Below are 60948 nucleotides of genomic sequence, written 5' to 3'. Positions count from 1 at the left end.
ATCTTTATACAATTGAATAAGCCAAATTAACTACACATTTGGTGATTTTTTTTTTTTAATAAACATGAGACAAAATAAAACATTTAAACATTAGTGATAAAACAATAAACTCAGACGGACAAAATGAAAGAAATGTAAGTGATTTACTGTAAAAAAATAAATAAAGAAAATATATTATATATTATTAATATAACTAAAACTCATTATACTATATATTATTATTATTATAATTGAGCAACACAATAATGAACGTCAACACAAACTGGAAATAAGTATCTTCACAAGCTATTTCTTTGTGAAATACGTTAAATAGATTACATTTTGTATGTTGGTTTAAGAAAGTGATATAATTATTTTCATATTCCTTACGTGCATAATATACTATTAATACTTTAATAATAATCAATTAAAGAAAAAATACATTTGAATAAAATAAGACTTCCTAACTAACTGCTGATTTACTGTTTTGGTTCCTATTAAAATATTTATGTTTTACCTTTTACTAGAAATGTTGCCTTTTTATTGTGAAACTTTATTTAATTCAAACACAGCTCCCTTTGTCTTTCTTTCTCATTTGACCACACTTTGCACAATATTTAGAGTTATTTCAATACATATATGTTCTACACTATATGGTTGCCTTGTGCATCATATATTTGTATACATTCAGACATCTGACATGAAGACAGGTGAGATGAAGACAGGTGAGACGTAACATTAAAATATGCACAGCTTTCAAATTAAGCAAAAGTCCCTGAGAAGGACAATTAAATAGGGTTAGAGGGTAATAGACAAAAGGGCCTACTGTATTTCTGTAGCCAACTTAAAGATAGTAGTGCTGCTTAACTAATATTTACAATACACACGTTTTTAATACAAGTGTAGTGCCATGTTAAGTGGCAATATGTTGAAATAAAGGGGGAGGGTGCAATTCAAATCCTGTTTAGGGCCCCTTAAAAGCCCAGGGCCGGCCCTGTTTCTACTTCTAACCAAAGTAGTTTAGTTTGGTTTTTGTTATGGCCACAATCTTAACCAAACCTTAATTTAGAAACGTAATTTGCCAGAGAGCTCAGCAGGTCACGTGGTCGCTGCGGTGTTTACAGTTTACTAGGTGGGGGAGCGGCCACCCTGCTACGGAGTGCGCATGCGCAGCCGCACTTAATCTCCCTGCCGAGTTAAAATGAAACACCTTTTTTGACAGCAAAGTGTTAACAAACATTTAAATTCAACATTTAACGGCTCGCTTGGCATTTTGGTGTAACATTCAGGTTGTGCTTGTGTGCTTTGTTTTGTTTTCGGCCGCTCCAGAAAGTTAGTTTTGTGACTTTACTCGGGTCAAAAGGTAGTTAGTGAAGCTAGTTCCGCCTTGCGTTCGCGCTGTGATGGACAGCAGCGACAAGTGTCAAAAGTAATCAGGGACGAGATACAACGAGAACCGGGACAAAAACACGTCTCCTGCCTTTTGGATACACTTTCACACAAGTTAACCGGATCCAAGTAAGGGTAAGTAGCCTCTGTGGACCATAATACTAAGGTTTTATTGCGCCAGAACGACAAGTATGAGCTAATTTACGTTAGCTAACAAAGCTAAATGCTAAAGTACAGGAGCTACCTGTTGCTGGCTCTAATTTACTTTAGCTAGCAGCAGCCAGGGATTAGCATTATGTCAGTGCGCTGCTATCTATAGCTCACAAACCTAGTGTTGCTTGGTAAAATTAGAAAGGTGACACTTAAAGGGAGATTTAAAATCACGTTAAATCCCTGTATTCAGACTGTGTCACAGTATAACTTTCATTTAGCATCTAGGATCAGCTACCTGTACCTGTCTGGCATTAGCATGTTGGTGTACATGTAGCGTTAGCTTGGTCGACACCTTACTTAATGACTTATTATGGAGGTTAGTTAGTTGGCTGTTTGTTGTTTTGACACTTAACCACTGTGTGAATGTTAAAACCTAGATTTATTTGCATTTCTATTGTTTTATAATTCTTCTAATTTAGCACATTTGCATTCACTGAGCCCTCAGACCTTTGCATGACTTTGCCTGAAGCAATATATTACATTATAATGATTTTAAATTGAGGCTTCGGGTGTAAACATATATAATTCATAGTCTGATTTATATAGCAATTTAGTTATTTATTAAATGCCTGTTGACAGTATTTTCTGATTTTACGGATTACTACAAAGAGTCACAATGTTAAGACTTAAACTCTTAATATGTCAAAAAAAAAGAGTGTTAAACTTGTATAACTGTCAACTTCTTGTTTGCAGGGAAGCAAAAACTTGCATTGAACTGCATTCCATTCACAGGCCCGTCTGCTTGTCCCAACAAGCACCCAGTGCTTTTTAGTACTGACTGAAAGCACTAATACGCCCTATAGGACATCACAGACTCTTAAAAAGAGAGGAGACAAAGGGAGCTGCAGCTTATTGTATTTGTTCTAGATAGGCAGCATTGTAATCAGGTCAGCCATGTTATTGTGCTCTGTTTTCACATAGTGGATTGTTGCATCTGACGGATTCAGCCTCACTTTTATGGAGTCGAAGACGTGAAATTTCAGCTTAATCTGAGTTACATAAAGGTGGGTAGTGTGTTTCGAGAGATGGCGATGTTGCAGGGGATTGGCATTGATTTTCACAGGATTCTCATGCTGAGAAATAGTCACCTATCATGACACATAACTGTAATCTTCTGTGGCAGCTGTCCAACCGTTGTCTGCTGGAAATCTTTTTTACCTCAGCTGAAGCTGAAGATGTACTTCTTTAGGTCCAAGGTCTTTTTCTCACACTCTTCAGCAGAAGTCTCCACTTCAGTAGCACTTACATACACCAAACTTTCCACTTTCATTCCTCTCTATATTCTGCAGCTTTGTGCAGAGGGCTTTGTTCACCTGTCACTCACAGCTCATGTTATACACGCTACACTAACTACATGCACTTACATACACCAAACTTTCCAGTAATTATATGCTGGAGGTCTTTTTTACATAGTTTTCTTTTTCTGATTTATATACCATTTTATTCCCCAAAAACCTTTGTGAAAGTGGATATCTTTTTTAGTAATGGAGTCCTACAAAGAGAGATACAAAATACAAAAAGGAAGAATTTTGAACCTGCTTTATCCAACGTTCACGTTTCTGTTCTGGAAATGTTACAGACTTTGCAGAGGAACAATTTTGAGATTTGAAACTGTAAAATTGGCTGAATTTGGTAAAACAAGCCACTATGGTGGGTGGAATAGAAACCAGAGATTTGTTCAGAAGTTATTTGTGTGTTTGAATATTGTGGGTCTGTGTGGGACTTATATAATCAGATGTGTGTGCCATTATCATCTAGCGGTTGACAGTGGCCCATTGAGGTCCATGCAGCTCGCAGCAACAAACGCCAGCTTGGTTCTTCATTCAGTTATTGCCAAGTCTGCAGAATGAACTTGGCCCAATGGCTGATTGTACTCCTCTCAGCTCCGCACAGCTCCGTCCTTTTATCCGATGAACTGGGAGTTCTTAACAAGCTAATTGGGAGCTCACAGTGAACAAACAGGATTGTGTGGAATGTTATGAACCATCAGTACAGCGCAAACGGAGCACAGCTGATTTTTAAACATCTTATAAATATGTCAGCTACCGTATGAAATACCTCCTGACATGAAGCGTATCACTCGGCAATCTCAGGAGTCATTATTGCTCCATCTACATTACCAAGGTTTGTTTACAGTTTGGATTGGTTATTACAAAGTGTCTTGGATTTGGTTTTATATTCATGAGTACAGAAGCTGCAGCATCCACTCTGCTTTTGATTGTCTTGCTTATTGTACGAATACTAAGTTTGTACATGAAACAGTGTTGGGCTGCGATCAATTAACCAGCCGATTGTTATTTTCTAGATAATCTCATTAATTGTTTGGTCTTTAAAATGTCAGAAAATGTTCACCCTAGTTCCTCAAAGTCAAAGCTGAAGTCTTTAAATATCTTGTTTTGTCCAAAACACAAAGATATTACTTTAATATGATATAAAACTCAGAAAAGAAGGAAATCTTCATTTTTGAAGGACTGAAAACAGCATTTTCTGACGGTTTTGCCTGAGAAATTACTTTATTGATTAATCTAATATCTAAATAGTTGGCGAGTTATCTTTCTGTCTGGCTCAACATATTCAGTATTCTCTTTGTGTAGTTTCTGCTGAATTTATTCATACAGAAACTGTCCACTTCCACTCAAGGTATTGCTTATTGTGTAAAAAGGTATGAGGCCTCAGGGCTCACCTCCATTTAAAGAAAAAGGCGGACATTGTGTGAAAACGCTGACATTCAGCTGATCCTGTTACAGAACCTGACGATCTGGCTGCCATGTTGCTTACTGTTCTAAAATTGTACCGTGTGAGAATTGCCAACATGGAAGCAAAGGCTTGAAACCAGACGTAATGTAACTCGGCAGGCTCGGCGATCTCCTGTTTAACCTTTGGATGCTGTGTAGAATGACAGGACTGGGTGTGAATGTGTGTTTGTGCATGTGCACGTGGCGTGCTGAGGGCTCGAGCATTACAACGCTGCTCAGCTGCTCTAGTTTACGGGTCGGTGCGCTCGCACAGCGCTGCACATTAACTCACCTCTGTGTTTGCTTTGCTGCCAGCCTGCACCAGCTCCTGTAGTCTGGTGCACATCAGAGCTGCAGCTCGCCGGCGCCCGCTCCGTGCACGGGAGGATATTTGAGAACAGAATTGGGTTGCAGTGGTGCTGAACTTTATCTCGTGAATTATTTGTGTGTTGAAGTGCGTCTCAACTTCTCCCTCGTTACGGGCAGGCTGGAAGCAATGAATAATAAATGGATAAAGGGTTGTTGTTTTGAATCGTAAGAAAGTAAACTAAATGAAATGAGGCTCTCGTTGTTAATTAGCTCAGACATGTAGTTCCATCAGTTTATGTGACTAAACATGTAACAAACAGATAACCGGGTATTACTACTGTATTATTAGTCTTATAGCATGTAACTATAGTAGGTTTTATAACCAAAGCATGTTAGTTAACATGTTAGCAGCTCTATAGCGTGTTACATTAAATACTAAATGACCAAATAACATCAGCTTTTCAAAATAATGTCCTATGATCATCAACAATTCATATGTGCTGTAAGTGCAAAACTGCTGTCTGTACCTTTTCACACACACACACACACACACACACACACACAGCCGTTTCTCTAAATCATCTGTACTGTAGATGTTCCTGTGGACAGGCTGAGGGGGACGTGTAGCGGAGACACACACACTGATTGTTTGAAGTGTTGTACAGTACGGACATGTCGTCCTGCCTGCAGCTGTTGAGCATGTGCTGTGTGTACGTTACAGCCCAACACTTGTCAAACCAGGTTGAACCAAAGCTGACGGCAGTGAGAAAGCTCAAAGTAGCTGCATATAAAAGTTTCTTTTGTTTCGCATGTGATGGAATTAACTTTATATTTTAATGGTGTAACTATTTATTTATTTAGGTCCTCGGAGCGCAGCAGCAAGAAGGAACTTTGTTTCCTCCTGTTTTTAATTCTTGTCTGTTTTTACATATTTTACAGGAGTTCCCAAATAACTGTGCTGCCAAGTCGTCCCGCTGGAGGCAAATTACAAGGACGTCGTTTCTAATCGACGATCGATGATCTTCAGAAGAAGTAAGTTGGTGTAACAAGACGACGTACATTTAGTCCACTTGATAAGAGGCTGAAATAGTTGCATGCCACTCGCTGCAGTGTGTGCACACATGGTGCAGCCTGTTCACTCACAGGGTTTCACCAGTTTGTTGTCAAAGGACTTTTGACATTCCAAAGTGCAGCCTGATACTGCTGCTTCCCCCCCCCCCCCGTTAGCATCATTTTGACCAATTACAGGCAGGGAAAAGATTTAAACACAAGTTGTCGTTATGTTTGTAATCTGTGCTCGTGATCCTGCCACTATGATCGTTCTCTGCTCTTAACGCTACAGGACGTTCAGAGTTTAGAATTTGTATCTCAGGAGTGTCGCTGGTGCTGCCCTCACTTCCTCCTTCCCCGATGTTCCTCATCTTTATTTCCCGTTTGAAAGCACGTGTTTGAAATATTGTGAAACAGCGATTTGAACAGTCCTGCAGCCAACATGGCAAAAAGTGTGTGTGTGTGTGTGTGTGTGTGTGTGTGTGTGTGTGTGTGTTGTGTGTGTGTGTGTGCTCTAATACTAGAAAAGCGTTTTTAAATGCTGTCAATTTACCATTTACTGCTCTTCATGGGTGTCAACTTCGCACATTATTTATTATTATATAAGACATTTATTACTCGATATAGACTTATTATAATATAACGATTATGATATACAGTATATCACGATATAAGGTAGCATGTTTTCTGCTAATTCAATAGTGTATAGTGTGAATAGTGTATATAAAATACACTTGACATGAAAAGCACAGTTTTTTCTCAGTTAAGAAACTTTGTGCAAAATAAACCTTATCAAGTTAAATTAAAGACCATACATAAATATTTCCATATTTCCACCGTCTGTTAATCGCATTGAGCTGAGTTGTAATGTGAAGAAAGAAGAAATGAGTGTAAATATGTGCTTAATATCTACGATTTCATCCCAATATGAGTCCATTAAAGACGATGAATCGTATTAAATGATCATCCGGCCCGAGTTACTTACATTTCACAAGCTGACTTTGAACCTCAGACCTGACACATTAACTTATTCAAACCTTTATGAACATGTCTTGCGTTAGTTAAGCAGTCTGAAGTAAATGACTTCCCCTCAGGGGAGCTTTCCAAATGAACTCTCCATCAGCATCGTCTACACATATTTTACTGTTGCAGCCGTAGCTTTGGGCGTCGGTGACATCACTAAATGTGCAGCGCTCCGACTCGACTCAGTGAAATACTCGGCTTGTTTGCTATTCATTGGATTTTTGTGTTGAATCGATTCAGTGCGAGTCGACGTAAAGCTGGTGTCGCTCCTCAGGTGTCGACCGCCTCTCAGCGTTCAGCACAAATCTGTTTGTTCACACATGAGGTGGCGGGGGGGAAGCTGCTCTTAAAGGCAGTCCTCTGGACCTGCGCTGCTGTTATTGACATCTTGAGGTCATTTTGAATTATTTACGTGCAGCATCCTGGTGTCTGGACTTCAATAAGAAAGGTGTTACATATCAGTCAGTACATCACAAAGGTAAACATATATATAAAGACATGATTACAGATGAAACATGGACGACTATATGTACAAAGATGGACTACATTAGTGTCAATACTTGGGAACTATTGGACAAGAGGATGAAAAAGAAGATTTACCAGGACAAATGTGATTTAATTAGATTATTTACAATTGATCTCGTATTTAAAATGTTTGTGGTTTAAATGTATAATAAAACGTAATTTAAATATGCTCAGTCACATGTCAAACTGACGTCTTATAATAAAGTAATATGTTGTTAGTTATTCTTATAAATGTCGTAACGGTGCCGTTTGTTCGTTTATTGCAGAAGCTGCTGAGTTTTGGACACTGTGATGGAAAATCCTGGTAAGAAATATAAATGTTAATATAAGTTTGTGATTCTTTTCTGCTGGATCAATACCTCATCAAATGTTTTTATTGTGTTTTAAAAGCACACCTTTGCATAAAAGGTGTAAAACTAACCTGTAGAAGACGATTACTTAAGGCTGAAACACTGGTTTGTGTTGTAGCGTGACGCTGGCGTTATCTGATCCGTAGTATCATGATGACAGAAAGTGGTGAGTGTTTGGTTTTGAAGCCGTCCATTAAGGGGTCGGCCCGGTGACGCATTGTGCTGTTGACACTGCAGCTATCTGATTGGCCCTCGCCCAGAGGACACACCTGTAGGTTAGCAGAGCTGCCGGTTTCTGTCGCTGTCACTCGTGGCCTTCAACTCTGTCCTCGATCATTGACAGACCTCAACAGGATCTTTGTTTCCACGCTCAGCTCTTGTAGTTGTAGAACATAACGGGGATGGCTGTTCAGTCTGAATATATTCGTGAGTAAACCATTCTTTTTAAAATATCCTTTTGTTGATTTACTCGTTATAAAGTGATGAGAAAGCTTTGGTTTGCTTTGGTCCACGATGGATAAGAGATCATGGCTCCACGGTCTCTCGCCAGGCCTGGCAGGATCTACTCATCCCCGTCCTGCCCAAAATAAACTGCACTTCCTCTTTTGCCATTTTTTCTAAAAGTGATGTGTTTCAGACGAGAAGGCGGCCGAACGCTTCTCATGTGCTTGTGTTTGGATCCAAAGCCTCGCACATCGGCTCGTGTTACATCGCACTCGTCTTTGAATGCTTTCTTTGGGTTGTCACGATGACACACGTGCTGGTATTTGTGTGAGTCACGTTATTGTTCGGCTGAACTTCATGTTCTGTGTTAACAGTGGAGGAAGACATGTGTTTGTCTCCATCTGCTGCTGCTCTTTGGACAGTTCAAGATGGAGGAAGTCAGAGGTTGTTATCCTTCTGTTTACAAGCAATTTCCTGGATTACTGTGCTTTTACCAAAAAGCTTGTGTTTCTGCATTCCTCACGTTCTTCTGTCTGAGCTCTCATGCAGAGGGAGCCGCAGTGATGCAGCGTCTTATAAAGGTCTCAATCTATTACATCCCAATACATGGCAGTAGCATACGCTTACTTATTGATGTTGTCTTCACGTCCTCTTTCCATAAACGTATAAATTCTGTCAAATTAGAAGAAGGTGAAGTTTCTCTAACATGCAGGATGGCCCTTCTTTAACTCGTGTGTTTGGCTTTTATTCTTTCTTCTGTTACAAAAAGATTTAGAGAGTTACAGGAAAGACTTTCCCATTTTTAAAAAGACAACTCCAAATTTGTATTTCTAAAAGCAATAACAAAGTTGTAGTAAAAACATTTGACTAGAGCTGGACGATATAGCCAACATCTTCTATCTCGATAACTAATTAAATATATTTTATAATGTTTATTTATAGAGCACTTTTTCATCAAGAGATGCAGCTCAAAGAAAATACAACGGTAAACAGACAATAAAATTAGACGATAAAATGTCTATTTAAGTGAAATTAGAAATAATAATAATTAGGGAACATAATCATATTAATAACTTTAATTAAAAGCCAAATTAAATAAATATAAATGCATATTTCCAGCTATTTACTGACAAAATCACAATGTGATTTCATTGAAATATTGAATTATCGCTCGGCTCTAATTCATACCAATATAGTAAAGAATCGGGTGTAGCTGTAAAACAACTAATTATTAAAGTGTCATAGTTTTAAAGGACGAGCCCGAGAGAGTCATTGGACTCCCTCGCTGTGTCACTTCCTGTTCTCTTGAGCTCCACCTTGGCTCGGCTCACCTTCCACCTCTCGAGTTACCTCACCCCGCAGAGCCCGCCCCTCGCCCTTCAGGGAGTAGTGTTTTGTCAGTCTGTGAAATAGTGCTAGCGGGATGGGATGGGGGTGGGGGGGGGATGGGACTGCATCACAAATCCCTCAAGGCTTGATGGCTGGACTGGTGGCCAAAGCTCGCCTGCTGAACTTTGCCCCTGAAAAATGTGCTCTCAGGAATGACAGGCATGTGCTGGATTACCATATTGGTGTACCTTATTTATGAAGTCAGATCTCCAAGAAGGGAGGGACCTCAGAATTTAGCGAGTGAGTGTGTTTTCAAAGTGTAAGAAGGAGGGAGGAAGGGAGGCAGAGACCAAATCACACAGGCTGAAGGGAGGGGGAGTGCAATACTTTCAGAGACAAGAGAGTAAGCGACGCAGTCAAGACAGTCTTGAGTTACAGGAGCTCTTATGTCTGCGTTTAGACGAGCGAGGTGGCTTTAAGTTTTCCTCTCCTGCCGCGGACCTCGGGAGAGGCAGGGCCCGGCAGGCCAGCGGGGACAGGAGCCGTAGCATGGGACACAGTGCTAGCAGTGAGACAGTGGCCCAGCAACCAGCCCAATACAACACGGGTGAGTCCAAACGGAGAGGCTCAGCACTACATGGTTGCCGTGATGACATGTGTTTTCTTTAGAAAGTGTAAACAACCTGGCCGTGCATGTTTGTGCAGAATGGAAAGCCCACGAGAGGATACCGTCTCTAGGTGCTTTTGTTTTTAAAGCCGAGAGAAACTGGAAGGCAGCAGGCACAGACAGGTGTAGAAGCATGAATGCAGATGGAATGTGGTGATTGTGAAATGCTCAAACCACACACACTTCTCTCTGTCTGCACTCGGCGCTCCATCCCCCTGAGGAGGCGGTTTCTTGAAAGCAAGGTTTCAGGGTACAAGGCACCGACCGACACCAGCTCTCCCCATGTGGATCTGTTTGTTCTTGTACTGTACGGCACATAGTGAACCCTGAAGTCTCTCTGGTTCAGCTTAAGAAGGTGTATTTGCACACCTGCACGATTCCCCTTAACAATCCAGCATGCAGCGTATGGAACCTGTCTGTCACCGCTTTTCTGCGTAACATCACAGCCTTTAATTTGCTGTGTTGCTCATGGCCTGCTGTTAGTCAACAGGAACATTGACTTTTAATGTACTGAATCAATATTTGCTCTGTGTTTTCCTGGAGGGCTTCTGTTTGAACACTTCTCAACACTCAATGAAACAGGAGAACATCCTCTTTGCTACATATTTGCTCTCTGTGCAAAATGTACTTTTGCCTCCGGTGTGCTATTCACTGAGTCATGGACGCCTTAACCAGAGGGCTGCAGGCTTCATGCTTTTCTTAATCCGTTAACTTTTAATGTCTGAACATTTACAGAAGCCTGTGTTGTTACTACGGTCTCACAGCTTTCGAGTCTCTTTACAAATCAAATGTTTGGTCTGAGGATTGTGAGAGTTTTCACCTCCCACCAGGTGTCTTTTTTAATTCTCTGGTGGTTCTGTGAAAAGCAGCCACCTCGGGTTGTCATGCTCAAGCACAAGGCCACCACATCACACTTTGCTTCTTTTGCAGCCGAGTGCATCAGTGTTCTCCCAGTTCACTGCCACCACACCCCTCCCAGTTTAACACCCGCTGGTGTCTGGGTTGTGTCAGGAATAGCTGAGAGTTCACTGACCTCCGTGTGCCTTTATTTCAGCATGGGATTCCACACGTGCATGCAACGGCCTGCTTCGCGTCATACATTGTGTAGGTACAAAATAACTTAAATATTTTATGGAGGAGCTTTGTGCAACTAGTGATGTCACAACACCAGAGATTTAGTAGTCGATACCAATACCAATGAAATTCCATGATTCTGGATGCTCAACTAGGTCAAAAACAATAGATCTCGTGCACTTCCACATGCACTTCTTTATTACTGTTTGCACACTGGCTTTTGTTTGGAGGTTAAACAAATCATACCTATTTTATATTGCTGCAAAAGCATCTCCTTTTGAACAACTCATTATATATTCATTTATTATTCAAGTTTCTCACCAAAAGCTGAATTTTACAAGACTACATTTGAACACATCATAATGTAACTCAATGCAACCTCGGTTAACGTTTGCTGTTAGCGTTGTTATTTAGCAAAGCAGGACTTTCAACACAATGTAGCATCATTATGGAAAAAGGTCCCGATGTCACGTTTTCAGAATTTTGGCATCGACTTGGTGCCGAAGTATCGGTTCTTGTAACATCTGTAGTTGCAACAGTGGGTCAGCTACGGTTGAATGCCAGTTAACCAGCTCTTAAATATGTGTGTTTTATCTGTTACTAAACTGTATTGATCTCAACTCATTAACACATGACACAGAACAACAGTGACCCCACATTAACCGGGATGTTCATAGCGTAGGGAATGTAAAATAAATGTATAGTTTATTGACATACAGCCTAATCTGACCGGCCTTTCTAAAGCTTTGACATTTCTATCAGCTCCCAGGAGTGTGAAGACAAAGAGCCAATTAAAAAGGAGGTCAAGGCGGAGGAGGAAACATCTTTGTGTCCTGCCTTGTGATAAATGGCACAGTGTAGCAATGCAATAGATTTGTCTCATGTCATGTTTGTACCACAAGTAGTAAAACATCCGCCGGTTGATTAATGTGTTGCGTTCTCCCGCATCGATGCGAACTGAACATGTTTACACCGTCGGTGACGGGACAGATGTTTTGGATGGTCAGCAGTTACTCTGACAGATAAAGGCGTCCTATGTGAAGTTAATAAGTCTCTGAATATTTGCTGCGTTAGTAATTATTTATGTCACCGATAAATCTGTCAGGTCAAAATGTTATTGCAGATATTTTGGTATTGGTTTTTATCAGGGCCTGAATACAAGTGATTATTCTTCATTATCAGCCGTCTGACGCCTGCTGTGAACCTTTAAAATGTAACTTCTCCGCTTTTAAATTGTTGTAGTCTGTGTGCTTATCCTTCATTTTTTATTTATGGTATTGGTATTTTTTCCCCGGCACCCTCCCACACATTGACGATGCAAAAAGTTCAAATAAAATCAATAAATGAACAATGTTAAATATAAATGACAGTAATAACTATTTAACTATAAAAACATCCAAATGAAATAGGGTGAAGAACTTCACATAATTAAATAAATAGTCCACACAAATACAGCATCCAATCAAAACATTGTTTTCTTTGTGGCTATAAATAAAATGAATAGTCCATCTCATCTCGGGCTTCTGACGTCCTTCGAGTAGGAATCCCCACTGGAAGCGAGACATGACGAGAAATGTTTGGCCGAGTCACGTTTACACTTTTTACATCCTTATTTAAGAACTTAAGCATATCTTAGTGGTTCGGGGAGAATTGTACCGCAGTGTTGTTTTTAAAATGTGGCAGATTAGTTTAGTCAGAGCTATTGCAGGAAGTGGTAGCTACAATGAGAAGAGCTTCAGGACGGGCCTCCCTGCAGGGTGGGTGGGTGGGCTCAGTATCCTATCTGACAGATGGAAAACCGCACGTCTTGTGTCCACAGGAAGTGGTTGCCCACTGAACGTTCGGCACTTTAACTGAATGGAAACTGCCAGAAAAACTATTTCTGCAGGTCGGCACTGTCAGCTCTTATATCCCTGATTGAGCAAAGTCTAGTGAGTGATTAATGCATCGTCATTAATCATTAACGCCTCCATTCAATATACAAAAATGTTGTTTTTTCAAATTAGCCATTTGAATCTTATTTACAACCACAATTTTATTAATGACAACTTGCATGTCATCTGGTCATTACAGGTTTGATACTTTAATTATACATATATACTTTATTTTACCAGGTAAAAGTCTCATTGAGAGTGACCTGGCCAAGAGTGCAGCATGAACATGGTTACAACAATACAGTCACACACTACAAATGTGCACAATATCCAGTAAATATGCAATTTAAAAAGATAAGTTATAATTCATAAAACAGGCACAATTTGAAAACAATTTTGAGAAATCAAGAGCAATCACATCGACCAAGAGTGCTTAAACTCCCCCATAGTAATCAACTCTGACAATTTCATGTCCGTCTTGTCAAGTGCATATAGCATAGCATAATAGCTTAATTATATTGTTTGTATTTCAAAAGAAGTAAATTGGGGATAACGGCTGACCTTTCCACGAGAACAGCCTCACTACCAAGAAGGGATGTCGCTGCCACACGCGTACTGACCTTTCTTACTCTGTGTGTATTTACATTTTTATTTTGCCACTAATTATTTTTGTATTGTCCTCCTAAATTGGACAGAGTTGCGTCTTATCAGAATCCGGTTTATGTCCAAATTGGTTTTCACATCCAAGGAATTTGCTTTAGTGTGTAAAGGTGCTTCAATAAACGCAGAGAAAAATAAGAGCAAATATTGAAAAAAAACACCCAATTATAATAATAATAGGAATAATTGTAAATTAAAATATGACCTTGAGTAAACATATGGAAGTCACTGATTGCTCAAATAAAAAATAAATCAGTTACTCGTGTAACTCTATTGCACACGTTCCATCATAACTGGATATGAGTCTCCCCGTCACACATGCCACCTTCACGATGTCATATATTCTCACTGCTTTGAGAAAATGAGCTCACCTGTACATTAAATGCTGCTGTTGTGTAATTTCTGCCGTGCGACTCATCACCGAAGAATTACACTCGTGGCGTCACACCCGTTTATTGCTCTTTCAATAGCATAAGACTTGCTTGAGACTTGAGTCATGGTTTCTGTCACAGATAAGTTTGTTTAGTTTTTACTTTGCTGTGCTCTTACTCTGGTTTAAAACAAATGTTTTAAACTTCTGGTATTGATGGTGACCCTGACGCATGCAGAGGATGTTCTATAATCACGTTAATGCACGCTGTAAGTAATACCAGAATAAGCTGAGACTGTGATCCAGCCTTGTTGTGAAGTTTGGTCTTATTTACCTTCTTTTTTCTTTTGGCCTTCATGACAAGTTTTCAAGACTTTGTTCACTGAAGCAGAAGATTCCTGAACTGTAGTGTTTGCTATCGTCACAGGCCACTAGCAGTTGTCACCCGGATGTGGGCGTTTAGTCAGACTGAAGATTAAATTCCAATGTGCCTAATTTGTAACAGAGGCAATCACATGCAAAGAATTATGTGATAAGCCAAAGTAATATCTGGGATTTTCAATTACCGCATAGCAGGGACTTATCAGTTACATAAGCACAATAGACTGTTCTGTAAAAGAAAATCTGTGTAAATCAAATGTGTGTTCAGGAATTCAGGTGTGTCACAACATTTTAAACGTATAACTGACGTGAGACCAAAACCTCCTAATCAGGGAAGTCCCTCTTTAAGATATTTGCCATAAGTCAAACTCTGAGTCTTCTGTTTGCCTTTTGTTATGTTAATGCAGACGATGAGGTCGACCTGCAACATGGCACAAAAGGCGGCGAAGAAGGAAACTCCGGTGGGGGAACACCTCCAACCAAACGCAAAGGCAAGTTCTCCAAAATGGGAAGGATCTTCAAGCCCTGGAAATGGAGAAAGAAGAAGCCAAGTGAAAAGTTCACTGAAACATCGATAGGTAAGCTGGGTCCAATGGCCTATTATTTTCACCTGATGTGTGCATTACTTTAGGCTCGATTTCTTAATATGTTTTTCTTTTTGCAGTCTTGGAACGAAGGATTTCTGTTCGAAAAAGTCGCCAGGAGCTGGTCGCCAGAGGGGTTTTAAAGGATATCCCGGAGAATGGTAGGTTAAGCTTTAGTTGAGAATATTCTATGGATGAGTTGGCTCCATTTTGATAACACTAACTATATATTCACTGCCTGTGTCTTCATGGGACAGAGAACAATGATGTTAACCACTCCAAAGCTCCACCAGTGAAAAATGGGCATCCTGTGCCAATGGACACGGACAGGATGTCTCGAGGGGAATCTGACATCAAGGTGAATGCCCTCCGGCTGCCCCAAGCAGATGATCGTCGAAGCAGAGCACCATCCGACGCTTCCCGAAGTAACCGGGCCCCGCTGGATGTGGACTCCCACGCACGGCTTCCTGTGGACGTAGACAGACGAAGCCGTCTGCATTCAGATGTTGATAAGAGAGGAGGATCGTTACCACGAGGACCTCCGCAAGATGATAGATACCGCAGAGAAGAGAGGAGAGATGGAAAAGAGGACAGGGAGGACAGAGGGAAGAAGAACAGGGAAGACGTGGAAAGAAGGGACTGGCGGGAGGAAAAGGAAAGGGATGGGGGAGTTGATCGGAGAGAAAGGCGAGATTGGAGAGATGACAGAGAGAGGAGAGATGAAAGGACGGAGAGAGACAACAGGGAAAGGAAAGATCGCGAGGAGCGGGAAAGGAAGGATCGGGATGAGAGGGAGCACAGAGATCGAGACGAGAAAGAATCCAGAGATCGGGACGAGAGGGAAAGGAAAGACAAGGACGAGAGAGAATGGAAAGACAGGGACGAGAAGGAACGCAGAGAGCGTGATGATAGAGAAAGGAAGGACGACAGAGACAAAGATAAGGATCGCCGGCTTGAGAGGGACAGGAGAGAACACAGAGATGACAGAAAAGATGACAGAAAAGATGACAGAAAAGATGACAGAAAAGATGACAGAGAACGAGACGACAGGGAGAGGAAAGACGTGCGAGAAAGAGATGATCGGGAGAGGACAGAGAACCGAGAGAGGAGAGAGAGAGAGGACAGGGACAAAAGGGACGACTGGGCCAAGAGGAACGAAAGAGATCGACGAGATGAGAAGGATAGGAGAGAAAAGCCAGAGCCTCAGCGGACTGTGGACGACCCGCGTCCCATCGTCAGGCCCGTCTCTGAGATGGACTTGCGGCCTCCTCTCCAGAAGAGCTCCTCAGAGGACAACAAGAAGACTCGTCCGGCCTCAGAGGCTGACAAGAGGATAACCCTTCCCAGATACATCCCGGCTGCAGAGTTCAGAGACCGCTCAGGTAAGATCTCTCTTGTGTTGAAGCTAACCTTACATGTGTTGCATTGTGACTTTCAAATGCGCAATGACAATTAAGAAACTTCCAGTAAGAGAGTTGATATTGTTTCTCAGAACCAGTCAGTCGTAGTGTTGCCAAAAGAAGTCAAGAAAAACCAAGGAGTCAAATTCTCTTGGCACGCTTTATGACAGTTGATTGCAACTGGATGAGGCTTGACCGTCTTCTTATCATGAAGATGTAACTGCTGGAAGATATGTTTCTTTTCTCTAACGCCCCTGAACATCCACGTTTCTGTTGGTCCTGGTAAATATATAAACCGTTTTTTTTTAAGATGTCTGGAATTTGACCATATAGGACGAGTTGAGCAGTGATGCAGAGTGCACGCCTTTAAACTAAACTACGCGTGTAGGCTCTGTAGCTGGAGCGAACGCCACAGCTGATCTCCAGAATCTCAAAGTGAATCAGATCTGCATTCCTGACGGGGAAACAACTGATCTGCATGTGAAGCCTTTCTCTCTGTGGCGGTGACTTTGCTATTACAAGTGATAACTAAGTGTAGTTGACTAATAGTTAGTGTTGCACTACCAGGCTGCCACCAGTGTACCCCTGAGCAAGGTACTTAACCCGGAGCTGCTCCTGGGAGACTGTCCCTGTACTTAGTTCAATGTAAGTCGCTCTGGATAAGAGCGTCTGCTAAATGACCTGTGATGTAATGTAGGGATAAGTGTGTTCAGAACATTGACTCGTGTGTGTTTTGGCCAGTTTTCCATTAAGTACATATTTGTTCGTACTGAATAGCCTGGAATTTGATTATTTTGTATCTTGCTCTGCATTATTCACCAGTATCAGCAGATGGTAGTGAAGCCTTCCTCATGTTTGTACTTGTATTTGTTATGTCAGGTTGACATGTGAGCTAACATGCAGATGTTCTTTCTCCTGCGTACTTCCAGCCACTTTCCTAGTAAACGCTCCGTCAGGGATTTGTTTTGCGATGATGAAATACCAACAATGTGTGCAAACCAAAGTCTCCTGATGGAGCTGAAAAGGCTTGTCTGGTAAATGATTTAACTGTAATTCTGACGGGGGTTATGAAGCCAACAAGGTCAATCTGAAAGCTTTTTCTTCAAGTCCTCCTCCAGTCAGGACGAGAGCAGGACTTTGTGACATCACAGCTAGTTTTGAGCCAATCGTGGTCCAGTATGCGTCATACACAGCATAGACATGTCCAGTAGTTAAACTTCTGAAATTAACTATATTTATATATTCATAGATTCTGGATTTTTCAATGAGGAGTTTTGCATGAAATAATTTATAGGTAGTTTATTAAACTTTTTAAATATTCATAATATTTAAACTTGGTGTTTCTGTACTGTTGCAGATACAGATTAGGCAACACTAATATTACATATATATAATATAACAGTGTTGTAGTGTTGATTAGTTCTCCAGCTTTATGCACACCCTGACCAGTTATATTCATTCATGAAAGTTGATTTAATAACTTTTGTTTTTTGTTTTTAATATTTTTTTAGGGAGATGATGTCGAAGCTTAATTTGAAATCTTCAATAGAAGCTCCCACGTCTCTGTTGTTGTTTCCCTTGTGGTTAGAGCTCCTTGTGAACCTTGTCGTCATCTTTTCTTTAATGTGTGTGTGTGTGTGTGTGTGTGTGTGTGTGTGTGTGTGTGTGTGCGTGTGTGTGTTCCCCGTCTGTAGAGTCCGCTGGTGTCCGCTTCGCCCCTGACCCTCGTCCACCCCAAGACTCTCAGCAGGATCCTCCCCCAACCCGACAGGCTCTTCTTCCCCCGAAATGTCTTACAGATTCGGGCAGGAGTCCAACGCCCTCCTCTTCTTCCTCCTCCTCCTCCTCCTCCTCCTCCTCTACCTCGTCTTCCTCCTCGTCTGCTGCTATAGCTGTGGCCAAGCCCCCGAGGACCGTCTCCCTAATAGTGGAGGACCCACCTCGACCCTCCCTCGCTGACTCCGACCCGCCGCCTCCTGTCCCTCCCCACGCCAAGCAGCCTCCCGTCCCTCCACCCAAACCCACCAACCGCAACAGCAACCTGCTCGGTGAGTTTATTAACGCAGTTTTATAGGACACTTAAAATGTGCCTGGTCTATAAACAGCTGGTCTGTGTGTATCTTTCTTTTATTTTATCAAACAACCTCCTAAATGAGCTTTTGTTGGGTTTTAATAAGACTTTAAATCTTTGAGAAGCAGGACAAACGTACGAGTGGAGATATAACTTGGACCAGTCTAACAAGTTCAATATTTGCACCGGGAACACATTACCTGTGACACACTCCATCTTTTTACACTTACTCTGACGTGCACACTTGCACACAACTACGCACATGTGAAGTTAAACAAAGTTAAATTAATGCACATATTACTGAGAAATGAGCAAAAACGTTTCTGTGCTTTCTCAAAAAAGAATAAGTCTTATTTTCCAGTTTTGCTATAATATACCTGGATTACACTTAATTAGTCCACATCTGTTATATCTATTTAATGACAAGGAATACACCAACATATCTTAACTATAGAGAATAATTAAATACAAGGAGTTCCCTTCATGTGCAGATTATTCCATATTCCTTTATAATTCTCATGTTTCTTACTTGTTTTTAATAAGATGTTCTAATTAAGTAGAGATGATGTTTAATTTACTTACAACTTCTGCAGGTGCACAACAGCATGAATCCTCTGCTGAGGGAAGTCAGGAAACATTCTTGTGTTCTTGATCAAAGCCTCTTCCATTCAGACAGACTGTGAGGTTTCAGGGAAGTTTGGGATTCTTCGTGGTATGTTGGGCGTGCCCACACCTGTTTGAAAGATGCAGAAGTTCTCGTGCGTTGGGGCAGAGCGGTTGGGACTTTTTTGACAGATTTACCGTCCGTGGTTAGTGAGGAAAGCAGCGAGGAAGAATACTTTATACTCGCAGTGATTCTGCAGCTCGTTGCTTTCCAACGTGTTGCTAGTGTGCACTTTCTGTGTGTACAACCAGCGCTCTCTGAAGACGGAATGCGCACCGGCTTGTCTTTGCACCTTTTTATGCAACGCCAGCTCTTCCCTGGAAGTTCGATAGAAACCGATTTGTCCCAGCATGCCACAGCTGCTGTTGTTTACCGCCCATCCCAGTGCTCTCTCTTATCACATTCCACTGCCGTTTGTTAGGCGAGGTTTCTATGCTTATACTACTACATTACTGGCTGTCTGGATTACATTGACTTTGTTATGGGAAAGTGCACTGGACTGTAGAAACTTTGTGCATCTGTGCACACAAACACGCCTCCCTGTAGTGGACATCTTCCCCTTTCTATTTGTTCTCTTTATATTTCATATGGTCCGTTATGTTTTCTCACTAGACATGCTTTATATCCTGACCGATCCTCGATTTCTGAGGCCGATACTGATATTTGTTAATATCTGCTGATGTATAGCTGTTGGGGGTAAACAAGCTGAAACGAGGACAAATGGAGTTTCCGTGTGATTAACTTCCTGAAGGAGAACTGTTTTACCGGAGCATTTTTATGCCTCAATGGGAACACAAAGCAACTTTAAGTTTTTCTTATCTTGTGCTCGGAGTTATTTCCCCACAGCGGTTGTTTAGAAGATGTATGCTCTGCTTCTGGACAGTGTCAAACCAAGAAGAAAACGTTATCGGAAACCACCCTCTTGTATTTCTCTCCCAGCTTGGAATGTAAACCCAGCCCTATCCCTGACATCTCCACTCATTTTTGCCAGCTTCCTCACTGAAGCAGGGGCTCTCAGGTCAGGCAGCCCTGTCACTGGACCAGCTGGAGACGCCAGAGTGAGCTCGGCTTGTACCTTTCTCTACCCGTGTACCTGCGGCACAGAGCCGTACAGACCTGCTCAGGTACCCGGCGTGGCGCCTCATCTCCATCTTAACAAAGCCTGCAGACTGGTCGCAGAGATTCACCCGCTCATAGCACATGGAACAGCTCGCCTCAGTTTTAACACCAGTACTTGCATTGCATGTGTATTGCAGATATTGGAGCTGTTTTCTAAGATGACGTATTAGGGCCAATGTAGGTCCAGGAAATGAAAAGATACAGAGCTGAGAGGGGGGGGGGGGGTGTAATATTCAGAGAGAAAACTCTAAATGTTTTAGAGACATTACAAGTACACACCTGTACTGTGTTGCTGTGGATTGAGACTATTCAAAAAACACATCTGAGAGTCAGAGAATATTACATTTCTTTATCTTCAATTTACCAATTAACTGTCAGAATATTAAAGTTTTTTATCTTAATTTTAGAGTTTCTTTCTTGGAATACTACCCCCCCCCTCCCCTCCCCCGGCTCTTATACGCTCTCTTAGTTTTCAGCTCAACTAACTTAACTCTGAGTGCTGCCAAGAGAACTTTGCATGGAAGTTGTATGAACATCTAGTGCTGCGTGTTGAATGTGTTGCTCACACACTGTGGATGTGTTTCATGTGTGCGTGGCCCCCACTGCATCCTGCTCCACAGTAACGGAACATCATCTTTCCCCCGAACTAAAGCTGTTCTTGACATTTTGCTTGTTTTTGTTCATAAAACTAACTTCCCGCTGCTGCAGCCTGAATGTGCATCTTCATGTTTGTGAGAATCTTTATTACATTTATTAATTTCTGTTCTTTTAAACAGCTGAGCTCTCACAGCCTGGCAGTGGTGTCGTCGTAGTGCTGGCGCCCGCTAAGCGCTCGCCACCGACGCCGCCAAAGAGGATGACCCCCGTCACCAAGCGCCATTATGTGGACCCTTCTCCTCCCAGTCAGGACCCAGAGTCCCCCACCGCTGACCCAGCCTCTGCGCCTTTCCCGACGCCCCCTGCTGTCCCTAAAGGAGAAGTCAACGAGGACAAGACGAGTGCAGCAGCTCCGAGCTCCGTCGAGCCTCTGCTTTCACCACCTGCCCACATACCTCCATCTCCTCCCAGGGTTCAGTCACTGCAGCCCCCCAGCTCCTCCTCTGGTCCCGCTGTGCAAAGCGATCCCCCCAGCCCGACCACCAAGCCTCCCAGCCAGCCTCCAGCCATCCCCCTGCACATCCTCATCCAGAGAGCTCTGGCCAGCCCCGGCCTAGCTCCTCCCAACCCAGACGGCTCCCAGCGGGCTCACTCCCTGCTGTTCGAGTCGCCTCCAGATTTCCTCACCGAGAACTCGAGGAACTCTCTCCCGATCACCATCGAGCCTCTCAGGCTGTAAGTGTCCCACATACTGTACATCACATTCTTGTATTACAAAATGTCTTTTACACAGTCCATGCACACAAGCTTCATGTTTATTCCCAAAGTGCTCAAATTAATTATTCAACAGTCACAAAATGGAACCGTCGGCATTGTAGTAGACGAGCAATACCAACAAAGAAGAGCTACAAAATACAGATGCAAACTTCCAGAGTTTGTCCTGCCTGCACACTTTACACATCATTGACTTTTCTCTTCAAATGAACATGAAGTGATTTCACAGAAATAGACGCAGTGCCAGCTGCATAATTCAATACATTAATTAAATGTAACTTCCAGGACACAGCAGGAAACTCAAAGCGATCATTTTGTAATTAGATTTGTTATAATCTAAACTTTTAGGTTTAAGTAAATATTCCTAATTTAAAAAAAGACAAAGTTTCAAAGTCGGCCATGTAAAGGTGAGCCTCGTTAATCTCTTCAGCAAACAGTTGAGCTTTATTCCCTCCCTAATGGGACTCAGCTGCACACCAGATTACAACCTCCGAACATTCGGCCTCACTCACTAATATCTTACTGTTTCTTCATGAACGAGTTATTTTGAAAGGATTTCATGGCGTGCTGTTAAACCGCAGAATTGTTCGTACCTGTGTTTTTATAACGATGAATCCCATCGGTCTTGTAATTAGCAGGTAAACACTCCACCAATCAGGCTGCAGGGCCGTGTGCACACGCAGAAATGAAAAAGAAAAGTTAAAGTAAAAGAGAATTAATTCAAGAATGCCCACAAAAGTAAAATGATGAGAGAACGCGACGTGAGCGTCTTCAGTTCTCACAGCTGCCACTCGTTCACAGGCCGGAGGACGACGACTTTGACATGGAGGAGGAGATGCGGAAGCTTCACCCTCAGAGGCCCCTTCGCCAGCCTGAGCTGGAGCCGCGCAGCAGGAGGGGTTTGGTCGGAGACCTCAGGGTGAGCATCATCCCTGAAGGTGGAGGCCCCGGGGACAGCGAGGAGGAGTCCGACTCTGACGGCCCCATCCTGTACAGAGACGACGAGGATGACGAGGATGAGGAAGCTCCAAGTAAGTTTGTCTTTCTTATACTACTACATCAAAGCCATGTGGGAAAATAACTTTTCAAGTAGTTTGTCTTTAAATATGCTGCATCTTATGTCGTCATTCTTAAAGACCGAACGTAATCAGTGTTTTCAGTCCGTGCAGAAGCTTGAAGTGTAAATGCAACTAGTTTAATCTGATGGTCGTCGTCCACTTCCTGGTTCCCGCTTGTGAAATGTGAAAACTTTGTCCTTTTGACAACAAACTAAGTACGTTTTTTAGACAAAATAGTTTGAGGATCAGACTCTTTATTTTTAGGGAAACCATCAAATTCCCCCAAAGCATCTGAAGACTGTGAGGATCGTAAAGTCCCTCAATCCAGGAGGCTAAAAGAATCTCAGTTTTTATAGTATGTATGTATAACTGGGTCACGTGTGTCACGTGTGTCACAGGTGGGCTCGCGAGTCGTGTGAAGAGGAAGGACACGTTAGCCCTGAAGCTGGAGAGACAAGAGCGAGAGGAGAGGGATGCTCAGGAGAACCAGGACAGCGTGAGTTGGCAAAACAGGGATCAGTGGATGGCAGTGAGGAGCAAGATCAGTACCGCACTGACACGGTAATAAAATGATATATCCTTAACTTAGATGTGTGAAAGCTTCCATCTCTGTAATAGCTCATGCTGTTTGACAGATTCCCCACGTTATTAATACTGTAGGCTGTGTGTTCATTTAAGAGTTGAGTAGTAAACATTGTGTTGTGTCTTCAGGCGGTTGAGTCAGAGACCATCAGCAGATGAGCTGGAGCAGAGGAACATCCTTCAAGGTAAGAGTCCATCCCTCATGTCTCCACATCCACACGGTCGAAAAGAATCCCACGCTTCATTTTCCTCAACTCTGCTGAAATCAATAGTCTGAATTAATCATTGGTCCACTGGCTGATGCTCCTTCCTGCCTCAGGCATACTGATAGTCACTAAACGCAGCAGTTTGTGTATTATTGGTGTGGATTTAACTTTATTAAGATACGGTCTCTGATATCTGATTGTGCTCCAGGAGACGGCTGCAGAAACCGTGCACACAACTCCCACACAGAAACTGCTAATGTTAGTCACGATGTGGGGACCGTACGCATCCTTACACACGCTCTTTTATGTGATATGGTAACGCAGAGATGGAAAAATAAAGTGAGAGACTTGATCAAATGTGCATCCAATATTCTTTTAGGGTGTTTAAATGATGGTCGCTCTTGTATGCCCACAAATATTATTGTTTTTATTTGTTATGCATCTGCTGATTGGCATTTGACAATTCACAGCTCAATATTCATCATAGTTTTGTTAATAATAATAATAATAAGCTTTATTTGTATAGCACCTTTCATACAAGAATTGCAGCCCAAAGTGCTTCACAGCAAAAACATAACAATTAGTACAAGATTAGACCGAATAAGATCATTTACAGTTCAATAATCACAGTGTAGATGTACATGAGTCTGAATAGTTTAAAATAACATTGGAGGATTGTGCCTAGTTTCCGTATCTGCGCCGTACTTAACGACCCTCTTGTCGGGAAACCACATCCATCACCATTCTTGTAAATGTTTTAAACATTGAATGTGTAAAGGTGTGTATTTTAGAAAAACTTGAGATCAGATAGACGGTGTTACCACAGGAACAAGAGGAAGCTTCTCTGATAAATGTGTTTACATGTTCTTTACACAATTAGTGGAAAAGTGAAAGATTAAAGAATATATTGTAGAAAAACCGATAACCGATCATAATACTTAACAAACAGGGGTTTGTTTATGAAGCGGGCTTTAACCAAGATTTTGCCAAAATAATCTGGACTCACTGGAGATGTCTGTGTTTTATATGTTAAAGGTCAATAAAGAGGTCGACGCTGTAAACGTAAATAATGTGTAGCAAAGGGAGTAAACCAGTTGAAGGGCCACAGGGGCCCATTGTTGATCTAATGCTTTCAAAATATGGCTCTGATTGTTAAACCAGCATTAAATCACCATTACAAGGCAAAGATATAAAATATCACCATTAAAAAGCTAAAGTAAAGAGATATAAAATATCACCATTAAAAAGCTAAAGTAAAGAGATATAAAATATCACCATTAAAAGGCTAAAGTAAAGAGATATAAAATATCACCATTAAAAGGCTAAAGTAAAGAGATATAAAATATCACCATTAAAAAGCTAAAGTAAAGATATAAAATATCACCATTAAAAGGCTAAAGTAAAGAGATATAAAATATCACTATTAAAAGGCTAAAGTAAAGAGATATACAATATCACCATTAAAAGGCTAAAGTAAAGAGATATAAAATATCACCATTAAAAGGCTAAAGTAAAGAGATATAAAATATCACCATTAAAAGGCTAAAGTAAAGAGATATAAAATATCACCATTAAAAAGCTAAAGTAAAGAGATATAAAATATCACCATTAAAAGGCTAAAGTAAAGAGATATAAAATATCACCATTAAAAGGCTAAAGTAAAGAGATATAAAATATCACCATTAAAAGGCTAAAGTAAAGAGATATAAAATATTACCATTAAAAGGCTAAAGTAAAGAGATATAAAATATCACTATTAAAAGACTAAAGTAAAGAGATATAGATACAATGTAGATTTGACATTGTGTGCACATTTTGCTGCGACACTTGCATAGATAAAAATACATGTTTATCACATTAACAAAAGGAGACAATTGAGAGCTGACTGTTGCATTTAAATTACAACATACTTTTAGCAACTGGAGTCCTAAAACGCTGTGGAGGAGTTTGGTCTGTGTGAGATGAAACGGAGCGGCGTGCAGGTTCAGAGGTTTGAGGAAGAGCTGCACAAACATGTTGTACACAACACGAGTAACCCTGCAGTGGAACTGTGTGTGTAACCTGTACATGCAGGTTCAATCAGTCCTGAAGTTGATGCGTTGGAATTTAAACCTTAAAAGGGCATAAAGAGTTACAGTGTCATGTTACCTTACACACAGAAGAAGGAGAGAAAAGGAGCGCACTGGTAAAGGTCTGATTGATGCTCCGCTAATTCATCTGCAGACGGTTGGAGAGTATCAACTTCCATCTTTGGCAAACTGTGGAAATGTAAATCAGGCTTGTGCACATGGATATTTACACATTCATGCTTTAAAAACCAAGTACACACACTTGCAGGAACATGCATGTGTGTGTGTGTACTTGATGAACCCCCTGTGATCTATTGTTAAAGCAGTAAACGCAAGAACATCATGAGACCAAGTGTGGGGAAACATCAGTGCAGCTTCCCTGTGATGTTGGATCCAAGAACCAAAGTATTAACATAATACTTCTCAGGATCCGTCAACACGTTTTGATCCGGGACTCGTACGACCACGCTGTGGCTCGCTTGTCCTCAAAAGACTCGGACAAGGCGAAGCTTCGCACCCGCGCTAGAACAATGCAGCACCTTGTGCAGAGCGCGCCGTGATTAAAGCTTCCCGTTACGGCGGCGTGCCGACGGCGGCTCGGGTGAAATCCACCTGACTGACTTCAGTGTTTCCTTCTCTCATGGGATGTCTTTTCTTCCTGCAGCCAAGAACGAAGATGATCGGCGATTAGAGAGATGTGAGATCAAACGGAGGCTGACGAGAAAGGTCAGGATGCAACCGAGTAACTGTATCGCACATTCTGTTGTTGTGAACTAGAAGCTAACGCTTAAAACGGATCTAACTGATGTCCCGTCTGTCCTCAGCTGTCCCAGAGACCCACAGTCGCTGAGCTCCAGGCCAGGAAGATCCTGCGTTTCCACGAGTACGTCGAGAGCACCCATGCCCACGACTACGACCGGCGAGCGGATAAACCGTGGACCAAGCTCACTCCTGCTGACAAGGTAAGACTCGCACACAGAACACACACTCCACACCTCTCGTCTTACCAACGGGTCTCCTGTGGCTTAGAGCGTCTCTGCAAGACAGAGCCTAAGCTCTGTACGCTGTTTACCAGCGGCGGAGGATTTGCATTCCAAGCAGATTGTTGCATTCCTGGGATTCCTCCTCGATACTCAGTTTTACCTGCTGCAGTGAAGGAACAGGAATTATATGCCTGTTGGAAGAAACGTCATTTTAAGTGTTTGTCCCTTCAGCCTCACTCGGGACGTTTTTATCCTTTTTTTATTTTACGACCATTTTGGCTTTTGGAAGTTCAACCTTCGCTCGTGTCATAACTAAAGTAAAGTTGGGACTTTAAAGTCAACATTGAAACTCATTAAAACCACAAACCACGGCCATAAAATCCTGTATTATATTATATCTGTCAATCCAGAGCTCCTCGTGTTTGTCCTTTGGGGCACCTACATGCTAAAACCTCGTCGCAGTATAAAATATTTAACAACGTCCGAGGCATTATGTAAAGAATTAAAGTGGTGAAATTCAGAAGATGAATGAATGTTTACAAGTTATGATCAGGTTAAAAGATTTAACTAATATTAATGTTTTATGGCAGTTTTGTAGATTATTCTAAATAAACGTAGCTTTGATCCCTTTGTTTTGTTTCTCTCACGTCTCCCTCAGGCCGCCATCCGCAAGGAGCTCAATGAGTTCAAGAGCTCAGAGATGGAGGTTCACGAGGAAAGCCGGATCTATACCCGGTCAGACTCGTATTCATGCATTATTCACTTTCACATGGATCATTTTTAGATTTCTTTCTTGAAGACGCTTTGCCTCGAGACCCTTTTGACCTTTCCCCCTCTCGTGCTGCCAGGTTCCATCGGCCTTAGCTGTCCACGCTGACCGGTGAAGCGCTCGTCACGACTCCCAGTCCGCCTCCTCGCTACGAACCCAACATGTCGTCCGTTTGACCGCCTGCTGAGCTGCTTCAGCTGATGGACGGGAAGTGAGAGAAGCCACAGATCACTTCTCCTCCGGCTGTGGAGTTCAGGACCGGAGGGGTTTGTTGGTGCGTCCATGACGGAGGTACCTGGTGCCAACACTAAAAGAGTGAGAACCCCCCCCCCCCCCCACCCACTCCCTGTGCTGGGGGGCCCAGAAAGACTGTTGGAGGGTTATCACGCCGTCTCGCTCCGGGGAAACGTCTCCCCATGCCTTCACCTGCCTTCGTATTCTGTTCCCTCCTTCCTTAGAGCAGGGAGACTGCACATAAAGACCCCCCCCCCCACCCTGTATTTCCTTGAATTGAAGAAAAAAACCCCAGAAAAGTCGTGTTGAATGGAAGTAAATGTGGGTTTACAAACTCGTGCAGTATAATCCACATCTCATGTGTGACAGTCTGTAACCGGATGATAAAGTATTTAAAGTCCCCGTTTACTTCCATTCATCAACAATTTCACCGTGGAGGAAAGAAACTCGAGGAAACACGGAGTAATAAATAAATTATGTTGTGCGTGAAATATGCCTTTAACAGCGTTTTCGACGCCGTAGAGCTGCCGTAGAGCTGCCGTAGAGCTGCCGCTGAGCTACCGCTGAGTTTCCGTAGAGCTGCCGCTGAGTTTCCGCAGAGCTGCCGCAGAGCCGGCCTTCCTCCTCACAGAGACCAGATGTGAAAGACTTCCGTACAGCAGCGCGTTTCTAATTTAAAACTCTATTTGAATCACTTTGTGTGTAACTCACTGATTCCTAATATCTGAACGTTTTACTGTAGTGTACATCCTTTAAATGATTCTCATGGAGCACACGTCTAGATTACTTTCTAATAAGGCACTTTATGTTCCTTAATTGGGTTTGTAGAAAATCTAAAAAGTATAATTCTATGTTTATAATTGAATTATTCGAGCAGGAAAATGTACATATTTTTATTTTCCTGGCTGTTTTATGGTACTTTATATGTGCGAGTCCCATAGTTGGCTGCAGTTGTATAGATCAATGATGTAGATGCGATTGACTTTATATTGCACATCCACAGTGATGCTGACATGTTTTAATTGTAAAGTAGTAATGGTACAACATGTTTCTTTTGATACAGAGATTTTTTTTTGCAAAGCACACTGTACAAATGAACAATCCACTCAGTAATTAAAATAACCTGTGATTTTCATTTCAACATGTTGTGATGATTCTTCACTTGAATGTTGATGCATCTTGAAGCGACCAGAGGAGGGCAGTGTTATGTTAAAATGTGCAGATTGAGCAAATATCTAATAACTTTCTCCAAGAAAAAGAAGTAGTTTGATTAAATCCCTTCTTCCTTCACGATGATGGAGCCGGGCAGCGGCTGACGGGCAGCGGCTGACGGGCAGCGGCTGACGGGCAGCGGCTGACGGGCAGCGGCGGTTTCTCTTTAACCTCCCTGTGATGCTGATTAGCAGAAAGTAAACATGCAGCTCTGCGCTGAGCGTTCACTCTCTGAATGTCAAGTGATTATGAAGCTGATTAGAAAGATAATGATAAATAGTTTGTAGCATCCTGTGACTTAATAAATCCTACGGAGCAGAAACACTTTCACAGGTTTAAAAGTACGTTTTTAATTATAAAGCACAATTATGAAAAGACGTATTAATTTAACAAAAGAATATATATATATATGTATATATATTATTTATTTATTATTTATTTATATATTATTCAAATGATAGAAAGCAAATCCAAACGGTCCCATTTGTTTAATTTTCCTCCTCGTCTGCTGCGGACATTCCAGCCCCTCAAACCTCCACCTGAACCTCCGCCTGAACCTCCACCTGAACCTCCACCTGAACCGCCACCTGAACCGCCACCTGAACCTCACCACATCTTGACTGAAGGACGTAATCTAAGAAATGGAGATGAAGTCATCACTGCTTTAAAACGTCTCTCAGCAGGTCAGATAAAGTGTCTGCGCCTCTTCACAGCTTACATGAGTCCTATAATTAAATGAACTCTGAGTAACTCATCATCAGGCTGTCACGTGGAGACGCTGTTATCACACGCTCACACCGTTAGGAACATGTGCAACCAAAACACTGTGGTTTTCACTTTCAGCAGGTTGTGCAGGATTCTTTTTTGGTGACATGATGTGCAGTAAACAAACAAAAAACAAATGCATGAAAAACAAAATGGAGGAAAAGAAGAGCAGAAAAATACAAATCAAGAAACAATTAGCGTCATGAATTAATGATGCTAATTATTATTTTCTAAGGACAAAAGTGTTAAAACATCTTATTATAGCCCCATAATCCTGCAAGCATGTCCACGATCAGCGCTAAACCGCGGCTCGAGTAACTTCTGGAGTCTGATTGAATAATTTAATGAATAAAAGTCTGTTGTATCCGTGTTCCTTTCTCAAAAGTTGCACTTTCAACACGAGCTCAGTGACTGTAACTCTGCTGCTGCGTTGTGTTTGTAAAGAGAGCGCTGGAAGCTGCAAACATCCGATTTAACACAGAATAATTCATGAATTCAAAATATATTCAGCGCTGCGTTCTTACGTTCTGCTCGGATTAATAAATGTATTCTTTTATTTTGAAAGTCGGCTCATGTTGCATTAATGCATTGTGGAATCAGTGAATTTTATTCTATGAAATGTATCAATGCATATACCCCCCCCCCTCCTCCCCCGTTCAGCCATAAATAAAAGTAAAACTTAATTAGAAAAGTTTGGGAGTTCTTCTCTCTTGTAAAAACACAGACATTCGTGTGAATTCATAAATAAGTAACTTCCCTGCTGACAGTGAATATGATTTATATCCTTAATTTCACATCAGGAAGCCGAGTTCAGTCTACAGGTCAATAAATTATTTTACAATATGGCACAAAATAAAAGTTGAATAATTTGACTTCTGCATCAGTAAACATCCGCAGAGATTACACAGCAAGAAAAACAAAAGCAGAAAACAAGCCCCGCATGAATGTGTAATAAGATATTAATCCCAACTGGTGACAGTGACTGTTCGTCGGAGAGTTATTATGTTCTTGCAGGAACAGAAAGAAAGAAATCATGAGCTGGACTCGACTTCAGCGTTGAATATTAATGAATGCATCGCGGCGATGATAATTCAATGTCAAATTTGTCTTCCTGGGGTCCAATCAATGCATCGAGCTTCAGTGGCAGCTGGATGCATTCAGATAACAAACCTGCATTAACAATTCATAATCCACCCACGACATCACGATCCAGCTGCCATGATGCCATGTAAGATTTGGGATTTCAAACGAGGGAGAGATTATATTTCATGTGATATTCACGTCCCAGTTTATAATAATTGAAATCCAGGTTATGTCACTGAAAGCTTCCTCCTGACCACCTTCTGCTGCTGACGAAGATCAAATGAAGACGTCGCTGTCAGAACGTCCAGAGGGAAGCTCCTCAGGGATCCTGATGCAAGTCTGTAATTACATTTTGTGAATGTACTAAAGGCCGGGGAACGCCTCGCCGGCGCCTGATGCTCGTGGATGTGGACGCTGTCTTAGATCAGCTAAATGTGTTCTGCCAAATGATGAGGCGGGGGTGGGGTGCGGTCAAAGAGTTGCGTTGGCACCATTACAACTTCCTCTGGGATCGAGCGACTCGGATCTGTGGTTATCCATTTACATGAGTAACATTTGACCCAACAATTACTTTAATTAGCTGCTGAGTTCACTCGATGTTTGACTTTAAAAGCAAAGCGACGAGACGAGCAGGAAAATATCAACAGCGGCTGCGAACATGATATCTGCTGCTGTTGTTGTTTTCTGATTTTCAAAGGTCAAATTACTTCATTAGCCAGAAAAAAAGAAACATAACACGAGCAGAACGCTCGCTGTTCTGACCTAATCGTCCTCGTGAGGGGGGGGGGGGGACAGTTAATTACTGAAGATTTAATGCACACATTCAGAACATCCTGAACACTTCCCCCATAGCGCCCACTCACCACAGTTTAGCTGCTTTAGAAGCTTATTATACAGAACTGATAAATACTCTTCTGGCAGGTGGGAGCTTCATGTGCTGCACTACATTTAGTCTTTTCAGTTTTCCAGTCACTATTAAAGGGATAGTTTGTATTGTTTGAGGTACTTATCTGTCAGTGTATAACCTACAGTAGATGCAGTTTGTAGAAACAGACAGGAAGTACCAGCAGTAAGATAATAATGTCCTGCACCAGCAAAACAGACTTTAGCTATCTAAAAGATCTATGTCAGTTTAAGTGTACCCTATATTTAGAAGATTTTCCCCGCTTTACCTTGCTGCCAGCCGGGCCTTTGCTGTCAAGCAGCCCTTTGCTGTCAGGCAGCCCTTTGCTGTCAGACAGTTCTTTGCTGTCAGACAGTTCTTTGCTGTCAGACGGCCCTTTGCTGTCAAGCAGCCCTTTGCTGTCAACTGGGCCTTTGCTGTCAGGCAGCTCTTTGCTGTCAGACGGCCCTTTGCTGTCAAGCAGCTCTTTGCTGTCAGACGGCCCTTTGCTGTCAGACAGCTCTTTGCTGTCAGACAGCCCATTGCTGTCAGACAGCCCTTTGCTGTCAGACAGTTCTTTGCTGTCAAGCAGCCCTTTACTGTCAGACAGCCCTTTGCTGTCATACAGCCCTCTGCTGTCAGACAGCCCACCTTCAAAGCCACCAGGCTCCATCGACAAAAACAGTAATTTTACCTCGCATGACACGGGAGATGCCGGTCTACTGCTGCCTCCATCAGTTAGTTTGTTTGTGTTATTCTGGTGTTTTAAAGGATTAGTTTGGATTCATTGAAGTCACACAATAACACAAACTAACTAAGTAATCGAGGCAGCAGTAGACTGGCAACCCCTCGCACACTGAAAACGTAGCTTTTATAAACTCCTTAAATGGTGAAGTTTGGGAGAGTTGATGTGTAGACAGGGAAGTGTTTGGGTTGTGGCATCAGAGTGTTGTCTCCTTTGCTTCTGACCTTGCTAAATGTACAGATGCTCCTACGCTATATTGAGGAGAAGAGACGTTGTTTTATTCCAGTTCTAGGATTTCTTTTGAGAAACAATGGAGGAAAAACCCCCATATCCAAAATACCTGCGTACGTGTGGACTGGGCCTTAATACGGCGTGTTACTGTGCTAACGTTTGATCATTAGCACTTGATATACGATGCACAGGTCTGCTTAGTTCCTCACAATATGTAACTTTGCATATTTCACTAACCATAACCTTGGATCAGCATTGAGGTGACAGAGTACAAGTGAGCCACATGTGTCATTAAATATTGAGCTGCCCCCCCCCTTGGATAATAGATTTCTCTCTCATTCATTCTCTTTGTAATTCTGCTCACAGTTACACTCCACATTTCATATTAAACGGAAATTATTGGGGAAATTAAACTACAATATCTTTGCTTTTAATAAAAAATGAAACCACCCAGAGGCTCAAAATGTAGAGCTGGAAGCTGAAACCATATCTTCTATCATGTATGGCGTCTCTCTTGTGAGACTTCTATTAGCCTCAGCTTTCATCTCCATCAGGCACTGAGAGCCCTTGTGAGAAATGTTACAAAAGGAACGGGGGTCAGAAAGAGGAAAATACAACACGAGGAGAAGCCAGAGTGGAAGTAGTGAGATGTGGGCACGGAAAGCTCCAGTGTTTATACGGCGCCTCTCGCCATCATCGCTGTGTTGCTTCCAAACTAAATGGATCTCCAGTGAAAAGCTATCAGCTCTGTTATTAGGCGGAGAACACTTTGTTGCCCCGCAGCACAGATTGAATACATTACACAGAAGTGTGAAAAAAAACATTCATCCCGTCTGCTTCATTTCCAGCTTCTCACAACGCAGCCTCCAATGTTGTGCTCATATTTTGTTATTACCTTTCTGTTAAAAAGTCTTCACACATGAGCCCCTGTGTGAGTAAATGCTGCCGCTGGTTCCCCCCCTGTGACCGCTTTATGTCGCCAGGGGAGCGGCGGGAAGGAGCTGAGCTCTGCTCCAACAAGCGTGATGCTAACTGTGGTGTAATTAGAAGAATACCAATCGTATGCATGGCAATCTGGACTAATTAGCAAAGCTTTGCTGAGTTTTCAAACCACAAGGCGCCGCATGAAAAATATGCCAAACTCACTGAAGTATAAATACTGTTGATTCACTGCCTCTCGTGAGAGTCTGGAGGTTTCCTCTGGAGAGAGGAAGCTGAAGCAACAGTCAAGCAACCAGCAGTAATATTACGCAACACTGCAATATGACATGCTGGACTAATCTTATTAATAAACTGTTTATAGAGCACTTTTCAAAACAAAGTTACAAAGCACTTTACAGGGTAAAGATGGCAGACAAACAATAACATCAATAAAACTGTTATACAACTTTTTACCAAAGGAGGTTCATAGAACAGTAAAATACAACAATATAAGATAATTAAATTAATCAATGATATAAAAGTCAAGGAAAAGACTTAAAGCTAGAGTGGGTAGTGTGTTTTACATCGGTTAGAATACATCTCGACGGCATCAATGAATCAAATGAACGAAATATAGAAAATATATATAAAAATAATCCTTTCATTTGGCCAAAAAAAGCGACTTTATCGCTAGATTTAGCGACTTTCGGAGCTTGTGCTGTTAGCACCTTTAATTGGGAAAGAGTCGGCGACATTGGGCTGGGTTTTAGCAGTTGGATCATTGATTAATTATTAAATTATTATTAAAAACCATGCTTACTCTTGCCGGCTTCTCCAATGTTACGTACCGAAGCTTTAACAGATAAAAGTGAGAATTTGGGGCACAAACCATGTAAAAGCAAAGTAAAATAAACCTTTATAAATATCATTTGATAGCAGAGACTGTGATGCAGCATTTTATGTCATATAATATTTATCAAAAGTGATTTTTGTTGCGCATTTCTATGTTTCTGAGTCATTTTACTTAAAGCTACAATCTCGTAGATCTGCTTTCTTCTCTTTGGCGCCACCTGTGGTGATACTCGGTAATGGCAGTGAGAAGACTGTGTTCCAGTAAACAGATTTACAAACTGATATTAGAGAGAAATACAGGATTGATAAAACAACGCTAAAAGTACGACGTCAACAAGAACAGCACAATTTCCTGGAGCAAAAAGATTCTGGCTCTGCTTTCTTACACGCCGTCTCTCGATGATCGGTTCAGAATCAAAACCGTTTTTCTTTCCTTAAATCCATGTTTAAAGGTAAGGCTGTGTTGGGTTGCAGCCTGAGATCATGTCCGCTGAAAGACTTTAACACTTTGTGTGGTCTTTCTAACCCGACATAAATGTAAGTGGCAGCAATGATAAGAGCTGGAGGAAGAGTTACTTCTTTATCCTGGGACACAATACTTCCAGGAGTCCTTCATACAGCATTTAAAGGACCAGTGTGTGGGATTTAGGGAGATGTATTGGCGGGACTAGAATAATATATGCATAACTATGTTTTCATCAGAGTATAACCAACTGAAACGTAAAACTAAAAGTAGCTCCTTCCACATAGTGAGCGGGTTCTCTTCCATGGAGTCCGCCATGTTTCTACAGTAACCCTGAAGAGACAAACCAAACGCCGGCTCTAGAGGGGGCTCTCGGGTTTTGGCAGCTTGAATTTGGTGTTTCGAAGTCACCTTTACATCCTTGGAAAAGGTGGCGTGAGGGCTGTAATTCATTTGGTTGCATTGAGCTGAGAACAGATGAAACGTTCGGTTTTAAACGCATTGAAGCTGCATGAAGACACAGATAGTACGTTGTTATCTCTAAGCTAGCACAGGACAGCATCTATGTCTCTCAGTAAGCCACGAGCAGTTTGTTATTTGCAAATGATTGAAATGGATGTTGCATGAGAAGATAATGTTCTGTTGGGTTTAACATTGGCGACGTCTCAAAAACAGTTTGATGGATTGTCATGATGTTTGCTTCAGGGCTTCCTGGTCCGCAGAAGATCCACCCGACTGACTTGATCCTTCCATCGAGCAACACCAGGAGGTCAAAATGTTCTCTACCATCATCAACCAAATGGATTGGCACAATATTTTATACAGAACAATCCCAATAACGTACTCTGACTTTTCCTCTCGTGCCAAATATTCCCTTTGTCCAACATCTACAAAACGAATGACTTTCCCATTAGCTCAAAGCGTTTAGCACAAGTACCAGCCTGGTGTCCACAAACATAACGTTCCCACACAATGAACTGCAAAGCCAATTACATCTGCGTTCTCGTATTTTCTACCAGATTGCGTTTGTTTTAAACGGTCAGGGGGATGGATGGTACTTTTACCCAGGAGACCTGTGTCCCGTGTGAAACCAAAAGTAGCGTTCACTAAGAATGCAGTTTATTTGTATGTAATAATTAGGAGACAGGGCTGTACTCCCTCACTTGACAAAAGCTCCACATAACACGTGTTGATATGAAACGTATTTTGCAGAAAGCAACATTTCATTCTGCCGTCTGCGTTGCAATAACAGCATCTTAGTGACGTCTTTTCATGAGTTCTGCTGCACAAAGTGTTAAAGAACAAGAGGATATAGCGCACTGTGGATGAAATGCTTGAATAAAAATGTGCCCAAAGTGCCAGTTAGCATTCAGCCGGCTTACACTTCACCTGGAGTCATTGCGAGCTCACAGCCGTGATGACGGAGCGAAGACAAAGTGGAATTTGTAAAAATACTTTGGGAACATATTTTTATTTGTTTCGGGAAAATGGAAATGACAATCTTTTAGAGTTTAGTTCCACTCTGTATATGTGTATTATTTAATTTCTCTTTTGCAGGAGCCAACAGATCCTTACATGCACATTATAAGAAACTGCTGGTAACCATGAGAAATAAGGTTTTAACCTACACTTCTGTGGTATTGAACCCAAAATGTCTCAATTTCTTACATGATTTCTTAATGATTGTAATAAGTATGAAAAGTTCTGCACAAGGGAAATAAATATATGTAATGGTGAATCCAAATTATGAAATGGTACATGTATATGGGTCTTTCACAGCGGCGTGGGGAACCTCGCTGCGGCAAGTCAAGACAATACGTGAGAGAAGACATTTTGTTTCTCAAAAGTAGATTTATTCTTCTCTGATATGTATGAAGAATTAACATAATCCTCTCAGTCAACATAACAATCACATAATTGATGTCCAGGAATAAAAGTGAGGAGCTTCTAATACCCGCTGAATTATTGAGCAGTTGGCTTTTAATTACCGACTAAAACGTTTTGCATCCTCTCCTCCCCAAACCCCAACATCTCTCCTCAGCACTACACGATATGAAACTAACGTGACACAGTAAAGGTTACTTAAGTCTTGTAATAAAATTAACCTGTGATATTACATTTGCATTTAAATGAAATGTATTCGTCTGCATGCATCCTGTCCTGAGTGTGTGCTTTGCTACAGTTCCCAGTTAAAAGTGTTTTATGTAAAATTGTGGCAATGAAGAAAAGATAAATCACTCAGGCATTACGGCTTCCAGATTTACCAATTACTTTTTAGAAAATTAGCTTCCAAGTAAAAATGTCCACGCCTTGCTACACAGTGATTCATGTCACTTTACGCAACTCCTAAATATAAAACCCCCAAAGCTTAGAAGCTGCGTCTTTAATGCTTTTCAGGCTATTTTCTTTCATTTTATATATTCAGTCAGACTCTGGAATAAGTGAAGTTATTACTTTGTTCTTATTATCTACAGTTCACAGCTGTCAGTTAAATCTAAACTCACCTATTGTGGACATGTCTTGTGAATTAAAGTAGATTCATCTTAAATACTTAATGTTATGACTAAATCCTTGTGGAAAATAAAGGTTCTGCATCCTGAAACAAAACGTTTAAAAGTATCAGTGTTTTTACACCATGTGGCCAAAACTATGCGGACACCTTCTGTTGATCCGTTTGTACTGTTGTCCCTTAGTTCCAGTAAAAGGAAACGTCAGCGCTGCACGTTATAACTTTGTTATTGTGCCCGCAGGTCCAAACAGAAATGTTCTTCTAACATCAGTGTTGCTCCTGTTGACTATTATTCAAAAAGCATAAACTTTGAATGATAAAGTCTGAAGCGAGCTTATAGACTTCATAAGTGATGTCAGGCTGCGCTGCCTAAAATATTTGAGATCTATTCACTACCATCTCGTTTGCTCTTGTCTCCATCACAGATGCATTCCTAAGAAGCAAATAACTCCTGTTAAATTACTCATTAAGGTAGCTTTTTATTTCCACGGGGAATTCTTCATCGTCTGCTTGTGTCTGAAGTGTGCGGCTGCTGCAGCTGGAGGATCCAGACAGACACGGACTGTGATGAAGCAGCGGGACATTAGTGTGAGCGGAGAGGCAGGAGACTGATGCAAACAGAGACAAGATTGGTGTTTCTACCATCACGGCTGACGATCAATCACTGCTCCGCCGTGCACTCCTCGGCTCTCAGACTCTTACAAACTCTCAAGTCCCCCTGGTGCTCTTTTATCTGCTTGTGTTCCCCCTAAAGATGGATTTCAATAAGTACATTTTCAGACAGGAAAGCAGAGGATGTTTACCACCAGTGGAACATCACATCCACTTAGACAGGCAGGGTGGAGGAGAAACGAGCACCAGGCCGAGGAACATACTCCATCTTCTCCTCTGACCAGGAGTGGAACATGAGAGTCGACATGCAGGCAGCTTCTGTTCCTCATGGAGATCACCACCACGTCGCCGTCCTGACATAGTGGTGTGGTCCACAACGGCAAAAGCAGTCATCAAACTCACTATTCCATCACAGGATGGGATCGAGGCCGCCTTGGAATGAAAGAAGACCAAGTACTGCTGATCCTGGACCGCCATCCGTGGCTTTGTGGGGCTGCCAACCTTTCGGCTGCTGAGGTGATGCAGGAGTCACGGGAGGAAAACAGAAGAAGACAATGAGAGAACTGGCAGAGGAGGCTGTTGCTCAGGAGGACGCACAAATGTTGGGGAAAGAACGCCGAACCCGGACGACAGTTGCAGGAGGCGGCAGGGAGACGTCCCTGTCACTGCTCCGCCAGACGTTCCAAGATTACAGGAGTGAAGTGTTGAGGAAAGGTGGTTCCTGCACACTGCAGCTGGCGGCGTGGACACGGCAGGAGGTGCTCAGCAGCTACCTGTACACTTACTGATTCTCACATTAAAATGTCTAAAAACTACGTTATCTTTTGGTTAAGTTGTGTACTTACATTATCCCAAATGTTTCAAGCTATTTTCAAACCCAGAGAATCTTTTTAATCACTAACGGTGCGTTCATCTGGTCTCCTGTAACGGCGTTGTATACCCTTTGAGCAGCATCATCGTTGTCAGAAACTTCATAAAATTACTTTTTATCCAGTTTTATGAACATTTTTCACAATCCACTTTTTAGATCCTGGTGGTTTTTAACTCTATATTTTAACTGGATGAAGGATTTTAGTCATCGGACGTCTGGATCTTAAGGTTTCAGAGAAACAAGCTGAGCAAACCTCACCTGTGGCGAAGCGGCTCGGAGACGGGGTTAAAGGAAACCCTAGTGTTCCTAATTACAGTATATACCCAGAAAGTTAAATGAGCAAATGTTATAGGAGTGAACAGAGCCCAACGCTGTATCCCGTTCTCTTTATACAGCCATGCTGTGAGCGTGTTAGCATGCTATCATGAGCATTCAGCTAGCAATTGGAGCCTCAGGCCTGCAGAGATGCATGGTTGTAGACTCTTAGTTTCTGAATGTGTGTTAATTAGTGAGCTTTAAAAGTATATTACATTTGATTTTTACTGGACAGAGCCAAGCTAGCTGTTTCCCTCTGCTGCCAGTCTTTATGCTAAGCTAGGCTAACCATATCTATGTTTCAGCTCTGTACATATGTATGATACTAATCATATGGTATGGTATGATTTATCTTCTCAACTAAGTTTTGGTAGGAAAATGAAGAGGCGTATTTCCCAAAATGTTTAAGTTTGATCGAGCAAGGCTACTTTTCAAGTGCTTAAACATGCTTTTTATTTTCCTGCTTCAAGAAAGTGTTTAAGCATAAAATACTCGCTGTCAAAAACACATCATTAGTTCAGTCAGTACCTGCACGTGTGAACCAAACTCTGCAGCTTAATTACTCCTGCAGGCCTATACGCCTTCATTGTGGTCACAGGATTATCCATCAGCTTCAATATGCTCGTGTGAGTATGTTTTAACCTTGGCTCATGGAGATGCATTGATCTGGCCAGAGAACCTGTCAATTTGACAGCTGCTCAAAATCCTCATCTGGAGGGAAATCTAATGTGATCCTTGCAACCAATACTTTCCTTCCATGGTAATCACTCGTTAAGCCTAACAGCTGTGTAATGGGAGGTTTCAATACTTTACAGGAAACCAGAGGAGGTGTTTCATATTTAGAATGACATAACACAGGCTGCTTTATGTCTTGTTCTCTTGAACGTTCACTCATAGTCGCTTAAATTAAAGTATATTTTGACATGTTGGGAAATAGGATTATTTGGATTCTTGCTGAGAATTAGATGCAAAGATTAAAATTCTTATATTAAACTGAAAGCACCTCTTAAGCTCTCTCTATAAAGTTGAGCCATTTCCCTTTGTTCCAGTCTTTATGCCAAGCTAAGCTAACTGGCTGTAGCATCATATTCAACATGCAGACGTGAGAGGGGTATCAAGCTCCTCCCAAACAAAGAGGAGTTAGATCTCACTTATTTGTCCCTCCAGGCTCCCTTACAGTCAAGATGGCGTCTAAAATACCAAAAACAGGGATTTATATCTCGTACTTCAGTGGATCATAGCATACCATGAATGGAATTAATCTGCGGATGCAACACACGAGCTGAGGCTTGTTTTCAGCCTGGCCGATTGCCGGAAATGCCTTTTGCTACAGAAGCAGTGACGGTATAACAGTCATAAAGGCTGATGGGTCCAGTAGTATGTGAGATTAGACAGACAGACAGACAGACAGACAGACTCGCCACTTTACTTTATTGTTCTTTTGCTGTAACAACGTAAATTTTCCCGCTGTGGGACTAATAAAAGATTTCTGATTCTGACCACATACAAGATTTTCTCACATCAAGTCCACAAGCTATAACAGAAAACACCCGCTGGTGATGGCTGGTGAGAGCTGCAGCTTTAGTGCAACAAAGGAGAGATTTATGCTTCTTTTATACCTTTGGACAGAGACAAAGCTGCTTCCCTGTACTTTGTCTTTATGCTAAGCTAAGCTAACCATCTCCTGACGAACCAACAGACCTTCTCATGTAACAGCAAAATAAGTGTGGAACTATTTCTTTAGTAAGTTAGTGTTAGAGGTGCTGGTGGTATCAATAAGCCTTTTCCAATGAAACTACTTCTTATAATGTGTTGTTCTTTGGAGGAGCTGCTCATATGTTATTCTTATTCTGACTGTTACATAATAGATAGACATGCTGACCTGGATTTAAAGAGTTTAAATGAATTATTTTCATACATGTCTCTTTGAACATCTGTCCTACTCATCTGCGAGGCTGCGTGATGCGAGCTGGCTAGGAGTGAAGCCCACTGAACAAGGAACATTTGCAAAAGAGAAACATAATAATGCAAATGAGACGACGCAGTTAATTAAATGGGTCTTTTGTGAGTCTCTTTAAAGGGATCAATTAAGTCCTGTTTTTGGGAACATAACAGAACAATCAGCAGCCGACACTGACGCTAAATTGATGTCAGCAAATGAAAAGCTTTCCGGGAGACATCTTTGAAGTAAACTAGCATCTATTAAGTCTTTAGTGTAGTGCATGTATTATTGTATGATATCATGTGTTAACTGAGGAACACATCAGAGGAAAGAGTCAATGCATTGATTCTCTGTGATCATCAGCTTTACTTATGCAGAGCTTCTCATCACTGCTCCTTTAGATGCACAGGTAACGTCCCAGTCCTGCAGGATCACGACGTTCCTGCACCTTTAGCTCAACACACTTCTTATTGCACTGCTCGTGTGAAATATATACTTTATATTTATTATTGTTATTACTGACTGCTACTTCACTTATTATGCTGCTACTTATTTCTATTATGCCTGCTTACTTATTTTATTTCATTCCACGTGTGTCGGCCTCTTTTATTTTATGTTAGCCTACTTATTTTATTTGTGTCTTCCCTCTGCACTGTCCCTTTGCTGGTGTAACACTTTAAATTTCACCGCTGAGGGACGAAAAGAAGATTTCTAATTCAGATTTTTCAGTTTCAACACTTTTATAACACGTCTTTTAAAAAACCTGCATTTTTTCCTAATATCCAGCAGGGGGCGACTCCACTGGTTACAATAAGAAGTCAGATTGTATAGAAGTCTATAAGAACATTACCATATTTCTCACTTTATTTACCGCCTGACACATTTTCCTAATGAGTTTATTGTCTCAGTCGCTAGTTTCAAGTCTTCTTCAATACAAGATGAAGTTCATTTGATGAATTATGATCCTGTTTAGAGTCAAATAGACGATAAAGCTGTGTCTGCTTTAGGGCGGGGCTACCTTGTGATTGACAGGTCGCTACTACGGTGTCGTCCTGTTCGGGTGTTGTCCGTGTCTTCGTCTCCGATCTTAAACCCTTCCACCGTCTGTTTTCAGTTCATGAACGTTTATTGTGAATTTCTTTTTCAGCTTTCGGATGTTTTTTTTGGAGTCTGTTCGGCTCATTTTCATTTATGCAGCATGAAGAGAAAGAACATGCAGGTTGTGTAACCCTGAGATGCTAAATTAGAAGAAAAGAAAAGTGTATGAAATATTTTCACAACAAACACTGAATAGTAGAAAAGTAATACCAGAAAATTGAGATTTCTAACACTTATAAAACATCATCGAGGCTGAATTGGCGAGCAGACAACACCCCGAGGGTCCCCAGAGCCTCACTGTGGGGTACTTGGGCTATGATAGTTTAATTAATTGTTTGGGAATATGCAATACCAAAGCACTATATCAAGCGCCATGTTAAGAGCCGTGATTTGGATCCTGTTTTATTGGCTGACTTTGAGGCCCTCGAGGAGAATCCTCATTATAATCTAGTTCTAAAGTTTTCTATTGTTCTATTAGAAGTCTGGGCATTTAGCCTCATCTTAGCAAACGAATAAAACATTTTTAGTATTGTTTTAGTATAAAACTGTTGACATTTTAGTATTTTTCAACATTTTAGTCAATTTCTTTCGCCCTATTGTTGACATGGTTACCTTTAGACCAATAGCTTGACACTGACACAAGGATATATCTTATGGTTTAATACTAAAAACTCTTCTGGTGCACTTGTTCGCCATGCATAGTGTCACATAGCTGCCGCCAGTCAGGTGATCCGTTTCCTCCTGGAGGAACGAAGGGAAGAGAATTGTTTGGGGGTGAGGCGAGAGGAAATGTTTGTGGAGGTAAACAGACGAGTAATGTAGGAGCCGTGCAGCCTTCAGTGGAGACGTGGACAATTCAGTGGGATTTGAGGACCAGAACTATTGAGTAGTGAAGCGAAACCCGGATTACTATTTCCCAGGGTTAGGGTTAGGGTTAGGGACTAACCTCACCTCCACTCACCCCCAGTTCCGCCGGTATACCTACACACCTCTCAATCCAGGATCCAGACAAACTCTGAGCAGTTTTCTTCCTTTCTTGGGCTTTTCAGCACAAATGCATATAAACAGTGTAAGCTGCTGGCTGTCGTCCATCTTTATTTAGGTACAAGAACACGCAGAGATTGGCGTTCTTGCTGTATTTGCAGGGTTGTCTACAGCCAGAACTCTAGTGGTTACTGTACATACCAACGGTTCAATGTGTTGTCTGCTGTATTTACTCAGAAAAAGGTTCACTTGCTCACTTCTTTCCAAAGATTTTGACCATATCCACCAGTCTTCTTCAGCGCTGTGGTTGAGAGATTCAGGTAAAATTGGATGACATACAGTAAGAATAGCTGCACCAAGGTATTAGATATTTTATACTGATCAATACTTCACATTTAAACAGGTTTTAGGCACTCCAGAATTACATTAAATAGTCAGTTTGAAAACTGGAAACTCAGAAAAACACTTAAACTGTAACTTTAAAGCCCCAGTCGAGTCTACAGTCAGGGCTGCTTCACTGTGAGATGAGAAAGCCAAACATTGAGCCAACATCTTTATTATAATCCTATTATAATTTAGAAATGACTTTATATTGGGTACCTGATGAGCAGTCAGTTGTATTATTGAGAACATACTGGGAGAGACAGTTTGAGAGACGTTAGACAAATAATCTTTTACGATCATCTTTAAATGATGGGGAAAGTTTTTCATGTCAAGGTTTTATAAAGTTTAAAATATATTTATATCATATTTTCCAATTATTGGAAGCAGGGGAGATGAAGTCTGACGCTCTCTTCTTCTCTGTGAATAAAGAAAGCTGCTGTGAGGAGGCATCACTAATTCTAACTGAGAGGAGGATTAAAGAGTGAAGTCCTCTTGGAGAGAAATGTGAAATGGAAAACAGTCTCCCAGTGCAGCTGCACACATAATTGGCAGCAGCAGGAGCAGGTAATGCTTAGTCTGCAACAGTCAGGTGTCGGGCTGATGCTGTTTCAGCCGGTCAGGAAATCAATTATCTATCCTCCAGCTGGACCCTGAGTCTGTGCTAATAGGGATGCATCATGTGAAAGTGCACAAGAGCATACATCGCAAACTTCAAATGTACTGTAGCAATTAAAAATGGCTGCTTATGTAAATCAACACAGCGGCTGTACATGTTCGTGTGCGCGCTGCGACGGTGGAGCTTCTTCACCCTCCGTCACTGGACGTGCAGGAAATGTCCTTTAATTGTCAGCAGCTGTCAGCTGAAATGTTTTCTATCTGACATGCTGCTGCAAATTGGTTCATGCTTTTTATAGCGTGTGTGTCAGAACGCTTTACAGACCTAATCATCCGAATATAATTGGAATATATTTATGTGTATTTACTTTGATCGGGAAGTTTCATATACTTAAAATATGTCATATGGTAAAAAACTAAACAAAATAGATTATATCAGAGATGCTCAACTTGCTTTGAGCAATGAACAGAAGCACATGGCTCTTGTTAATGCAGTATAATGTCACATGACCCGCCCTACTGTGTTGGCCTACCCAACAGTAGGACCCTAACCCTAACCCAACAGTAGGACCCTAACCCTAACCCAACAGTAGGACCCTAACCCTAACCCTAACCAATCTCCCTTCTCAACCCTAAACCCAACCAACGAAGGCAAGGTAAGATGATGTCATTCTGCATAATAATTAGCCATGTGCTTCTGTTCGTTTTTGGGAACAATGGCCGTTTGTTTTCGGGATAGCGGGATGTCGGATAAATGGAGTTGGGGTTTGGGAATCTAGGGGACGTCGAAACATTGATGTTTGTTTGCACATCATTGTGTTTCTTGACATGCTTTTTTTTTATACAGATACTAATAATACATACGTAAGTACAAAAAAGAAAATCAGACGAGCCACTCGTAGAAGATCTATTCACGCACATTTTAACGTAACATTTCATAGTTGTACCCTTTCGTTAGTTCGTCGTGTATCACCTCCTGCTCGTCCTCTAATGTTTCTCCTTCAGCATTGTTTACAGATGCAACTGACTGTAACTAATGCTTTATGTAAGGCACACATCCATTGAATCATTATACAGTATGTAGAGTTTACATCTTGGGATGTTTTGCTGCAAAAACAGAGTTTCTTGACATGTTAACAGCTGTTTACTCTCTGGGATAGTGAACACTATCCATGTGCAGACTTGAGAATTGCTCACACTGACGCCACCATACCTCCCGGCAGGAGAGACCCTCAGTCCTCATCCTGTGCAAAAATACTTTCCAAACTAACTTTGGGAATCATTTAGATTCTTTTAATGGCACCAACAATTACTGAAGATGAAGGTTAATGGAGGCTTTTTTAATGGACCATGTGGCCATTAATAAGAAGATAATAAATGTCACTGATGCAGACACCATGTGCACCTTTTCAGTTTGTCTTTCTTTAACATTCTTCAGCACCTGTTATGTAAATGCAGCCGTAGTGACACCCGGCCACTTATCTGCAGCGGCACAAACGAACGGTGGCATTTGATACTAAATGCAGCTTTGTCTCTTGACATTCCCTTTTTATTAATTAATTAATTATTTCTCTTGTGATGTGAACGTTGAGTCACGACCAGCTACTCGAATTCATTAGCGAGACTGTGCTGATCATTAGGGCGAATATTTCAACTGCGAGACGAGTCCACGGGGTTCAGAGAACGTTTCTTATCTTGCTGTCTGCTGTCACGTCTATGAATTCGCAGAGTTTATAGTGTCGAGCATTTGTTCCATCTCTCACAGACAACAGGTGCTGGTTTCCATTTTCTCTGTACAGTGACGACAATATCCTCATGAGAGTTGTGTATCTTAGAGACTTGTGAGGTGGTCCAAGTCAAACCATCTGCAGCTGAACACCTTCAAGACCGAGGAGATGGTGGTGGACCTCCGAAGGATCAGGCCACACCATCGAGGAGGTCGACGTGGAGGTGTTCAGGTCCTACAAATATCTGGGCCTGCAGCTGGACCACAAGCTGGACTGGACTGCAAACATGGACACTCTTCATAAGAAAGGGCAGAGTCGTCTGTACTTTCTGGGTCCTTCCAAATCTGCAAAAACCTGCTGTTGATGTTCTACCAGTCTGTGGTGGCCAGTGTTCTCTTCTATGCTGTGGTGTGTTGGGGAGGAAGCAGCAAGAAGAGGCAGATGTGTAATGTCATATTTCTTTTAAGATACTGGATGCCTACATTTCCATGCAAAGAGAATTTCCTCCCTCACTTTGCACAGTATAAACAGTGATAAACCAACACTTGGTCAGATTAACCTGCTTGAGGGGCTCCATTTGACCCTCGCTGTTATGATCTTGGTTTTCTGTTTCCTGTTTTATTTTGAAGTTTCACTCCCCCTTGTGTCATGTCTTGTTTTACTTCCTGTCCTTGTGTTTTTCTCTCCCAGCTGTGTCTCGTTCTTGTGATTAGTGTCTGTCTATATATCCCTGTCTTCCCCAGTGTTCCTAGTCAGGGCGTACATTCATGTCAGCTGGTGTCGTCGCTGTAGCCTGTTCTACCCGGTCTCCTTCTCGGATTGATTTTTGCATTCATCTTTATTCATTAAAGGCTCGTTTCTTTTTATTATAATCATCGTCTGCCTGCTGCGTTTGGGTCCTCCTACACCACACCTTCCCCCACACCGTAACACTCACTTTACATGGCACCTTCATCGTTTCCACAAAAATTGTTGTTCCTCCTATTTGGAATATTTCTGTGTAACTTTGAAGTGATTTGATAAAACTTTATTTTGAAATATGCACTATGTGAGCCAAAGATAAACTTAAATAACGTTTTAAAACTAGATTTTGACTGAGCTCCTCTACAAGAGCTACAAAGCTCACACATGTGTCCAGATTACAATATAATTCACTTCTAAATCGAGACAAAAGCTTCTCTAGTACACAACAAATGTTCCAAATTTAATAGTAATACGTACTGATTGTGTTGGCGGCTCTCTGGAGGGTTCAAGTGTTCAACAAACTCTGGAACACTGTGCAGGTTACATGTGATACAAGAGTGAAGGTCAAGTGTATTATAAAGCCTAACTCTGGGATTGTTCAGATGTTTTTCTGATGAAGCGTGACGGTAACCTTGGGAGTGTAGTTGAGATTAATGAGCCACGTCAAAGGTTGTGACTGCAGGAGGAGGATGACACTAACTCCAGCCTCTCTGTTCAGGTCTTATCAACATCAATATTTGTTGCTTTTGTTGTGTTGTAATGGCATCATGTTGAAATGTATATGTAGAAGGCTGTAATATATGTCGCTGGTCCGACAGTCTGAATCTCTTTATGTATTCTCCACACATGCATCGGACATAAAATATTCATTACCTTCAGCTTCTCTTTCCCCAACACTATTCTTCGTTGCTGCTGATACTGCTCTTTAATCTGTACGCAGTGGAGATAGAAACACATCATCATACTGCATGTTATCGATTGTATTGTCACTGGTCACAGGTGCGTACCTGCAGCTAATCAATGTCTCTGAAAAGCATTTAGACCGAAGGACCCTCTCTTCATCTAGTTTCCATTAGTCTGTTCCAACGTCTGTGTGTTATTATCAGCTCCAGCTTCAAGACACTTTTGGCTTATTAGCCACTATAGGGATGATATTTATTTTATTCATCTGCATAAAAATGTTATCAATATAACTTTATTCATCAGCGTAACCCTGTCGGATGCATTCTGTATATGAAGCTTCATTCATTATACTTCCTTGTCATGCTGACCCGCAAAAAAATAATTGTAATTAAAGCAATTACATTTCTGTCAGATATGTATATTCTCATTATGATATTGTAAATTACAAAGTGTTTGCATATACTGAGGCGCTGCTGCTGGTTGTTAAAGGGGAAAGCTCTCTGTGAATCTGCAGGGAGGCTTCTCTGTTGTTGTGGAGAGATCAATCAGGATAATTGATAAGTGGCTGCTAGTGAAGGAAACCTGCGCAATTAAATTGAAACTTGCCAGCTCTTTAACTGGAGCGCTGTGTGGCTGTGCTGCTGCCGGTCTCCATGGCGACTGCAAGATGCTGGGCTAAATGTGAATAGGAGATGCAAGAGTTGGATGTTTAATTTTCTGATAGCGGCGGATAGCACACTCTGGGACTCGAGTGGCCTTGGGGTATCTCCCGTGTTTATCTGAGAGCTAGTGGGAAACGCACTTTGCAGTCCGATGTCATGAAGGACGGGTTTGAAGCCCTCTCCATTCAAATTGGATCATCGTCATGCAAGATGGATTATTCCATTAAGAGCCCCAATAATTTGCAAATAAATATTATGCTATCCAATTTCCTTGTTTCCAGGAAACAAACAATGAAAGACTTCTCATGCAATTTTCTCTCAGCTGGATTTTATTTTGTTTATTTTAGCCACAGCTGCTACATTAGAAATATTGTATACAACAGATTCAACATAATAAGCTTAAAAAGTGATATATTAAGGCTGCAAAATAACCTTTTTGGAGTGATGGATGGTCAGTACAGTTTGCAGTCAGGGGTTATACAACAAAGTGGCATCTTACATAAATGTACAGGTGTTAATATTCACACAGGCTTTCTGTTTACAGTGTTAAGCAGTCAAATAGAATTAGTTAACAACAATAACGCAATGCAAATTACAGAGGTAGGCCTGCAGAAAGTGAGAGCTGAAGGAAGGAAGAAGATTAAAGGAGAAATAAGTGTAAACTCGTAAGTAACATCGATCGTCACTCTCAATAGGAACTCTGTTCAGGATACGAGACAGCAGCTCTGCGTCTTGAACGAGATGCGGCTAATGAACACAAAACTGCCATACAGTGAAATACTGCCAGAAATCACATCGATGGTTAATGTCAGACATTCATTTCAAAAATGTACTTTTAAAGAAAAGAAAAGCCTGCGACCATCACAACTTGGGTCATTTTGTCAACACGTCCTCACAACTAAATGACAGAATCGGTCCCAGAACAATATATGAACGTTATATTTGTTCTTGTTCAGGGAGCAACTTGGTAAGGTTTAGGAGAAGATCATGATTTGGGTTAAAATAAGGACATTTGTTACGTACTTAAGTACTAACGTAGATACAAACCTTACGTAAAACAACTCAATTGACTTTTGGTTTTACTCGCGTTTGTCGCTCTTTATAATACTAGACTACTGGCTACTTGACTTCCTGCTTTGCTCCCGTCATAATTGAGGTTGTCGCCGAACAACAAACGTAAATATGGGTCGTAATAAATACCTGTTGTTTTGGTGAAGACTGCTTACATTTTTTTCACCGCTCAATTAAACGTAATTGAAGAGGAAAAATAAAGTTCTCCGGCCTAGCAAGCTTGCTAACGGTCAGTTAGCAATCCCATTAGCTTGTTAGCTTAGCTCGGTAGCTAAAAGGACAATAAGTTTGCCCAGTTTATTCAAAAGATGTATTTGTATGTTAACTCCATTTTTATAACTGCTAGCAAACCATTCTTTTGTGGAACAGTTTTTTCTTTGACATAGGAGGTTGAATAAAAGCTAATAGGCTACGCTACGATAGCCTCCGCCATTTTGGAGTCAAAGGTCAGCTGACAGAGCAGCTTGCTATTGGTCAACGGCAGGAATTTGGAGGTCAAACTTAACAATAGTTGAACATGAATTAAATTGAAATTGCTATTTTAAATGTGTTACTGTGCCTTTACCATGCCCTTCAGTTTGGGGAGAGGTTACAGTTTAGGGTAAAGGTTTGAGTTAGCTGTTCGTAATACAAACACAAAGTGGTGGTAAGCTGATGTTTGGAAGTTGTTCTGTAAAGAAAGTTAACTGGTATGCGGCTTAACATAGTCAAAAACATACTGTCCTTTGTTAATCTCTTTCTACGCCAAGCAATCACATCACTGTTCACATCAGAAAGCATTCGCATCACCGCTCCAACCCCATCTCCTAAAAATTATGTTTATGTCATACTACTTTGTTTTTCTAGCCTCGAGGGACACATTCTTTCTGCAGGATGTTCAATAGGAACGCTTTTATTTCTATGTTTTTGTACAATACGGACGTCGAGGAGCTGCAGGACTTTGACCTCAGGGACGGGTTCGTACCCTGAGCCCTGCATAGTTAGGTTCAGGCAACAAAAGCACTCAAAGATAAAGAAAACGATCGTCTCAAAGTAATGTGAGTATTTAAACATAACCAATAAAAAAATGCCTCTGTTGCTATAAGGGATATTGTACTACGAAAGGGACGTTAAAGGAAAATAAACTAAATGAATAAGTTGTCAGTTCATCAACAGATTTTAATGGTCAGCTGCTTAGGGTTAGGGTTAGGGTTAGGGTTAGTAAACACAAAGATGGAGGTTTTTTTGCCGGAGGGATTGTTTTAATTGAATATGTTAGACCTTTTATCTGACTGAGGTTTGTTCCAGTTAGAATCTCTTGCCCCCACGATGGCTCACAGCCTTACTGTGTTGTGTATCACTATCCATGGCGCTGTCTGCGTCGTAGCAGACGGATTTGTAATTGCGACCTTTTCTCTTAGTCTCACCCTTCTGTCGGTTTCGTCTCTAATATTTTCTTTAGCTCGGCTACAGCTGGGGGTGGGATAGAAAGAAATACAGAACCAAGAGAGTCGTCTGGAGGAACATGTGCTTTAGGGGATGATTTGACAAACGTTACAGCCGATTACTGTTAGAGGTGAATGTCAGAGGGCACAGGGGGCACAAGGTGCTCCAGAGGGGGAGGGGGAAGTATTAAAATACCAGACTGCTTGTTCGTAAAGCTTGAAATCTCCGTTGCCCTGAAGGCAACATCGATTGGTCAGCATCGATCAGCAACACAACGCTTCTTTATTCTCGTTATTAACGAGGTGGTAAAATATTACTGATTTCTTTTTGCACTTGACAACATGGTGAAAATTACAACAATGACATGTTTAATGTAACAAGCTGCATCCAACAATTTAAACAATTTAAACAATTTGAATCATTAATGAGGCAAATTCTGCTCAAAGAATGAGATGAAAAATGAGGAAACATTTTTAATTGATCATACCCTGAATGCACATCACAGCTCTTTTAATTTATACATTTATTAGAAGTAATTCGCTTTTTTAAAATTGTCAAAATGCAATAACTTGTACACCCTTATCATTCTTTGTACGAAAACTAATCCTAAACATTTCTGTCATTGTGTCCTTAAACTACTTCAATTTGCAAAATAAAGGTGGCTGAGAGACTTCCACTTGCACACCACTTGGTAAAAAGCTAAGCGGATACGTGCAGTACACTTTAAATCACTGTCATTGTAAGAAAATATGCAGGAATGTAAAGGCGCAAAAAATGTCAATCTCCTACTTCCCACAGAAAATGTTTCTCCCCGTCTCTGTGGATCAACCCACAGCTGAATTGTTGAATCTGTCAGCGGAGCAGAACGCTGAATCGTTGTCTTCTTTTGTTTCTTTGATTTTCTCATTTGAGCCAGATGAGTCAAAAGCGAGTGGAGAGATTTTAAGATTCAAAAAGTGTAAAGAGAACGCACAGAATCACAGGCACACCTCATTTTAACTGCGGCTGAAGCCAAATCTGTTAAAATGCAAAAGCTTTATACTATTTACAAATTCACAATTATTGATTTTTTTCCCTTTCATCTGTAAATCAAGTCAATTTTATTTATATATGCCAATATCACAAAGGCCTCAAGTGGGCTTTACCCTCATCTTTTTAGATTTATATTCAGTTTGGATGCGTTTTATCTGTTCCACATTTACAACATTGACTTCAACATTTCAACAATATAACAAAACTATCCCATATTTGTACACGTTTGCTTGTCGTCACGGATTTATCCTTCAAACCAGACGGCGAATTCTAATGAACTCTGCATTATTAAAACTGACATACCTCATCTGGTATGCAAAGTTGAAATGATCATTAACTTAGCGGCAGTCCATTGATGGATGCCTCCAGTTTGATTGGTGTCAGGATCTGTTGGAGGACATAAATCACCCTTTATATCTGTTGTGCCACATTTATTCCACAGATGATAGCGTTTTAGTCAATAATCTACTTGTGTGTTTGTTGACATCAAGAACGGACGTCTCTCGCGACACTGTGATGACGATGCTCAGTCGGAGTTAAGGGGTCTTCTTTGACTTTACATCTGTTTCAAACAATGAATCAACAAGGTGAGAGAGACGTGGTTTCCATTCATTACTGGTTCTGCTCAGAGGCTCTCTGCAGGCACCACTCATGAAAGTCAAGTAGGTGAGAAGAAAAGACCTCCCTAGAAATCAAAGCTTCGGTGGATCGATGCTGTTCCGAGCACAAAAACCCCACAATGTGGATTTGATTATGATTTCATATCCTGCATGACAACTGTACATTTCTGTCACTGTGCCCTTATGTAACTCGAAATAGCAAAAATCCTGCAGCACTTGGTAAAGCTATGTACAGTACACTTTAAATCACCGCTGTTATTGTTATCACGGCACAGAATAGTGAATATGTATTGTCTCTGTGGGATCCTCACAGCTGAATGTGTAAACACAGCAGAAAGCCATTTTCAAGGCATCGGATTCTTGTCTTTCCGTTTTTTTCTAGTATTTTTTCGTTTGATTCACATTAGTCAAAAGCATTGTGGTGTAGTATGAAGACAAATCCATGGAACATTGAGCCCCATATCCTTCTTTCAACGCCGTCGAAGGTGGCGGAGTCTAAAGGGAAAAACTATTCTTGCAGTAAACAAGATTCTCCGACTATGCTGTAGTTCATCATCCAGCTGTCGGGGGTATCAGTCTTGTTCTTATGTAAGGCTCATTTGTTTTGTGCCGAAGTTGACGGAACAGAAAATACTCCTTTCGTTTCTTTGAACGTGTAGCGACGTGTTCCCTAGAGGAAATGATGAAGATTGAATTGAAAAAGCCCATTGTCCCACACTCTGTTGCACATGAATCAGCCTGTGATTACACTGGCGGTGTCTGATCCATGCATTCTTTGCTTGACGAGACAGAAACCTGCGAGTGTGACTTTGTCCTTTTTGCATTATTAAAAGGTCCTGCAGTCTCGTCTTTTGGGCAGACAAATCATGAGCTGGGGGCGTTCTCTATCATGATCTTCCTTTTTACATTTAGATGTTCTCTTTGGGATTTCACCCCATCCACTCTCAAAGGCTTCACATTTGAGAAAAATAACAAATATTCCATTTTGTTTTTAGAAATGTAAGATCAAGCTGAGACTTATTTTTCATTCTCTTTAGCAACTCCTTTGAATGTCAACTGAGCCAAATTGGAGAGAATGACTCAGATCTCAGACGAGCTGCTTCTCTTTTCATTTAAAACTCTGTTGTGGAGATCTGGGTGACCTCTGATTGCAGATCTTGCTGGATCCTCCTCGAGCGAGAGCTGTGGGGGACCCATTCCATGCCTAGTCATGCCGGCTTCTTCCTCGCTTCTGACGGAGGGCAGACGGACACCGGCTCCCTGGTGGTGTTGCGGCCTCTGGTCAGACTGTGCTGCTCCACGTGGGTCCGACAGGGAAGGCAAAAATCCCTAAAGCACCGCTTGAAGTTTTCATCCAGAAACGCGTAGAGGACAGGGTTGAGGCTGCTGTTGGTGTAGCCCAAGGCGATGCAGAGGTGCCAGCTGGCTATCACGAAGGGGTTCCTGACGTCAATCTCCACCATCGTCTTCACGATGATGAAGATGTGGATGGGGGTCCAGCAGATGATGAAGGCAGCCACCACCACCAGGACCATGCGAGTGATGCGGCGCATGTTTCGGTCTTTCTCCTTGGAGCCTGAGAGCAGACGAACGCTCTTCAGACGCAGGATCATCAGGCCGTAACATATGGTGATCACCATCACAGGAACCACGAAAGCAAAGATGAAGACGCAGATCTTTGTCACTGTGTCCCAGTACCAGTCCGGGTCAGGGAACTTCAGCATGCACATGGTTTTACCTGGAAGAAAGGGGCAGGTAGGATTTGAAATAATTTGTCAATGTAGGTTTAGACAGATACTGGTGAAGGATTTAAAAAGCTAAACCTACAGATAATATCTGCACACTTATATACACTTCAACTACACAATAGTGCTGTTGTTGTTGGAGACGTGAGGATCGTTTAAATATGGGGATAATGCACACAGAGTAGCTTATCTGGGCTCTTATGAGCCTGAAGCCTGTGAGCATGTTCAGCATTAACAATGTCATTTATTTTCTCCCGTTGCCACCGTACCGACGCACATTAAAGTAGGTCGTTGTGTTTCCACATAAAGAGATGGTAGCTCATTAAAAGGATATCTTACTGAATGGTGAGGGAGCGGACCACAACCATCCGCTCCTCCAACATTTTATTTTAAGTATGTTTACATCGAGGGAAGCTAAACCCTTGGTCGCTCTCACATGTCTGGTGCCGATCCCGACTTTATCAGGTTGGATTTAGTTATTTAGCGGTACGATTGACAAGGAATGGCAGCCTGCAGTGTTTCAGTCGAGTTACGTTAAGCTTTACTCATTTCTGCATTGGGTCTGAACATTGACACATAAATCATGTATTGCAGATTCGCCCAATATGAGCATAATTCATAGGAATACTGGGCTGTGTTTTGTTTTTCTTACTGTTGTTTCTCCTTCAAAAACTCATTAGGAAGATGTTTTGCTACTTCAAGAAGGAGCTGCGACTTTATCCCAAAGACATTGATCCATTGAACTAATCTAGGATCATTCAACGGGACTCTGGGCGAGTAGGACAAGTTGTACAGTTCTGCCTAAAAGAGATGGTCCTGAACTACTAATCAAAATCCAACATTATCCTCAGTTTCAAAGGGAGGTTATTTTTTGATCCAGTGGTCTAAATATTTCAAAGGTTTTCCCATTCATTCTTGAGAATCCACAATGATCATTTGGGGTCATGGGTGGGACAGAATTCATCATCAGCATGCTCTTGCTTCTCCTTTGTGGGACATGTATGCTCTAACAAAGGTCTCAAGGACCAGAATAGATGATAAAAGACCCAATGAATTCTAATTGTGCAGATCAAAGCTTGTTGAAGGTCTTTTCTGCGGTGAATTGTGTCTGACTTCAAGCACTTTGCGTTGTAGGGTTTACCCAATGCTGGAAGACGGTTAACACATACGAAGACTTCAACTAATACTGAAAGATAAAACCCAATCTCACCATTATCCTCCACTTTGGTCACAGCCATGACCATAATGGGAACCCCAATCGCCGAGGACAGGACCCAGATGAGCACGTTGATCAACTTAGCCTTGACCGGTGTCCGAAACTCCAGCGCCCTGATCGGGTGGCACACGGCGATGTAGCGGTCCACGCTCATCATGGTGAGGGTGAAGATGCTCGTGAACATGTTGTAGTAGTCGATGGCAATGATGAGCTTGCACAGGACTTGCCCAAACGGCCACGTGTTCATGAGGTATTTGGCACTCTGGAAGGGCAGCGTGCTGGTGGCCAAGGCGTCGGCAAGAGCCAGGTTGAAGATGTAGATGTTTGTGGCCGTCTTCATCTTGGTGTATCTGGTTGTGATCACAGAGGGAAAGTGTTTGCAATAAGCAGCGGCGGTAATGAGAGCAGCTGTGGGATTTGAAAGTGCTATTCACTGTGCAGCGCTTTTAATTGGCCTAGATGAGGAGTTATTTCCCTCATGCTACACATGTGCACCGTAGAGCTGCAGTTCTTTCTTAAATGAGTGATTTCAGATAATGGTTACAATTGGCCTCTGATCAAGCAGCACAGAAAGCAAAGAGTTGTGGAAAGAAGCTGGTGTAGCATTGGGACTGTGCTTTTTTCTTTTTTAATGTGTGGATGAATATATGTTTTATCATTTGATGGATCCACCAGCACTGAACTCATTTTATTTGGTACAGTTATCGAGAAATTCTCCTCTGAGGCATAAAGATCATTCTCTCAACAGAAACCTTGTATTCATATTTTACAATCTAACATGCATAGCGGACTGCCAGGGAAAAGATCCAAATTGCATTAAGATATAATTTTAAATACATATTTCAATGCTGTATGATTGCATTATGCTTATACTATGAAGAATTGAACATTATATTTTGCATTTTCAAAACAATAGAGGATTGGCTGAATGGATAAGTATGATAGATTTCATATTACCCTTTGTTACATTACATTTAGCTGAAGTGCAAACAACCAGGAGGATACAAACAGAACAGCAAGAATCTTGCAAGTACATTAGCCTCAAGTAAACAAACCAATTTCAGTGCTACAACGAGAAATGAGAAACATTTTTTAAATGTGGGTTTTCAGTCTGCAACACACACCGTCCTGCACACAGGACACATCATTCTTAGAATCACTTGTGATCATTAGTGATAATATGTGGTAATTGCATGATTTCCACATATTGTATCTTCAGCATTAGCGCTGAAATTTAATAATTGCCTGTTTTTATGATGATATGTTTGCTGGTTTTTGACTCGATGTATTCTTGGTCTCAGGACAGAGAGGGAGATCACGAAAGCATCTGCAATGTCTGATTTATTTGTAAACATCATGCCTGCGATTAGATGTAAAAGTTCCTGCTTCAAATGCAGTCAGTAACTTGACTGTTGAGTTGATAAAAATGGTAAATAAAGACGAGTCTTAATTTGTTTTCTGTTTTGTTGAATGGGAATGTGGATTTTTCAGATCAGTTTGCTTTGCATGTTCCACGTTTCATTGTAAGTGTGGGACTCGCTCTGCTCTGGGTCTTCACTCTTCCACACATTAAACCTCGTTTGATGGGTTTGTGTAAAGTTATGACCATGTATTAAATTACAAAAATCTGCTCCAACCAGGAAGTAAACTCCCCAACAAGGGACTATTTGGAGGATTGCCCAAATAAATAGAAGTTTGACTGTTTGAGCAGCTTCTAAATGAACAACAAGCAGCCTCTCTAGTGTCCGGACTCTCATGTCACGCTTGATTTAAATGAATGACGTCTATCAGATGACACTTTTGGGAGTTGGTGCGTTGATGATTTATTAGTGACTGAACTCTGTGGGGTGAGATTGTGTCTGATATAATAAATCAGTTTGATGTGAATGTAGGCTTCAGGCGAATCAGAAAATCTAATTACAATGACTGCTGTCAAAGAGTCGTCATCGTGTCGCCGTCTGTTCGGCTGAAACATGAGTTCAAATGAGCCGTGAATTATATACATTTTATAAATTGTTGGAGGTACGCTCTTTGACGTCATAGCAGGAATAGCGCAGGTGTAATTACTTACATTATTAAGTGGCTGCTTTCCTTCCAGGGAGCTGCTGGATCAATGTGGTTTACTGGGACGCTCAATGCACCTCAAGCCCCAAACGGACTGGATTTATTTCTCCAGGGGAGGTGGGTTGATTTGAACATAACCTGCGCTGCCTCAGTGATTTTATTCACCGCCAGAAGCAACGTCTTTGTATTTTCTCTCAGGGTTCTTTTTTTATGCAGGAAAAGCTGCTTCTTCTCCTACAGTTTCTGCTAATCTGATGGAAACATGCTAACGCCAACATACAATCTAATCTAAGTCGTCAGGAGAGAAAGACAATGAAAGGTCATTAAATGTGCTGCTGTAAAGTCGGCTACTGTGAGTTACTGTTAGTCGTTATATATATTAGAAGTATGCTGAATTAGCTTTTTAGCTCTCCTATTGGATGTATAGAAAACTGGATTACTTTGATGCTAGAGGAAACTTAAAAACCTGATTCTTTGATGTTTTCTGTGGGTGATGGATATTGGATGTAATGATATCCTCCTCAAGTGTTAGTCACACAGAATATAAATATGTGTTTTATGGAATTTGACGTAATGATGACAGATGGTTTAGGATCTTTGACTTAACGTCTCCCCCTCCGCACGCTCCTTCAACTCTCCCGCGCCCTCCTGGGGGGGCTTAAAGCTTTCTCCTTAAGTCTTTAACAGACCACAACTTCCAGTTGCTTAAACTGCCATCAGCAGATGGTTGGTTTTGATCATTCCTTCATGTTTGATCATCATAATCCGATGCAAGTGTTAAATTCAACTTGCAGCGAAGGAGAGCAATGAGCTTTTAGTTTGTGCAAGCGAGATCAATATTAATGTAATGAATTGTGTTGACGTAAAAGTGCGTCAGCCATAGAAAGGAAAATCCTGTTGGAGTTTAGTCTTATGAGACAAAATGAAAACTGTGTTTTAGTCTCACACAGTCAACAGTTTCTGTTTACTTTTGCATCTCAATCTGTTTGAAGCCTTTGATTAAACGCCTGGCTTTCAACACGATTATGTGCGAGTGTGTGTTTATCGTCAGTCACTTTGGTAATTTAATTATGATTTCAAAAGAAATGTCGCTCCTCTCTCCCTAATCCAAACTGACAAGATATGCCTGCACACAGTGTCTCCTGCCACGTGGCAAAAACACTGCCACTTCCTGCCTCCCTTCTATAAACAAGCCCTTCAATTTACTCCTTTATAACAAAAGGACGTAAGAATAATGCAAGTCTGCAGCCTTTTACTGTCTGTTTGTACACACAGGAACCCATCAGGGGTAGAAATAATGGAAAATGAAGGTGAAGCTTTAAAAGGCCCCGAGATATTACGTCACATCAATGCGTGAATATCATTATAAGGACACCAAAGAACTAACATGTGGCTATAGGGGCGGCTCTTTTATGCTGTCAATGCAGGAATATGAGCTGCACAGTGTGCCTCTTCTCAGCATGTGACACATATATTACAAGACTTTAATTTCACAGCAAGCAGGTGGTTGTGTGTAGAAACACAGAAACTGTGACAACAAACTTTCATGTTTTGCCATTTCAATCCCACAGCTTGTCCTGAGGTTGTGTTGTGTTGTGTTGGTTAATTGTTCCGTGTATAATTCAGATAAAGCAGGAAATACTTTTCGTAGGCTTGGAGAAGCAATGTGTCAAGGATTCTTCATGTTACATGTCACACTCTGTGGTGGTGTAATCGCCCACTTCTTGTTTTTTTGTTTGTCGCCTTGCAGCGTCGCCTCCCTGCTACGACACTGTCGAGGCTTTCCAATCCATCCCCCCTCACACACGTCTTTTGGTGCCACATCAGAAGAATAAAAGAGTCTCACAGCGGCACACAACTCAAACAAGAAGTGAAGTATTGACCACCCTGGCCTCTGTAGGACATGTGAAAGATTTTCTACCTGTTCACCTCTCAGAGAGTGCAATTGATCACTGGTACTTAATCAAATGCCGCCAGCTCAGCACAATGTAAATCTCATGGAGCCAGCCACGGTCTCAGGAGCTCTCTATACTTCGCCAAGTGATACACAGATCTATGGAACTCCGAAGGCCTTAAAAGGTTGTCAGACGAGTCGAACAAAACATACCAAATACATCAATAAATGATCGTTAGTAAAATATTTACAATAAAGTGTTTAAATACATGAATATTTATACCTTTCCTAACCTTCCCACGTGCCTTTTTCAACGGAGAATCGCAACCGAGCCATTTCTCAGAGTGAGGTTGTTCATCTGTTCTAGCTAAAGATGATTTGATTCTGATATCAAAATCTTCTGACTAGCTAGCTAGCTACCAGAATTAGACGGACAGTTTTGTGCAAGAGGAATGACAAGGGTGCATGAGGGGAACTATTAAAAGTGGGTGGGATAGATTAAAGTGAATAAGATCTCTAAGATGGGAGTTTTCCAACCCCCAAGAAGAGGCGCTGACGTTTTGCAAAGTGCCCGTATGCTACAGTATGCAGGGCTGTGTGGCTAGCTAGTGTTAGCTTAACTAAAATCACAGCATGCTACCGGCTAACTGCACAAAATGTTATTCATCCATTATACACTGCTGTAACATTCATTGTATTTAACTCTTGCAACAGTAACTGACCAACAAATGTAGCTGGCTTTCTAGGTAAGTGGGATTGAATGTCTCCCTTTGCACAATGTCAAACAAACCAAACGATTAGCGTTAGCTAGCTAACTGTGTCAGTGTTTGTATGACAAGTTAAATGCTTCAGTTACAGCAGGACACAGTAAATGGGTGATTACTGTTACCTGCATTGGCTGGTGTTGTTTTATAAATGAAGTTAGCTTAACCTAGCTAGTTAGCTGAAAAGGCTAATGCTAAGTGTGTTTAGCATCAGTGTTTCGAGGTAAACTAGCTAGCTGACACACACACAACACACACACACTCACTACTCTGGACATACATGAACACGCTCGTCTTATTTTGTCGGGAAAATAGGGGTATATTTTTAGTTAAAGTTAAATGAATAATTGCATGAGGTATTCTGTTGGTTTGGCAGCTCCACACAGATCCACATTCAGCTATAGAGAATCAGTCTTGATCCTTTTTCTGCCTTGTTTGACAACATCAATCCTTTCTGTCACAACTGACTCTCCTGTGTTTCCAGAGCTAAAGGCCAAACACACACCTCTCACACACCCTGATATAAATGCTGCTGGGTGACATGGAAGTGGCCGTGTTGACTCAGCCCAGTAAATAAACGGACGGGTATACAGCCAAATTTCCCCTGGCAATCCCTTGGGTGAAGAACTCTACCTGAAGCTGTGTTGACTCATGTTGTCGCTTTATCTTAGCAAAATATTACAGAAAACCAAGATACAGTATGAGAATGTTGAAAATCTGCTTTCTTAGTAGAACAATAACCCTCAAGAAGCTGCTCCGTTAATCCACCTCCACTGGCTGCATATCGAACCGAAATGGACGACACCTGATAATAAATGACATCAGCACTGAGCACGTCTTATCTAGCAGGTGTGGCAGCAGGACAAAGAGGTGGAGGAGAGGCTAGCTGCAAGATAAGAGGAGCTGCTGCTGTCCTATCCTGCATGGACCATCTGCAGAGGTGTCCGCCTCTCCATCAGCAATCGGGCCACAGCAGCCCAACATTCACAAAGACGTGTGCATCCATGCAGACTCCAAATGGAGTTTGTGTGCATTTGAGTGTCTCTATCTAAAATGTGTGACTTTTACTTTATTTTTAAACTGCCTGTCGTACAGTAGCAGGCGAATCAAATCC

At 41.5% G+C, this 60948-nt stretch overlaps 2 protein-coding genes across 3 annotated transcripts in view; one reads left to right on the top strand and one right to left on the bottom strand.

Annotated features, from left to right (window-relative positions):
- The first annotated feature begins 1148 nt into the window (after window positions 1-1148).
- phactr4a (phosphatase and actin regulator 4a) lies at window positions 1149-28623 on the top strand. 2 transcript variants are annotated; one of them, XM_029443150.1, is made up of 15 exons: window positions 1149-1503; window positions 5565-5657; window positions 7490-7527; window positions 14780-14950; window positions 15037-15117; window positions 15214-16338; window positions 18051-18404; window positions 20987-21542; window positions 22383-22612; window positions 23038-23200; window positions 23351-23406; window positions 26161-26222; window positions 26321-26458; window positions 27138-27214; window positions 27328-28623. In XM_029443150.1, exons 3-15 carry the CDS (start codon window positions 7515-7517, stop codon window positions 27341-27343), a joined length of 3042 nt encoding a protein of 1013 aa, XP_029299010.1. In that variant the 5' UTR covers window positions 1149-1503; window positions 5565-5657; window positions 7490-7514; the 3' UTR covers window positions 27344-28623. The 2 variants fall into 2 exon arrangements, with proteins under 2 accessions (XP_029299010.1, XP_029299009.1); XM_029443149.1 differs by lacking the exons at window positions 1149-1503; window positions 5565-5657; window positions 7490-7527 and adding an exon at window positions 9756-9953.
- Window positions 28624-49665: 21042 nt separating this feature from the next.
- oprd1a (opioid receptor, delta 1a) overlaps window positions 49666-60948 on the bottom strand; it is a 14040-nt gene continuing 2757 nt past the window's right edge. Inside the window, exons 2-3 of the mRNA XM_029443626.1 lie at window positions 55107-55462; window positions 49666-53889 (exon numbers count right to left, since the gene is read on the bottom strand). Coding sequence (XP_029299486.1) covers window positions 53360-53889; window positions 55107-55462 — 886 coding nt within the window. The 3' untranslated portion in view covers window positions 49666-53359. The remainder of the gene's footprint in view (window positions 53890-55106; window positions 55463-60948) is intronic.

Source organism: Cottoperca gobio, chromosome 11 (assembly GCF_900634415.1).
Source record: "Cottoperca gobio chromosome 11, fCotGob3.1, whole genome shotgun sequence".
Lineage (NCBI taxonomy): Eukaryota > Metazoa > Chordata > Actinopteri > Perciformes > Bovichtidae > Cottoperca > Cottoperca gobio.
The sequence above is the reverse complement of the archived record's forward strand: the minus strand, read 5'-3'. Positions and strand labels throughout refer to the sequence as shown.

What these genes read in the sequence shown, in the direction of transcription:
- phactr4a (XM_029443149.1), top strand. Translation starts at nt 9,896, where the DNA reads ATGGGACACAGTGCTAGCAGTGAGACAGTGGCCCAGCAACCAGCCCAA. An exon ending in CGAGGATGAGGAAGCTCCAA is followed by an intron (nt 22,613 to 23,037) that starts GTAAGTTTGTCT and finishes CGTGTGTCACAG; the next exon opens with GTGGGCTCGCGAGTCGTGTG. An exon ending in AACGGAGGCTGACGAGAAAG is followed by an intron (nt 26,223 to 26,320) that starts GTCAGGATGCAA and finishes GTCTGTCCTCAG; the next exon opens with CTGTCCCAGAGACCCACAGT.